The sequence below is a fragment of the Schistocerca piceifrons genome, chromosome 6 (genome assembly GCF_021461385.2).
Source record: "Schistocerca piceifrons isolate TAMUIC-IGC-003096 chromosome 6, iqSchPice1.1, whole genome shotgun sequence".
In the NCBI taxonomy this organism is placed as follows: Eukaryota; Metazoa; Arthropoda; class Insecta; order Orthoptera; family Acrididae; genus Schistocerca; species Schistocerca piceifrons.
In genome coordinates, this window is record NC_060143.1 from 498690908 (window position 1) to 498762996 (window position 72089).

The following is a 72089-nucleotide window of genomic DNA, read 5'->3' on the forward strand; positions in this document are numbered from 1 at the left end:
TACAAAAACGGAGAAAACTTCAGGCAGAACACTTGCATTGAAGGTACTGAAGAAGATGTTCAAGTGAAAGCGTTAAACTGAAGATGCCAGGCTACTTTTATGCCCTCACTTTAGTGAAAGCGGATGCAAACGTACAGTTGCAGTTCTACAAAACACTCATTCCTGATAATGTTGCTACGGAGGAAGACTGCGTGGATGATGATGGAGAAAATGATGAACAGAGCAGTGTTCATATAATGGAAAAGGATGACGTGGCTTGCATATCACAGCAATTTTGACTTCATCATATTTTGATGACACAGTATTGTTTATTTCTTAAACTATTACTTGTGAATTGCTAGTAGTTTACCTGTAGATGCATGTTAAGCTGGCTTTAGTAATGACAGTAAAATTAATAATAATAGTAACAACAAATTTTAAGATATTTGGTGTCTACTAGTCCACCTCTGTGCGTTCCAAATTCTCGTCATAAAAATAACAAGTTCTGAAATCAGAGGGAAAAACTAAACGTTACCCATTGTCTTGCAAATCCTGCTGAAAGCATTATCCGGTTGCAAAACCTGCTACGATTTCAAGAAATATTTAAATAGCCGATTACCAATGTTCATGTGATTATGGGCTATAATATACATTTATTAAGCTATTTTGTTCAGAATTTTTGGAAAAAAGGGATCAGATCTCTATCACGTTCACAATAGTTCGTTCAGGTTTTTCATCAGTACCGAAAATTTTCTTGCAGTTTTTTAGCGGGTTTTGCTTAGGGACTACTCGTTTTACCCTAGTAGGTAAATAAATAAATTTATGTACTGCATTCGAGCTCAGAACAAGCGGCTGTACACTCACGTTATGTACGACACACGTTATGTCCTGTTCTCGTTTCATAATTAGTACCTCTGTTATACTTATGAGTTCAGTGGTTGTACAGAATGCAATGTGACCAAATTTTCAACCGAGGCAATGCTATTCACTGTTAATTAACCGCTGTTATGCTATCAAAATCGTAAAACGTTACGAGATAATAATCCAGCCAATTTTCCCGAAAAACGGACACGTGTATGAAACATCTACACTTTGTGTTACCGGGAAAAAAGAATAACAGGTAAGCAAAATATTTGGACTGGTGTGAGGGTGGAGTTATCTCTGGCAGCGTGCTCCGCGGTGCGGCTGGGGACAAAGCGGCAATTTGCGTTCTTTGACGAGCTCCAGCGAACCGAGCGGAAACCTTTACAATATTATCTACAATCAGCAGTATCGGAACCTGGAAAAAAAAACACAAATCAACAATAAATTGGTTTTATTGCTAATGACATTTCATTCGAGAACGCATTACTGATATTTTCGCAGCAGTAAATTCGTACCTGAGAGACGATTGCTGCAAACACGGCGACTGGCACGATGGAAGCGGATTCGTCTCTCGGCAATGGCAGCAATTAGGATCGTTTACGTAAGCCACCTTCATTAACTCGACACGTATAATACTAGTGTGTGCCCAGCGTTTTGTTGCAGTTTACACATACAATTAACTTCTCGTGCCGCAGAAAGCGAAAGGAAGATAATAGAATAGCCTAAATCTGAAACTCGAATACCCATCGCGAGGTCGTGATGGAAACACTATGCGTAAATCACGTTACACATTTTCCAGCTGCATGGAAGCAGAAGTGTTTGCATTTTAAATTACTGTAGAAAGTGGTGTCCGAAAATTCCATTTACTCATGAACTGGTATGTCGTCATACAAGGGACTACAATTCGTCACACGTAATCCAAAATATCTGATCGCACCAGGAGTAAGAGTGATGTCAGGTGTGCCGCAGGAGAGTTAAAAAATAGGTCAAATGGCTCTGAGCACTATGGGACTTAGCATCTGAGGTCATCAGTCCCCTAGAACTTAGAACTACCTAAACCTAACTAACCTAAGGACATCACACACAACCATTTCCGAGGCAGGATTCGAACCTGCAACCGTAGTGGTGGCGCGGTTCCAAACTGAAGAACCTAGAAACGCTCGGTCATTGCGGCCGGCCGCAGGGGAGTGTCGTAGGACCGTTGGTATTCACAATATACATAAATGACCTTGTGGATAAGATACGAAGTTCACTGAGGCTTTTTGCGGATGATGCCGTAGTATATCGAGAGATTGTAACAATGGAAAATTGTACTGAAATACAGGAGGATCTGCAACGAATTGACGCATGGTGCAGGGAATGGCCATTGAATCTCAATGTAGACAAGTGTAATGTGCTGAGAATACATGGAAAGAAAGATCATTTATCATTTAACAACAATACAGCAGGTCAGCAACTGGAAGCAGTTAATTCCATTAATTATCTGGGAGTAGGCATTAGGAGTGATTCAAAATGGAATGATCATATAAAGTTGGTCGTCGGTAAAGCAGATGCCAGACTGAGATTCATTGGAAGAATCCTAAGGAAATGCAATCCGAAAACAAAGGAAGTAGGTTACAGTACGCTTGTTCGCCCACTGCTTGAATACTACTCACCGATGTGGGATCCGTACCAGATAGGGTTGATAGAAGAGATAGAGAAGATCCAACGGAGAGCAGCGCGCTTCGTTACAGGATCATTTAGTAATCGTGAAAGCGAAGACTTTGCTGGAGAGACGCTCAGTAGCTCAGTACGGGCTTTTGTTGAAGTTTCGAGAACACAGCGTCACCGAGAAGTCAAGCGGTATATTGCTCCCTCCTACGTATATCGCGCGAAGAGGCCATGAGGATAAAATCAGAGAGATAAGAGCCCACACAGAGGCATACCGACAATCTTTCTATCCACGAACAATACGAGACTGGAATAGAAGGGAGAACCGATAGAGGTACTCAAAGTACTCTCCGCCACACACTGTCAGGTTGCTTGGGTAGTATGGATGTAGATGTTGAGTCTGAATACAAACTTGATGACCCATCAAAATTTTCTGCCGTTTAGAATCACTGTACTACCACTTTACAAAATTAAATAATTTCACAGTTTCGTTTTAACCTATTTAATGTTATATTGTTGTAACTGACATCATATAAGGTCTGCTGTCTCGCCGATTTTTTGTGCTACACGAGGAACTGCGCGAAGAATGGATATCCAAAGTAATGTCTGTGCTCACTAGATTCACATTACGAGAGCACAAGTCGCTCAGGTAGTTCGAGTGATAATTACCGGAATTAGAATGAGGAAACCAGTTTACCATCTGTGAAATTCCTGGGAATGTACGTTTAGAGCGCAGAATTGTATGGTAGTGAAACACGTACTGTGGGAAAACCGGAACAGAAGACAATCGAATCATTTGAGGTGTGAAGATGTGATGTTAAAAATTACGTGGACTCATAAGGTATGGAATGAGGAGGCTCTGTGCAGAATCGGAGAGGAAAGGAATACGTGGAAAACACTTACAGGTAGAAGGAACAGGATGAAAGGACATATTGTATATTATGGAACTTGGGACGTAGAAACGATGGAGAGGCTTCGTCCGCGCCGTAGCCCTCAGTGGTCCACAACAGGCTACAGCAGTCCACTTACCCCGCCGCCGCCCCACACTGAAGCCAGGGTTATTGTGCGGTTCGGCCCCCAGCGCCCCCCCCTCCCCCCCCCCCCCCCTTCCACGGGAACGCCACACACCAGACGAGTGGAACCCAGATATTTGCGTGGTAGAGTAATTATGGTGTAAGCGTACTTGGAGAAAGTGTTTGCACAGGAATCGCCGGCATAGTGTAACTGAGGCGGAATAAAGGGAACCAGCTGGCATTCGCCGAGGCAGATGGAAAACCGCCTTAAAAACCATCCACGGACTAGCCGGCACACCGCACCTCGACACTAAGCCACCGGGCGGATTTGGGCCGGCCACCGGCACCCCTTCCCGCCCGGAAAGCAGTGCGTTAGACCGCACGGCTAACCGGGCGGGCGGTAGGACATACGCTAAGATATCAGATATTGACTTCCATGATTTTAGAGGTGCTGTAGAGGTACTGTAGAGAGCAAACACTATAGAGGAAGACATATATTAGAATACTTTCAGCAAATATTTGAGGACATATTTTGCTAGTGCTGCTCTCAGACGAAGAGGTTGGCACAGGAGAGGAACTTGTGACGGGACGTATCGAACCACTCCGAAGATCGATGGCCCAAAACGAAAAAGGAAAAAAAAAAAAACACCACGTTTCTAAATTAGACAAAGAAGACCCCAGATGCATGGCCGAGGATTTAGTGTGACAGTAGTTTAAAACACACCGCTACTACCGCGTGGGCTACGTAACGCAAACATTTCTTTCCAAAACATTTATAATGAGTTTTTACCCATTCTGATTTGGGTAAAAACAACGAAATGTTAATTTTGTGTAATGCATGTTGAAGTGCGAGGATCTGAGCGACACTGCTTCTTTTACGTGGTTGGGAGGCGATGGACAATAACCGTGAGCAAATATCACCGTATTGATCTCATTACTTGTGAGCACTATTCAAAACGTTGTAATATGAAAGAAAGAAAAGTTAACAGGAAAAACAGTCCGATTTCAACAATTCGAATAATCCATTCCGTATTCTACCTATCACAGAAAATCTGTGCGACATATGATCTACGTTGTAGCAAGACGTTAATTCTGTGATTAGTTACAGTGCAGAAGACACAAATAAATGATTTGTTAGTGGAGAGAAATAAAATAATAATTTCATTATTTCATTAATTTATTTCGCAAGCTGAAAGACGTTTTAAATGGCAATTATACTGTGGAGCTAGTCGTCTTTTTAATTTGTGATATTTACTGCCGAAAATGATAACAACTTTTACAAAGACGTTAAGTTTATTTAAAAGAGGAAGGAAAAGGCATAGCAAAAATCGAAGCACAACCTTTTATTTCATTAATGAATTACTGAATCTGAGAATTCTCTATTTTGGCGAGAAAATGGACATATGTGTATTACGCTGCGGCAACGTGAAAATCGAATAATCAAGAACTATTAAATGATTGCAAAATAAAACTTCCCAATTATGTGGATACTAATAACGAACACTCTCCGGAAAGAACCTGCAACTAAAGAGAAAATCAAAAATTTACATTTCTGCATGAGATATGCTGTTCGTGGAACGAAAGCACACAGTCGCAACGCATGTGGCAGTAGCAGCGCTCCTGTCAGATGGCCCTTCTTTACTGCAACTCATGGCAATCATTTTCTGTGGTGCCGGCCGTGGTGGCCGAGCGGTTCTGGGCACTTCAGTCTGGATCCGCGCGACCGCTACGATCGCAGGTTCGAATCCTGCCTCGGGCATGGATGTGTGTGATGTCCTTAGGTTAGTTAGGTTTAAGTAGTTCTAAGTTCTAGGGAACTGATGACCTCAGAAGTTAAGTCCCATAGTGCTCAGAGCCATTTGTACCATTTTATTTTCTGTGGTGACTCTGTAGGCGAGTCACACCAAGTACAACAAAGCGCCACGGTTGACCGATTTCCCTCAATCCTCGTTATCTCAAGAAACTTGACATGGACAACAGTTTTTGAATGAGTTACAAAACTTTTGAACTTGATTATTTCCTCTTACAGAAGTCAATTAATTTTGTTTGTCACAAATGCAATTTCGACTAATTTTTATTATCAGGCATACCTTATGAGTGCAGCCATGAACTGAATGGATCAGATCTACGGTGGCAAAGACATATAGTGCTGACTCTACAATATCGCACGTGGTACTACTTCACCGCAGATGGAAGATAATAGCTCCACAAAGGTTTAGGACTTTATGTGAACTAATTTTGATCGATATATCTTCACTGTGCTCTGTATTGATCGGACCACTACATTTCTTGCTGACGAACTAGTGCGGTACTGCATATACGTATTTCATCAGCTGAAGGAATTCGGACACCTACATTGCCGTCCAAAATTGAAGCAATAAACCGTTATTTCCCAGTCCTAATTCACGATATTATCATACACACTGTCAACTAGACGTCCGTACGATCTTGTTCTGCACGAAAGATGGCGTTCCTGTCAACGGACAACCATGCGAGCAATGACGTCAGACTAACTATGAAACGAGATAGTGTTTCCTGGTTAGATCCACATCCACAGTAGCTGTGTACACTGTCACCGACAGTGCAGTATGGCCAAACAAGATGACTATAAGACTCTCTGCAGTGGAGGGCCACAGAGAGAACAGAAAAAGGGCAGTTGAGAACTGATGTGGCCGGATGACTTAGTGTGAACAGTTCTGATGTTTCTCAGATGTGGCGACAGTTTATAGAGACAGAAACTGTATCCCGAAGACCAGGGCAGGGCCACCACGTGTGACTTCAGAAGAGAGGAGCGTCATTTGGCTATAAGCAAACGACAGTACCGCCTTTTTTTTAATCACATTTTTGTTCGCTTTCGTTCGTTGCATCTGCTCGGGGCGGACGTCGTAAGGCACCCGTTTAAGTTCGTTGTTGATCGATTAAGGGGCTCCGGAACGCCCTATACTTGCAATGTTAAAATAACGCTTATAAATTACATCTTTCCTCACAAAGTATTTGAGGTAGGAAGTTGAACTTTTTACAGATTATTTATTGGAATATGGGCTACAACTTAACACAGGGATTTTAAAAAATTTTAGTTCAGTTATTAAAGATGATTGTTTTTTCAATTGTAATGAAAATTCACAACATTTTTTTGCAATTTTTTATTTATATATTCAAAAATATACAGTTTTTTGGAAAAAGGCTGTGTTAAATTATGCAGAAGGTACTGTGTAACATTTGCTGAAAGTTTGAAACAAATATGTTTGGAAGATCCTTAGAAAACATGTAATTAGTATGAGAAAATAAAAGTGTTTGGAATCGAGCGACAAAGTTTGGATTAACTTTTTAGTGCATTCCAGGTCCATAGGATGGATTATCTTCATCCTCTGCAAACTCCTCCTCCAGCTTTCTCTTGTTCCTCCTCCTGTTTACTCTTCCATGTATTTCTAGACTCTTTACAGCCCTGTCTGCAGCCCGAAGGCGTTCCTTGTCTAAAGCAAGCATCGCTCGTACCATGTTAGAACCTATCTTCATTCCCATATTTCTAAATACCTTGCACCTTACAATGTTGCCATCATTGAAAGTCGCAACAGCATCATACACACCAAAGTGAAGTGTTTCTATTCCAACAAATACAGTCTTGGGGATTCTCGACCATATAACACTGTTTACACTTTCATTGGGGTTTTGAGTTTTTCCGTGAATACACTTTTTCAACAGTTCAGGTGCTGCTTAGTCTCTGAAAATAGGTTTTATCACCTCCATTATTGCATGAGGCAGACTAAAATGTACCTGATGAACTCGGACGTTAATAATAACACCATTTGACAGCAGTTTAACAGCGCCACAGTGGGTCACGCCCATGTAGAACACATTTCAAAAAAAATTTAAAAATAGTTGTAGTCTTCGGAATTGAATAAATTATATATCTATTGAAAGGTAATAGTCTGCAGATTCAGAAAACGCAAAGAAGTAAAAATTGAACTTTTCATGATTTTGAGCCTTTCCGGAGCCCCTTAACTCAGTTTTTTTGTTACACGTTCACGGCATCTGGCATGTGAGCTCGCATCATCCACTGGACGCTTTGTATCGAGGTAAACGGTTTGCAGAAGGCATCGGCAGAGTGGCCTTTACAGCCGGAGATCTGCTGAATGTGTACCTCTGACGCGTCTTCACAGAAGGGAACGTCTAGAGTGGAGTCATCAACTTGCCACCTGGGAGGTCGAACAGTGAGCCAATGTTGTTTTCACAGATGAGTACCGATTTAGCCTTTAGAGTGACTCTCGGTGGATTTTCATCTGGAAGGAACATGGAACACAATTGCAGGAGAAATATATTGTGGAAAGAGACCAATGGTGTGGACATGGATCATGTTCACCATTCGAGCCCCAATTCATGAAATTGGACGGGTGAATCGGCAAGGTTTAACTCCTGTCAAGTACCATGACGAGATCTTGGGATCTCATTCGAGATTGTTGCGAGTTCAATATCTATATGGATACTCTGCAAATCACATTTAAGTGCCTGGCAGAAGGTTCATCGAATCACCTTCATAATTCTCTATCATTCAAATCTCGTATATGGCGCGGAAAGAATGAACACCTATATCTTTCCGTACGAGCTCTGATTTCCCTATGTAAGTCGGTATCAACAAAATATTTCCGCACTCGGAGGAGAAAGTTGGTGATTGGAATTTCGTGAGAAGATTCCATCGCAACGAAAAACGCCTTTCTTTCAATGATTTCCAGCCCAAATCCTGTATCATTTCTGAGACACATTCTCCCATATTTCACGAAAATACAAAATGTGCTGCCTTACTTTGAACTTTTTCAGTGTACTCCTTCAGTCCTATCTGGTAAGGATAACACACCGCGCAGCAGTATTCTAAAAGAGTACGGACAAGCGTAGTGCAGGAAGTCTCCTTTGTAGGTCTGTTACACTTTCAAAGTGTCCTACCAATAAATAACAGTCTTTTGTTAGCCTTCACACAACATTTTCTATGTGTTCTTTCCAATTTAAGTTGTTCGTAGTTGTAATACCTAGGTATTTAGTTGAATTTTCGGCTTTTAGTTTAGACTGATTTATCGTGTAACCGAAGTTTAACGAGTTCCTTTTAGCACTCATGTGGATGACCTCACACTTTTCGTTATTTAGGGTCAACTGCCTCTTTTCCCACCATTCAGATATTTTTTCTACATTGTTTTGCAGTTTGTTTTGATCTTCTGATGACTTTATTAGTCGATAAACGACAGCGTCATCTGTAAACAAACGAGGACGGCTGCTCAGATCCTCTCCCAAACCGATTATATAGATAAGGAACAGCAAAAGCCCACAACACTACCTTGGGGACGCCAGAAATCACTTCTGTTTTACTCGATGACTTTCCGTCAGTTACTACGAACTGTGACCCCTCTGACAGGAAATCACAAATCCAATCACTTAACTGAGACGATATTCCATAAGCACGGAATGTCACTACGAGCCGCTTGTGTGGTACAGTGTCAAAAGCCTTCAGGAAATCCAGAAATACGGAATCGATCTGAAATCCCTTGTCAATAGCACTTAACATTTCTTGTGAATAAAGAGCTAGTTGTGTTTCACAGGAACGATGTTTTCTAAACCGATGTTGACTGTGTGTCAATAGATCGTTTTCTTCGAAGTTGCCATGGGCCCACACCTGGTACTGATGATACACAATGCTCGGCCTTATAGAGTACGGGTGGTTGATGTTTTCTTGAAAACTGCGTGGCCTGCTTACTCTCGCGATTTGAATCCCATAGAGCACGTGGCCGGCCGGTGTGGCATAGCGGTTCTAGGCGCTTCAGTCTGAAACCGCGCGACCGCTACGGTCGCAGGTTCGAATCCTGCCTCGGCGTGGATGTCTGTGATGTCCTTAGGTTAGTTAGGTTTAAGTAGTTCTAAGTTCTGGGGGACTGATCACCTCAGATGTTAAGCCCCATAGTGCTCAGAGACATTTGAAGCAATTTTTAGAACACGTGTTGCATGCACTAGAGGGATGGCTTGCATCACGTCAACATCCACCAAACACTCACGAAGACCGTGAGCAGCTCTGCAGCAAGAATGGGCGTTATTGTCTCAGCATGAGACTTATGACATCATCCACAGCACGTTCCATAGTTGTCAGGCCTGTATTGCTGCCAGAGGCCATCACACCCCTTACTGAGCTCATTAACGAGCTGTAGGAATTCGTGTGCAAATCCATTAGATTGGAAAAAACGAAGAATTTTTTTGTCTACCACTATACAGTTCCAGTTGCTTATGTTATGAATTCCTTACATTGTTTCTCCTTTACTATCAACTGTTTATACGGTTTTGTGGCAAAATAAAAGCGAGCTTGCAAAATTTCTGTTTGATGGTTTAGTTTTGGACAACACTGTATGTGTAATGCGAAACTGACTACGTCACGGGAGGCACAACCACCAGCATAAAACAAAGCCGGGTATGTTGTATTCTCAGCAGAGAAGCAGTAAAAGGAGAATATACGGATCAGGGGAGATCAGTAACCTCCAACGTGGTCAGTGGACGTCACCTGAGTAGCAGATACATCAGGGACATTTCAACGCTTCTATAGCTGCCCAAGTCGGTAGTTGGTGATGTGAAACATCAGGTGAAAAATTGAACGAACAGCCACTGTTGAACCAGGATAACGTATATCTCATGTACTGACGGTCTGCGACTGTCGAAAATTGCGAAGTGTACAAGTCGCATTAAATCAGTGTAAGGAATCACTCGTGAGTTCCATAGCGGTACCAGCAGACCGGCAACCAAAATGACTGTACGTGTTGAGTTAAAGAAATGCCTTAGTATGGTCGAGCATCTCTTCATGATCCAAAAATTTCCGTAAATGTTAAGCGACCCTTGAGGTCGGGTCAAGAGTGGTGCCACTGGACAGTGAATGGCTGGAAAAGAATGATTGGGATGAAGAATCAGGAAATGCCTTTGGAAATACGTTGAAAAGTTTCGCTTTGACGAATGCCTGGACAGCTTTAGCTGACAGCATGTGTAGTATCAACAACCAAGTACAGTGGAGGTGTTGTTGTAGTATGTGGTTGTTTTTGTGAGTGACCCTCTTATTTCGCTTAAAGAGCGCTATATGCGGAAGGATACGAGCAAATTTTAGAGCATTGTGTACTTAGTACGGTAAAAGAGGCAACTCTACAATGCATCATTTCATAAAGCAGCATTTGTGACGCAATTGGACTGGTCTGATCAGAGGTTGCCAATGGGACATCTTTGGGATCAGTTAGAACGTTTCGTTCACTCCACACTGCTGCTGTTAACGTAAGTACCTTCTCTGATTTCGGCTATTGAAGAAGAATCGGCAACCGTTCAGGCACAGGCATTCAGAAGCCTTGTTGAAACAGTTCCCAGGAGAGTTCAAGCAATCATAAAGATTAATGGAGGACGCACCCCATACTAATGTTCATCAATATTTGTCGAGGTCGTTGTGATCACATAACGTAGATATGGTACCACAGTACTTTAGATTTTTATGTTTGACGGTGGCTTATTCTGGCATGTATTAGTTTATTCTATGCTTCTGAAGAAGGCTAGATTACTGTAGCCGAAACCTGGGTAAAGACAAGTAACATTTCACAAGTGAGGCGGATTTTTGAAATATTAATTTATCACACTTGCTGAAAGGCTGCAACATGTTAAACATTCTTAACGTACACTCGGTTCAAAACATTGTCGACACTGAAATACTGGAGTAAATATTGTGTTTTTGTCAGACGCTGGTAACAACATGTAGCTTAATTTAATACCGCCATCTGAAATTCTCCTGTAGTTTGTTTTGGTTTGGGGTGCAAATCTCCGGTAGTAACTGATTACATAGAAACAGTAGTTCAGGGAAAGAAGGCCGGCTGCAGTATAATCAGGCTTTAGCATTTGCTCCCGTCACATGCTGCTGTCGCTCACTCTTCGTCACTCTCACTATAAATTCCCGAAAAGTAATTTTACGACAATTTTGTATCTGAGACGAATGGAGGCTTGCGGTTATGGGGAGCACATTCTGAAAGAATAAACCTTACTTGATCAAGAAGTGTAAATTTGGTTCAAATGGCTCTGAGCACTATGGGACTCAACTGCTGAGGTCATTAGTCCCCTAGAACTTAGAACTAGTTAAACCTAACTAACCTAAGGACATCACATACATCCATGCCCGAGGCAGGATTCGAACCTGCGACCGTAGCGGTCTCGCGGTTCCAGACTGCAGCGCCAGAACCGCGCGGCCACTTCGGCCTGCCGAGTGTAAATTTGAACCAAAACAAACCAACACGAAGCAAAATTATATCAGCCGTTTCTAAAGTGTATACCCGTGGGATAAAAAAGTGTTACTGTTTAATGTTGACTACCATTTAGGTCTACTCATGTCTTGTTACAATCTTGCGTTGGCCCGCTGCGAGCAGCGTAGTTGACACACTATGCTGGTGCCTGTCCCACCCTACATTGGCGACCCTTTCGGGGTGAACGTGTGTAAGTGCACACTGCAAACGGGCTCAGTTGGTTCGTGCCAGCAAATACCCGGGGTATTTCCATTCGTTTAATTTTTGCTCCCTGGACAAAACTATTCGCGAAGTGAGTGTAATGTGCTCGTGCGCTATCCTCAAGTAAGACAAATTCGTGGCCGAAATACTGACTGTAGGGCTGGACGAGATGTGGAATGAACCTGTCCTGATACAGCGCACAGTCAAATTACTAACGATAGCGACGAGAGACGCCCAAAATTCACAAATGACTTTAGCTCAGAATATGACTGGCATATGTCCACTCTGAATCTATCGGACCGGGTGAGTGAAATCAGCTTTTTTTCCTGCCTGTCTCCACACACTTCCACGACAGTCATCAGCATTCAGACAGCACCTGCAATCGTCAGTGAAGAGGGACCGACGTGATATTACCACGTTCGATTCTTGTTGTTCTCTCCCCCACCACCATCGTGCACAGTGACGCATGAGAGTTAGTATCATGAATGGTAGTGGACGCTTAGAAGTCAAATTCATCGTTTGGAGGTGTTTGTAAACTGGGTCGCGAGCAGAGCGATTCCAGTCCGCTCTGTGTAGAACACAGCCGGGATCTGTAGGTAGTGGCCATAAGCTGCTGTCGTTTATTGTGGGTGAACTCTATGAGATTGATCTTCAGAAATTTGTGTCCGACGATACCGACTGAAAGTTACAATATCATCGCTGTAGCATAGGATAATTTGGAGGGCAATATCAGTGTTGACAGCATATCTTGTCGCTTTATAGTACGACTTCGGAACATATGTGTTCTAATATTATGAAATACCTCGAACACAACGATCTATGGCCACATTACCAGTACGAAATCGGAAGGTTTCGTTCATGTACAATGCAACTGCTTCATCATGAGTGCTATCGACATGAGAACTCAAGTTGGTTTCAACGTTAGCACCATTCAGTTGAGCCGAAAGTCATTATCTTTGTATAATCCTCGATGCAACACCAAGTAAGCGTAAACACTCAACTATAATCTGTCCACGAATTACGACATAATGGTGGCCAAATCGACTCTGGTTCAGGAAGGGCTTTTTATTTTTTATTTCCTGTTTAAGATCACAATATTTTACATGACACGAAACAGTGTGGTCCACAACTGGAATAAATATAAAAGAAACTTATAATCCAGTCAGTTTGTGACTTTAGATTCACTCAGTCAGTATCATAAAGATGAAACACGGCTATGAACAATAATGGCTCTTTGAATACCTTAGTGGTTCCTCACCGTAGACCTACTAAACCCTTTAGTTGGTATCGCAACAAAACACAACATTTATATCCTTACGTTGAACGAGCGGTAGGTTTAAGGATCAAAACATGTACCTCAATTATGAAAGGTTTTGTTATCCGCTCCACTGTTCGTAGTGGAGTCCATGTAACGCGCTAGAGACAGCTCCTCAAGCTTTAGCGACTACCAGAACAGTGTCTGGTTCGAACAAAGACTTTGCCTGCGAAAAGGTCAGAGGAATCTGCCTTCAGATTCCCCGCTTACAGACAAAGCCAAACAGACTGCATACCACAAATCAGGCATCAAAGACGTCCCAGTACTACACAGATCGACTGTGAGGAAAGCGAACACGGGTTTATCTATACAAGTCCGTATGATAGCGTAACTCGTAGAGAGTGAGGATGTACTGCGAATATATTGCCGTCTTTCTCACTTAAATGTGCACTGCAAAGAAATTATGTAGGTGTAAAAAGTGACAGTGTACATACTTAATTAAACATGCGGTCTAGGCTTCAACGGGTGAGACGTTCCTTTTCTTCTGTTATCTAGGAGATTGCTTAGCGTCTCCTGAAGTCGCACTCGCTGTCGCGGCCACAATCAGTACAGTATTAGCACTGTGAGTTGCGCGAAACAAATTATGCGAAATACTGCTCAGTAGCTGTATCCAAAAAGATGTGTTGGCAGCTAAACAGAGGTCGCCAGTCTCAATCTGACTGGAGAGACAGTGAAAACAGTTCTGCTGTACAAGTAATCAGTACCCTGTCCTACTTTCTAGAGACTCCCAAAGCCGACCATTGGATTGGAAAGCGGTCAACGCAGTTACTACATCGTCGCCAGTTGGTTTATATTATTTCCTTCACACACATAACTGGATAATAGCCTAAGCTGAAAGGGAGAAAGACTCTCTCAAAAAACAGCTAAAGTTTCTGTGGTGTCACCGCCAGACACCACACTTGCTAGGTGGTAGCCTTTAAATCGGCCGTGGTCCGGTAGTATACGTCGGACCCGCGTGTCGCCACTATCAGTGATTGCAGACCGAGAGCCGCCACACGGCAGGTCTAGAGAGACTTTCTAGCACACGCCCCAGTTGTTCAGCCGACTTTGCTAGCGATGGTTCACTGACAAATTACGCTCTCATTTGCTGAGTCGATAGTTAGCATAGCCTTCAGCTACGTCATTTGCTACGACCTAGCAAGGCGCCATTACCAGTCACTATTGAAGCTATAAAACATGTACTGTCAAGAGTGATGTTCACCAATTATGGATTAAAGTTAAGTATTCCAGAAGCTCCGTACTTTTTTTACTAGACTCAACTCCTTTAACTGTTCCAGACGTCACGCCAGCCTGCGTGAGCTTAAACGCGTGCCTTTCGGCTTCCTCCTAGTGGATTGGCTGTCTTGCCAGTTCACAACAATTTCAACTGGAATTTATTGTTTTCTGATAAAACCTTGCCAAATCCGCCTCGTTGCTATCGACTGATACCTCCAGCGAGCTGCTGATGTCCACGTGTTCTACTCTAATACCTCTAGAAAGCGCTCACTCATTAAGTTGCTCTACATTAAGGTTGCCATGAGCACAGAAAGGCGTGCACAATGCCGCAACAAAAATTTTTTATTCCTTACCCACTGATATAAAACGTCTGAGAGGCAGCAAAGTAGAATTTGAAAACACAGAAATTTTCTCATTGACAACTCATATTCCGTAGAAGATGGGTAAGAATTAGTAACTCATGTCTATATATCTTGTTTTCTTTTTGAAAAAAGAAAAAGCACTCAAGTTCAAAATGTAACCACACCTACAAAATAATTTGTGATATGAATATAAAATTACTCGTATCACATCATAACGATCTATAGTGCAAAATGATCTGTGGAACATGAAACTAACTAACTAACACTCTCACAAAAACTAGAAAGATACTATATTGACCGCAAATGATTATTCACTCCTGACGTCATACATGCAACTTTTAAACCTCAGCTCTGTCCGGTTGGTCCATGAGCCCCACCTACCCTCGCATACAGACTTTTCGGCCAATGAATCTCTACAACAGAGTGTAGGCACATCGGTTGGTAATTTCCAGCTAATACAATGAGTACTTGCTGCAACGTACTGATTCTTGCCAGTTCTCTGAGAAGATTTCTTTCCCCAAAGGTTATTAGGAAACAGTGGCCACCCCATGGAAACGGCTCACCACTGAAGGCGGTAGGATCAAACCAGACCACCAATTCGATTAGGGAAAGGCTGGCCCATTGTCTCGAGACTGGAGAATAGTACCCGTTTCCAAGGAACCAGAAAAGTGGCGCTTGCGTACATGATAATGCCCAGCATTAGCTAGCGCGTGCGGCCAGGAACTGAGACGCTGGCTCTTTTGGATGTCTTGTTGGACTGAACAGGGCACATCAGCTCATGCTTTCGCGTTTGTGACAGGATACACATCACGCTCAGCTAACATGGGGACCGTGCGAACTTCCCATTAGCGGTTTGATACATTTTGAAGGAGTGTGTAGGTCTCTTAGTGGACTTATACATATGAAAACAGGAAGACCAAACTCTCAACCATCTTTGAGAACATCGAGTTAGAAAATTTAGGCGTTCTGACATATTGTGTATGGCTGCTAATACCCTAAGTGCACGTCCCCGAGCTAGTAAGCCCTTAGCTTTATAAGCCTGCCGTTTCGGGATCGACTGGCGCTGCCGGTACTACTATGTGAGTTACGTGTGCTAGTATCCAGTGATATTCTTCGATATTCTTGGTAAGCCACGAAACGACCCCGAACCGTTTATGAATGTAAACCAAGTTTGTTTTGCAACAAACACATTGAAACAATCATGTACATGCAAAAATTTGGCTTTCATTACATATGTTATATGTCGCAATAATTATTGATTTCCATATTTCTACGATTAGTATCATCCTGATGCGTGCAATCCTTCATAGTTTACACATTATACTTGTCACAGGTGCAGATGTAGTAATGTAAATGAAATGCCAATACTTGCCTGTTTGAAAGTTCTCGAGTGTCGTGTTCTTATTTCCAATTACCTTAACAAAAAACTTGTTCCCTTTTATTAGGACAAAGCAAGGGAAATAATAGATGAATAATAAAGTATTCTTAATTTTCACTGTCGTAATAATTATATTGTTAGAATTACGTAGTAATAAAAATGCTACCGACTGCGAGATTCGATCCAGAGAGCTCGCCTTTATGTAACCAAGCACTTACTCGCCCGGCTGGGATCCTCTTCATTACTACCGGCCCTACAAAATATGCTGGGTGTAACAAAAATTCACGACACAAATTGCAGGACACATTCCTCACACGTAGACGAAGAAATCTGTTATATGAACACGGGTCTGCAAACGCTTTGCTTCTGTGTTACATCTCATTTTCCCAACTCAGTAATCGTGGGAAAAACACGAGAACAGAACGTTAGAATCATGGGGAACACGTAATATTGGTGACGTCTGGTATCGTTGTACACAAGTGTTTTTTTTTTTTATGTCCCTGTTGCCATCTGACGTACGTTATGGCTTGCTTACAGAAAATATCAACTGTTCAAGGGACCACTGCAAGAACACGGGATACTCCGTAGAGCTAATCACAGACTTGGCTCGTGCAATGGTATTGTACGCTAATAAAGAGATGGCCGATGCCCATTTGATACACAGGTTAGCTGACGGCAATGGCGTTGGCGCTAAACGTTTGTGCCAGGAGAGATTTCGAGAACGGAAGTACCCCGACACGAAAACATTTGAACCATTGATCGTCGACTTACGGAATATGGAGCATTTAAGCGTGATACTCGTTACCGCGGGGGGGGGGGGGCGGGGGAGGTGGTAATTCTTGGTGCAGTTGACGACAACCCTAGTGTCAGTACAAGATATGTAGGTGCAACCCTGAATATTCACCACATGATTGTCGAGTGTTATATGAGGACCAGCTGTATACATACGATTTACAGCGTCTGCAGGCACCATCAGCCACTGATTGTCCTGCACGTGTGCTCTTCTGAGAATGTTTTATTCAACAAAGTGTCAAACCTAATTTTAGTGCAACGGTACTGTTCACAGATGAACCGTCGTTTCAGCGAGACCACATTGTAAATTTTCAGAATCGGCATGAATGGGCAGACGTCATTCCTCACGCAACTGTTGAAGCAAGTTATCACTAAACATTTTCTGTCAATTGTTGGTGGCTGTTTGGTGGTGCCTCACTTTCTTCCACCCAGTCTCAACGAAAAAACCTGTCACAATTTCGGAGAGAATGTTCTACCTGATTTGTTAATAGATGTGCCTTTACATATGCGACGAAATATGTACTTCATGCGCAATGGAACATCTCCTCATTTTAGTGTTAATGTCAATTGCCTTGTAAATCACTGATTCAGTGACACGTGGTTAGGCGGAGAGGGAACAACGGCCTGGCCTCCAGGCTCTCCAGACCTAGACCCCACGGCACTTTTTGTGGCACCATTAGAAAGCTCTTGTGTATGGAACCCCAGTACAAGACGGCCAGTCTCCATGCCCGTATTGTGAAGTCTGCGAAAGCACACGTGATACTCCAGGGATGTATCAGCGCACACGAAATTAACTTTGGCGGTGGGTCGATGCATGTCTCAATGTCCACGGAAGGCATGTTGAACGCCTCGTGTACCAAAGAGCTGCATGTCTATTGACACACAGTCAACATGGGTTTAGAGAACATTGTTCCTGTGAAACACAACTAGCTCTTTATTCACATGAAGTGCCGAGTACTGTTGACAAGGGATTTCAGATAGATTCAGTATTCCTGGATTTCCGGAAGGCTTTTGACACTGTACCACACAAGCGGCTCGTAGTATAATTGCGTGCTTATCGAATATCGTTTCAATTATGTGACTCGATTTGCGATTTCGTGTCAGAGGGGTCACAGTTCGTAGTAACTGACGGAAAGTCATCGAGTAAAACAGAAGTGATTCCTGGCGTTCCCCAAGGTAGTGTTATAGGCCCTTTGCTGTTCCTTATTTATATAAACGATTTGGGAGACAATCTCAGCAGACGTATTCGGTTGTTTGCTGATGACGCTGTCGCTTATCGACTAATAAAGTCATCAGAAGATCAAAACAAACTGCAAAACGATATAGAAAAAATATCTGAATGGTGCGAAAAGTGGCAGCTGACCCTAAATAACGAAAAGTGTGAGGTCATCAACATGAGTGCTAAAAGGAACTCGTTAAACTTCGGTTACACGATAAATTAGTCTAATACAAAAGCCGAAAATTCAACTAAATACATAGGTATTACAGTTACGAACAACTTAAATTGGAAAAAACACATAGAAAATGTTGTGGATAAGGCTAACCAAAGGCTGCGTTTTATTGGCAGGACACTTAGAAAATGCAACAGACTTACTAAGGAGACTTCCTGCACAACGCTTGTCCGCCCTCTTTTAGAATACTGCTGCGCGGTGTGGACTGACGTAGGACTGACGGAGTACATCGATAAAAGTTCAAAGAAAGGCAGTACGTTTTGTATTATCACGAAATATGGGAGAGAGTGTCACAGAAATGATACAGGATTTGGGCTGGAAATCATTAAAGCAAAGGCGTTTTTCATTGCGAAGAATCTTCTCACGGAATTCCAATCACCAACTTTCTCCTCCGAATGCGAAAATATTTTGTTGACACCGACCTACATAGTGCGGAACGATCACCACGATAAAATAAGGGAAATCAGAGCTCGTACGGAAAGATGCAGGTGTTCATTCTTTCCTCGCGCTATACGAGATCGGAATAAAAGAGAATTGTGAAGGTGGTTCGATGAACCCTCTGCCAGGCACTTAAAAGTGATTTGCAGAGTATCCATATAGATAGAGATGGTATGCTGGTACGCTCTGTTCGTGGGTGTTTCTCAAGATTAAGAGGAGTAGGAAAAACTGATCTGCAACAAGGAAACCTAGTGTTTCCAGAGCCATGTTCATGTAACATAATTTCTTCGACTATACCATTTAAATCCACAAACTCTGGGAGATTGTAGGGGACATCAAAACAAATATTTTTTCCTAATGTCATTTTTTCCTACGAGGAGTATTTAAACCGGTACAGGAAGATTTCTCTGGTGGCAAATTAATTAAACCAACAAACACTTTTCCATTTTTTATGACCAAGAGACAACACATTAACACAACCCAATTTGAAATATAGAAGATTTTCAAAAATGCCTACATTGACATGTAAACAAAGTTTACACCGTCAGATCATGCTCTGTGTGACACGGGCAAAAACCGCAGGGGTATCTTGAATTGTTCTTGCTGCTGCTACTACCCGGGCTACCAGATTCTCTTCTGATGCTACTGGAGTTGCGTAAACAAGGTTGCGCATCTCTCCCCACACAAAAAGTCCAGAGGGGACATATCTGGGGCTCGAGCAGGTCATGGTACAGGACCACCTCTGCCAATCCACGTTTTTGGGAACCGTCGGTCCAGGAATCGACGCACACGACGACCGAAATGTGCTGGCGTCCCGTCATGTTGGAACCACGTGCGTTGTCTTGTAGGGAGCGGGACGTCTTCCAGCAATTCTGGCAATGCTCTGGCGAGAAAATTGTAATAGTGCCTGCTATTTAATGGCCTAGGTAGCAGATACGGCTCAGTGATACAGTCCCCAACAACACCGACTCACACATTAACGAAGAATCGCACTTGTTGTTAATCAATCCGCTGTGCAGCTCGTCCGTTGTCGTGCGCTACGTAGTACGCACCTACCATATCAGTGTACTCACTCCAGGTGTGTCGCTCCATTGGTAAACAGAGACAATGCACTACTACACTGGTGGACAGCAGTTGCCTACAAATGAAGAGCGTAATACGCCCTCTAACAACTAAAGATCGTAATACGGCCTCTAACAACTGAAGAGCGTAATACAGCCTCCACCTGTTTAAGTAATAGAAAAAAATGACATTAGGGAAAAATATTTGTTTTGATGTCCCCTACAACCTCCCAGAATTTGTCGGTTTAAATACTTTTCACCCTGTATGTGAGGAGTGTATCCTGTAATTTCAGCAGTATATTTTTGTTACACCATGTATAAACATGCTTAAAGTTTTCTAGCTCGATTTTCTCCAAACCGGTTGAGTGTTACCTTTTCCTATTTATACATACTGACGTACTAATCGTGGCGTACACACCTTGTCAGTAGGAATCAAGTCGGTGAGGGTAAGTTCGTACGGCCCCTTATAAGCTGTCCTTACGATGCAAGTTTAATCATTGGTGACTATACGTGGCGATTTCTTGAGAGGGGTTATTATTTAGGTCGTGTCGATGTTGCAAAACAATTTTTGAATTGTTTGTAAGACGGGTCACGTAGTCTACGATTATTTAAACGTCTAAGCGACGCCGTTCCGTGAAGCTAATAACGGGTAGCTCCAAACTGGAACGGAGTACACAGACGCTGTGAATAGCTCCCGGGGGTCGGTTATGTGCCGCTGTTAACACTGCCTACACGAGCGCGTGCACGTTCTCGGCCGGGACCCTCAGTGGTCGCCGTGCCGGCTGGTGCGAGCCACGGCGCTTAAACGCCCCACAGAGGCGGAGGACTGAGGGTGGGTCTCAACTGCCGCCAATTTGGCCGACTGGCGCCAGTTCTGGCGCCAATTTCCCCGCGCGGCCGCACTTGCTCTCTCTTAACGTGACCCTGATTGTCGGCGAAAATTAGGCGCTCGCACGTGCAACTATGGGTGGCAGCTGACTGGATGCTGTATCACAACGTATCGCGAAATATGTCCGCTCCGTTATTCTTGTGTCTGTCGTCCATAAATTACGAGACGCTGCAATGCTACACCCCCTAATGATGGCAGAATTGACTAAATAATGAATGTCATTAAAAGACAGGAATGCACTGAAGCCATAGGTAACGTATTAAATTGAATTTGTTAACGAATGTTTAGTTTTTATTAGTAATACGGAATAAGAACATGTTTTTCTGCCTCTATCAAACACAATTTCTCTTGTTTTACTGACCATACGTATTACGGAGAAGTTTCTCCATTTTCAGTGCCAGTATTTACTATCTGCTCTACAATATGATGTTATTAGTTTTCTAGAGTGTAGTATTTACGTTACTATAAGCATTGACAGAAATATTAACATTCATAATAAATATATACCTCCTTATTACATATTGGTGTTCACTAGTCTGGTTTTTGTAGCACAACCACAATTATTGCCTTCAAGTATGACATTTGCAACCATTGAGCGTTTCTCACTGCTTTGTTACGTAATTTCTCACACCTTTATGAGGCCTGATATAATAGTATCGGTTTTCTTCTTCTCTCTATAGCATTACTGTCGTTATACACTACTGGCCATTAAAATTGCTACACCACGAAGATGTCGTGCTACAGAAGCGAAATTTAACCGACAGAATGAAGATGCTGTGATACGCTAATGATTAGCTTTTCAGAACATTCACACAACGTTGGCGCCGGTGGCGACACCTACAACGTGCTGACATGAGGAAAGTTTCCAACCGATTTCTCATACACAAACAGCAGTTGACCGGCGTTGCCTGGTGAAACGTTGTTGTGATGCTTCGTGTAAGGAGGAGAAATGCGTACCATTACGTTTCCGACTTTGATAAAGGTGGGATTGTAGTCTATCGCGATTGCGGTTTATCGTATCGCGACATTGCTGCTCGCGTTGGTCGAGATCCAGTGACTGTTAGCAGAATATGGAATCGGTGGGTTCAGGAGGGTAATACGGAACGCCGTGCTGTATCCCAACGGCCTCGTATCACTAGCAGTCGAGATGACAGGCATCTTATCCGCATGGCTGTAACGGATCGCGCAGCCACGTTTCGAACCCTGAGTCAACAGATGGGGACGTTTGCAAGACAACAACCGTCTGCACGAACAGTTCGACGACGTTTCGTTTGCAGCAGCATGGACTATCAGCTCGGAGACCACGGCTGCGGTTACTCTTGACGCTGCATCACAGACAGGAGCGCCTTCGATGGTGTACTCAACGATGAACCTGGGTACATGAATGGCAAAACGTAATTTTTTCGGATGAATCCAGTTTCGGTTTACAGCATCATGATGGTCGCATCCGTGTATGGCGACATCGTGGTGAACGCACATTGGAAGCGCGTATTTCTCATCGACATACTGGCATATCACCCGGCGTGATGGTATGAGGTGCCACTGGTTACACGTCTCGGTCACCTCTTGTTCGCATTGACGGTACTTTGAACAGTGGACGTTACATTTCAGATTTGTTACGACCCGTGACTCCAACCTTCGTTCGATCCCTGCGAAACCCTACATTTCAGCAGGATAATGCAGGACCGCATGTTTCCGTTCGTGTGCAAGCCTTTCTGGATACAGAAAATGTTCGACTGCTGCCCCGGCGAGCATATTCTCCAGATCTCTCACCAATTGAAAACGTGTGGTCAATGGTGGCCGATCAACTGGCTCGTCACAATACGCCATTCACTACTCTTGATGAACTGTGGTATCGTGTTGAAGCTGCATGGGCAGCTGTGCCTTACACGCCATCCAAGCTCTGTTTGACTCTATGCCCAGGCGTATCAAAGCCGTTATTACGGCCAGAGGTGGTCGTTCTGGGTACTGATTCCTCAGGATCTATGCACCCAAATTGCGTGAAAATGTAATCGATGTCAGTTCTAGTGTAATATATTTGTTCGATGAATACCCGTTCATCATCTGCATTTCTTCTTGGTGTAGCAGTTTTAATGGCCTGTCCGCAGCTCGTGGTCATGCGGTAGCGTTCTCGTTTCCCACTCCCGGGTCCCCGGGTTCGATTCCCGGCGGTGTTAGGGATTTTCTCTACCTCATGATGACTGGGTCTTGTGTGATGTCCTTAGGTCAGTTAGGTTTAAGTAGTTCTAAGTTATAGGGGAATGATGACCATAGCTGTTACGTCCCATAGTGCTCAGAGCAATTTGAACCATTTTTTTAATGGCCAGTAGTGTATTATGTTACTTTGTAAACAATGGTTCGCTGTTTTACTCATTGACTAGAATCTTTTAGGTTACAATGCTCTTAAATAGTGAATCTTTGTTTAGATAGCAACATAACATGACAAAATTAGTGCCAGACTTGTTGACACCAACATATAATAGTCACGTACGTGTTTGTTCTGCATGTTAATATTTCTGTTAGTTGTCATAGTAATGTAAATACTATAATTTCAAAAACTAGTAAATATCACAACGAATTTTTTTGTATTTTGTTCAGCAGATAATAATTAAAACTCACTGAAGAAGGAGAAAATTTTCCGAAACATGTGTGGGTAGTAAAACAAGGAAACTTATGTTTGCTCAAGGCAGAACCACACTTCCTTCTTCTGCATTAGGAAGCAAACGCGGGTCACTAAAGAGCTTCGACCGTAACATGATTATTAATAATCATGCGCGTGATGCAGACGAAAGATACTCTTTCTATCCCTGTGGTGGATTATTATTTCATTTAGTTAAAAAGTTAGTAATTCCCGCCAAGATGGCGTTTCCCATTAAAAGTAAATCATTGACGGAGGTTGAATGTTGCGTCGTGCATTGATCAGAGACGCCGATTCTGCAGTTAGAAGACAATCTCAGGCAACGTAGAGTTTCTTCATAGCCTTGCTTCTCAGAAGCATTCGGAGGAAAACCCAGATGGCTGGAAAAAGTGGTGCCTCTCATGTTTTCCATTAATGATTACACTTGTCTTGTGTGCCAAAAATATATTTTCTTTATTTCCCAGTTCTCACTGCGTTTCTGTATCACCATGATCGGATTTGTTACATTAAATTGTAACATGAGCCGAAGTAGGGAAAACATCATGACAATAACGTGGTGAGTTACATGTCACACTTCGATGCATAGTATTTAAACATTCCTTCATAGCGTCAGTGGACAAACTACTTCAAGTTGTACGGCACGTTGCATGGTAAACCTCTTTGACACTGTGCGCTGTTAGTGACACTGTCAATGCCAATGACAAAAGGACATATCACTTAATTCAACTATATCTAATTTTACACCAGTCTGTACATAAATTAGAATAAACTACTGATACCGAAAAAACTTTGTGGTACGTAAAGCGTCAATGCACGGATGTTACAATTTACGTATTAGAGTACATCTCTGACCAGCCTGTATCAGGGAAAAGAGTATTCATTCGTTACAAAACTACGTAAAGTAATATGAAACTTAATGTTAAAAGAAATGCAAACAATGTTTCATCAAGCCACTGCAACACATCGTGCGTGACAGAGAGAGACAAAGCGCATTTATTACAATATCTCCGAGGGATACTGCTATTTTATGACGAAGTGCGACACGTGTAGGAACATGTAAGCAATCGTAGCACACTTAATGTGTTACAGTCATCATGATGCAGATGTTATCTACAGAAATATGACAGGAGTTCTTTCATTTAAAAATAAGAATCGTTCACACAGTGTTGTCACAATCAACAGCAAGAAAATAATTTTGAAACACGAGGAAGAAAGGGTCAGGAACATATACGACAACGTAGTGAAAACACCTCTCCTCTTGCGGAATTGATGGCCGCATATTTCGCGGTTGAAAACAGTTCAGTGTGCAGTGAGCAATAAGATGACGTTGTTGACAATTTCGACGCCGCTTCCACCCTTGGGCGTTTCAATTCCACTCCAAGGACATCGTAGGCTTCAGCCCCATCGAAAGTGATCTTACCCCTTTGGAGTGTAGTGGGACTGTATTGTTTTCTTTGGTGTACGGCTTGGAGTAATTAGCGATTGTTAAAAATCATTCGAATATTTCTTATCGTGATCCGAAACAGCAAAGGAACCCCTCTTTTCTTCGCACCCCTCCAACCGGTGTTACCACTGTGGCAAGGCCGTTGGCAGGGCGCGAGAAACGAAGGGTGACAAAGCACATAAGCACTTTGCTGCTTCGGATCACATACAGCTTTTTTTAATAGTCGCTAATGATTCCAAACTGTACAGCAGAGCAAGATTTGCGGTCGGCACTACACTCTAAGCGGATCAGATCACATTCAGTGGGGTTTTTGGCAGTGCGAAATACTGTCAACAACGTCAACCTGTCGCCCAATGCACAACGAACTGTCGCTTAATGCAACGAAATGTATGGTAATCAACGTCCCAATTGAAGGGGTGGTTTTAGTGCTGCTCTCTATGCCGCCTACTACCTTTTCGTCTCGATTATGAACATCGGTGTATCTGAAATGTCTCTTTTCGGCGGCTCATAAGAAAAACCCCTGATTACAACACTGGTAGTCGCAGTTCTGACCTCCACCGCACAGAAGTCAAACGAAAGGCAGTAATGTCGGTAAGAGGGTTTGGTATGACCTTCCTATCGCGTGACACACGCGTGATGGTATTGAACAGAAGTGTGGTATAGTTTGGTACAAATATGACATATCTAACCACCTTACATCTCACATGAACTTCAGAGCTGTGGCCTTTTTTATGCATGTATCGACACCTTGCGGTTTGAAGCGTCTTCAAACCCGAGAGTGACGTCACTGGGCGTCACACTTTTGCATCATTACAGAGGAAGTTTGCAGGCATCTTTGAGCCTAATTTCAAACTTTTGCTTCCGAATGGCAGACAGTTACAGTGTTTCGAAAAAGTGGTCCTTGACTTTTGTTGCGCAGTTCATGTTTTATTCTATACCGTCGTGTCCTCACTTCATAACAATCACTGTTGTGAATCGTGTCACCAAATCTCATTCACAAGCTGCAACATGGTCGCGAACTGAACAGTGACCCGAATAGAGAATAAATTTCCTTTGCTTCACGTCTATGGTCACAAATTTGTTGTCATCAGTTTCGGTCTATAACGACCACATCCACGATGCCACTATGGCTCCAGTTCATTAGGAAATGTTTTTATAGAACAGATCTTAAGATTGTTTTCATAGACCGAAACCGGTAGTTTCATTACGAAAAATTTGTGACCATAGACGTGAAGTAAAGGAAATTTAAATCTCATTCAGACGGCACTTAGAGAAGAATTTAATGCTTTCGGCAACTGTCATGGTAAGCTTGCTTCATAAGTCTGGGGTCCGTTTTCAGGCCGCAGCGGCTCTTTTTTTCACTAAGTGCGAATAAATTTAGTCAGTTATGCGATATTTGAACACGAGAGCGAGTCTAAAACTGAAGGACAAAGTCCTATTCGAGAAAAGAATTTTTCATAAAATCAGAGTTTCTTATTCTTGAACACATTGCGTTTCTACATGGTCACCACGTTGATTGACAATTATTCCACGGGTAAACTAATGTGATGAATCTCGCTCAAAATGAAAATGCGAGAAGGTCAAACAACCACTTAACACCAGCCTTCTGCATAGAGGTCATATATTCTGTGTTTTTAGGCCCTTTCATAATTCTGAAGTATCCCGATTTTGATCCCTCTGCAGGGATATGCTTCAAGATTGGTATTTTTTTCCCTACAACCTCTAATGGGCCGTCATCATTGGATGCCTATTGGTACCAGATGGAGGTAAGCGGAATTCTATTACAGTATTCTATTCTCGTGCCATCGGCGTGGCTTCCTGAAAGATAAACCACGATGTTATTACATTAGGCTTCCCGTAGCTGTTATCGGAAGCCCGCGGTGACGTTACATTTAATGAAAATGATATCAATTTTTTCTATTGACTTACGCACTATGGATCTCCGAACAGCTTCACGAACAAGTTGTTTATTCGTTAGAACAGCAGAGCTCATTGTGGTCGGCTTCAAGCACAGAGGTAAACACACGAGCCAACCGAAACGCCCTCGCGCCCAGGTGCAAAAATACTGTAGTCGACTAATTACTCGCGCTTCGTGGCTGTGTATTTACTGCCCTGAGGGCTGGAACACAGGGAGCCGGAAGCGAGTAATCATCATCTCTGTTAAAATTCCACTCGTTTCGATATCTCAGCTGTTTACCGGACTTCATAAAATATTAATCCTTTTGGTAAGTATTCGTGTGTTATTAAAATCTGTAATCTGGTAAAATTCTACATAGCGCTCCTCTACAGCAAACAATACTTTGCCTTAAACGAGTCTGATATTCATGTTCTTTAATGCAATTTTTTATTGTGTTTCCAGTTTCTCCTCTATACACTTTACCACAATCACACGCACGTCGCTACGAGACTCCCGCTACGTAGAGACGATCATATACGTCCGTTGTGGGTTGAAAAGAATATATTTAGCGTTGACTACAAAATGCAACTCTTATCCCTCTCGTCCCGAGGATTTTGCTTACGCAGTCAGCTGCTCTAGAAACGAAGAGTAACGCTCCAGAATTACGGGTTCGTTTCTCGTTCTTCTTGTTTACATTATTATTATTAACGATTCTTTCCAAGGCACTGTGTGTGGAAAAGTCATTCCTTCCCTTAGACATCAATGTGTCCCCTAAGAAATCTATCTCTGCTCGCTAATTACTATTGCCACTGTTGCTAAGTGACAGGCTGTTCAAAACTGATTGCTTGTGGAGTTTATGGTAGCGTCTAAGTAACGCTTTGTGTTCCCTGATTTTTGTAAATTTTGCAATCTGAAGTATTATCAAGTCTTCTACAGGTAAACAAATCTCAGTGCGGGAGGCAGATATCGCTCTGCCCGAGATGAAATTCATCTAGTAACCCTTCCAACAAAGCGCTCGAAAACAGTCTTCAATAAGTGGACGCGAAACTGTTTGTCGACTGTACAATCACCTTGGGTACTGGAGCAATCCTGAATAAAAACCCAGCGAGACGGATCGAAATGTAGAGTATTTGACAGTTTTGAAGAGGAATATGAAGCGGCCGAAGGAAGAAAAGGAAGGAAGGAAGATTGGGTTTAACGTACCGTCGATGTCGAGGTCATTAGAGACGAAGCCCAAGCTAGGATTGTGTCAAGGATTGGGAAGGAAATCGTGTCCTTTCAAAGGAACCATCCCGGCGCTCGTCTGGATTAATTTAGGGATATCGCGGAAAAACATATATCTGGATTGTCAAGCGCGGGTTTCAACCGTCGTCCCCTCGAATGTGAGTCCAGTGTGCAGCCAAAGAACTCTGATGGTATTGAGGACACGAAAGTCTGCATAATAATGCTGTCTCCTGGTCGTCGGCATCGGTTGTGATGCGACTGGTGTGAGATACGGACTGTGCAGATGCAGTTCCAGTACAATCCATAAGAAACACAGGTTCGTGATACGCGGCACCCTTGTTCTGAATTTCTCATGTATGTTGGGAGGAAAATGGGGGAGAAATTGTGGGATATCATCAGGTGTGAATGCTCTCTTCCTTTCATGTGTCATATGACGTACCCATATTTTGTCCCCTCTGATGATACAACGCACGAAGGAAACATGGCGCTCCTGCTACCGTATTATGTGATTGAGACATCATTTAACTCGGTTGGTATTATTCTCGTCCGAGTGTTACAACAGGCAAGTACCCTCATCCGGTGACTGTGCGCTTTATCGGCTACCCTGCTACTGATGATGAGTTCATGTGCAGTCTGTCTCACATAAATAAAAGAACGGCTGAAGTAAATTCTTCGACAGGGTACACGCTATCAACAAAGGTGATAGTGTTTGCCCTCTCGTCTTTTGCTCGTCTCGTACATGTGTTCTGCCTCTATAAAATTCCTCCTACAAATACACTTGTTTTCGAGCATTATTCTCGCTCCGTAAATTAACGCATATTGTTGTTGTTGTTGTTGTGGTCTTCAGTCCAGAGACTCGTTTGATGCAGCTCTCCATGCTACTCTATCCTGTGCAAGCTTCTTCATCTCCCTGTACCTACTGCAACTAACATCCTTCTGAAACTGTTTAGTGTATCCATCTCTTGGTCTCCCTCTACGATTTTTACCCTCCAGGCTGCCCTCCAATGCTAAATTGGTGATCCCTTGATGCCTCAGAATATGCCCTACCAACCGATCCCTTCTTGTAGTCAAGTTGTGCCACAGATTTCTCTTCTCTCCAATTCTATTCAGTGCCTCCACGTTAGTAATGTGATCTACCCATCTAATCTTCAGCATTCTTCCGTAGCACCACATTTCGAAAGCTTCTTTTCTCTTCTTGCCCAAACTATTTATCGTCCACGTTTCACTTCCATACATGGCTACACTCCATACAAATACTTTCAGAAACGACTTCCTGACACTAAAATCTATGCCCGATGTTAACAAATTTCTCTTCTTCAGAAACGCTTTCCTTGCCATTGCCAGTCTACATTTATATCCTCTCTACTTCGACCATCATCAGTTATTTTGCTCCCCAAATAGCAAAACTCCGTTACTACTTTAAGTGTCTCATTTCCTAATTTAATTCCCGCAGTTTCACCTGATTTAATTCGACTACATTTCTTTATCCTCGTTTTGCTTCTGTTGATGTTCACCTTATATCCTCCTTTCAAGACAGTGTTAGCAATGAGTAATGGCTATCAACTTATTGATTAAGCACAAAGCCTTCTTCCGTTTCTCACTTCAATTGTCGATCATGTATCCGTAAACGCCTCTATCTTGAAACTGTATTTCGATGCTCTGCGGCTCATACCGTCAGCGTTGGAAACCTTTGCTCTTCTTTCCTATGCAGACATGGAATTTATATTGCACGGGGTAATGGCTCGTCTTAGCTTACTTACTGAACCACCCTCGTAGCAACGGGTGTTAAAGACGCGCACTTGTGCGGGAGCATAAATATACGACGAGAAGCCACGTGTCGTCCGCTGAAGCAGTTTTGTTTGTTGTTGGAAGTTGGAATCCATTTGAGCAGGTTGGAACGACAAACTGTGTGTTTTGTTGAATAGTTCGATAAAAATCACAGTGCGTGTACGACAGACTCTTGCGTAATGTTTTTTGTCATGGAGACTGCTACCGCAGATACCGTAACTTACGAAAACAACGATTTTGAATATGTCAGCGATGTTAACGTCGTGATTCACAGTGATGTGCGTAACCGGAAGATATATTCCTCATTTGTCATACTTACCTGGAATGACACAAATGTGTGTGTGTGTGGATGGAAACTGCTGAAGATTTCGTCATTACATGTAACCAAGATCTATATTTCCTGAAGACGTCCTACTGGTATGATTACTCCCTTGCTTACGTGAATTGGCTCCCACGAGCAGCTCTAAGTATTTCGAATAGTTTTGCTATCACTGTTTTGCGTGTTTCACTTTGGCACATTTTTTGTACTGCATGTAAAGCTTTCTTTCATTTAGACAATTTACATTCCTTAAGGGTTTTTTCGCTCCTTCGTTTAACCAAATAGTTATAGCGTTTTCTTTGTCATTCACAGACATTACCCTCCATGTATCCTTTGAGTTAGGAAGATACTTTAACTAACCAACAGTCATCGTTCGAACCACAATTCGCGGGATCGTCAGTTACTTCCATTTTCTTCAAATTCCCACAATTTCTAACGAAATGTCGGCTTCATTGAAATGAATCTTCAAAAAAGTAATTAATAAATAACACGTATGTAGGTCTTCAGAAGAAGTAGGTGACTTCGATTGCGTACCACGTTTTTCTTGTTTTATCTTTGTGAACTTGAAAACATTGTTTGGATACTTAAAATTTTAAACATTTTATTGGCTGTGATCCAACAACAGTACGCTCTTTCGTTACAGAACGTATTTACGGCCACTTCAGTTGCACAAAATTTTGTCAACTGCCCACGGTTTAGATTGCACAAGAGCAATTTCATCAGAAGAAAAAGCAACGTGGGATGCATGTAATCACCTCATGGTCAGACGTTTTAAACCATGGTGTGATTACATGTATTCCACGTAATTTTTTATTCTGATGAAGATTTCCCTAGTGCAATCGAAACCATGGGCAACAGACAAAATTTTTTGCTACCGAAGTGGCTGTATATACGTTCTGTAATTGTTTGGATACCACATTGTTGTCTAACCCGGGAACCTGCACAAAGACAAATGCTATCAGGAAGCATATTCAAAGAAAACACAGAGACAGTCAGTTCAATTTGACCTCCATTGTTAACAACTAGCGATACCCAAATGCAATTCTTAATTATTATGGTTATTAAATCAGATGAAAATTAGAGCGAATAGTAATTATGAACGACTGTGTCAGTGAAAATATCGGCTGAAACTGTAATTCGATTTACAAATTACGATCACGTTTTGCCGTGCTATCAGTTTACCGAAGTGCCAAACAACGATATATGCCTGCCCTATTGCGCATGCGCTTGTCTCCTACAACTACATTAATGGCGTACGTGCCTCCAGCCGCCTGGCGCCTGGCGAATTTGGCCATTTTCAACATTTTTAGTGTTCTGTACGTCAGTCAGTAAAAACGAAAACCTTACAGGATCACTTTATTGACTGTCTGCCTGCCTGTCTGTCCGTCCGATTGTCAGAAATCCTTTTTCTCAGCTATGGGTGGACAAGTTGAAATTTATGTAACATAATAAGGTCTGTGATCACTTGTCGATCTAAAAGATTGAAGCTTCTGTGTCAATGCAATCAAAAGATACGGCTATTTATGTGACATATATTGATACTCGTAAACTCAAATATGGAAAGCTATTGGGTACTTCCAGTTGAACTAGAACCATAAAATTTGGCAGGAAGTCTGAGGGAAAACTCTGAAAACTGTGAATTCCTAATTGTATCACAACCAAAAAAATTGTCATTTGTTGTGTTACTGTCTGTCTGTCTTTCCATCCGTCTGTCTAGCCTCCACTCTCTCAGGAACAGATAGACGTATCAAATTGAAATTACTGTCTCATAATAGTGTCTACGGTCCCTAGACGATGTAAAAGATTGAGGCTTCTAGGTCAATTCGGTCAAAAGCTATGGCTATTTAGGTCACACATTCTGATTCTCCCACACTCAGTCACTAAAGCCTGTAGGGTAGTTCCTGTTGACCTAGTATCATGAAATTGAGCAAGAAGCCAGGAGTCTTAGTACAAGTAAAACAAAAACAGAAAATAAACCGAAAATTATTAATCTGTCTTCACATCACACGAAAAAATATTTCTTTTGACATTTGTTATCCGAATTCAGTGTCGAAATTGAAACGTTCTCCATAGTCTTGGAATCTCCAGGGTTGATACCTCGCCTGTATCAATGGCGATAACAGGCAAAAATCGTGAAGATGCTCGATTACCGAAATGAATGAACTGTCTATACACATACTTAATCTGCCAAAGAACTACAGTTGAGGAAAGATTACGCTAGAGGAGGATGTCCCTTTACAGTTTCATAACGTCCGTGTCGAAATTTAGTTTAAACAGTGACAGAAATATAAGAACACGGCCATAAATTTTCGTGTGTTAATGTCTGTCACAATTATACAACGTAAACCTGCGTGAACACGATGCCATTGCACACCCACCGACAGTCGCTGTTCAACTGCAACTACCGATGTGGCTCTCACATCACATTTCATAGTAGAGTGCTGCGTATTACATTTTGTGCTCCACAGCGCATTACACAAAAGCATTACAAAGACGGTCAACCATGCATTGAAATTTTACTTACTCAATTAATGAGGAAATCTGGTAGCAGTAGAAACACAGCAAAACATAGTCACTCTTCACAGAGCAGAACAAAACAAAAACTATTAAAGACCATCAATGAAATTGATACAGAGTAAAAGGAAGCTAAGGAAAATATACAGAGAAAAGAATTATCTCCCGTCATTAACAATATCGCGACAGAGGTACTCCCTGAAGGTCGACAGCTGCGGCCGGACAGAACGTAGGCGACCAGTGTGCCTATTTCCACGTTTCGATGCAATCAAACATCGGACCATTGTCACATCATAACGCCTCTCAAATACTGATGTTGCGCGGCCCACCAACCAGGCCTTAAGGGGAGGCAAAATGAAGCCCCTTTCAAAATCGTTCAGGAGCTGATAACGCTTTCTCAGACGATTATGTGCCACCTTCCTGTCCTTCACACTGGAAAATCAGTTTCTGATGAAGCTTGTGATATTCTTCATACGTTGGTATGTCAGTTAACAACACCAAACACAAACAACACTAGTGCACTTTGTTGGACATTCTGCTTGCCACAGGGAGTTGTGATTCTAATCATTTACATACCAGCCGATGGTGTGTGTGTGAAGGAAGTTACATTGATATCCGACCTTTTCCTCTGAGCGATTCACCTTTTTTGTCAGGCAGCGTGATTTTAGAGTTGTCGTAGAGACAATGTGTTCACCAGTATTGATTGTTAAGTTTCGCAGGTGCTTCACTTTTTTTTCTCGCAGAGAATTTTGAAATTACTGGAGAGAAAACGTGTTCATAAACAATCACTATTAAGTTTCTACGTCTACATGATACTCATCAAGCCACTGTACCACTACTACTCATTTCCTTTCCTGTTCCACACGCAAATAGAGCGAGGAAAAACCTCTGTATGAGCCATAACTCCTCGTATCTTATCTTCGTCATCCTTATGCGCAATTGCATTGTTGGCCGCATCATTCGGCTATCAGCTTGAAATGCCGGTTCTCTAAGTTTTCTCATCAGTGTTTCTCGAAAAGAACGTTGCCTTCCCTCCAGGGATTCTCGCTTGAATTCCCGAAACATCTCTGTAACACTTACATGTGCTTCGAACCTATCGATAACAAGTCTAAAAGCCCACCTCTGAATTGCTTCGAAGTTCTCCTTCAACTCGACCTGGTACAGATCCCATACACGTGAGCAGTACTCAAGAATAGGTCACACCAGCTTCCTATATGCAGTCTCCTTTACAGGTGAACCAACCTTTCGTAAAATTCTGCCATTAAAGCACAGTCGACAATTCGCCTTTCCTGCCACGGTTCTGAGATGGCGGTTCCATTTCGTATGGCTTTGTAACATTACAGCCAAAATTTTAAATGATTTGACACAGTCAACCAGTGGTACTATATCCGAATATCATAGGTTTGCTCCACCTAACCCAACTTCATTAACTTACAGTTTTCCACATTTAGAGCTAGCTGCCACTCTTCACACCAACTACAAATCTTTTGAAACTTAAAACTGTGTGCCAGACCGAGACTCGAACTTGAGACCTTTGCCTTTCGCAGCCAAGTGCTCAAACACGACTCACGCCCCATCCTCACAGCTTTACTTCTGACAGTACCTCGTCTCCTATCTTCCAAAGTTAACAGAGACTGTGAGAACGGGTCGTGGGTCGTGGTTGGGTTAATCAGATAGTAGAGCACTGGCCCCCGAGAGGCAAAAGCCCCGAGTCCGATTTCAGTCCGGCCCACAATTTCAATCTGCCAGCAAGTTTCATATGAGCGCACACTCCGCTACACACTCACTCTAGAAATCTTTTCATTGATTGACGAGCACAGTAAGCTAGAAAAGACTACAAAACGATAATATTTAGCAACGGACCATGGCACTTAGACGATGGAGGGAGACAAATGAGAGCAATAAGGAGTGATTCTGTAATACAATACGAGGTCCGCCACGGCGTGCTAAATTGCACGCGATCACTATGTGACAGCTGTGTGTGGACCGAAGATCGTGTTGTCTCGGCTTTGCTCGGTAACTCTCGGAATTTCTCGGCACAGAGCGGCATTTGATGTAGCATTACGAAGCTGCAGCTTGTAAAGCATGAAAATAACACCAGTATTATAAAGCAGAACAGTACAATGCACAGTCCGCAAAAGCCAAAGAAAATAATAATAAGAGAAAAAATATGTTTTACAAAACGGTTATCACAAAAAATTCTATATCTTATAAAACTAATAATTTGTAGAATTAAAATAACTTTGTGACACTAATTCAATGACTCTACTATATTTCAGTTAGTTAGCAAACAATGATCACTGTGTCATTATACTGAAACTACAATTAATTATGTGATTGTTACCCTTATGGGGTTCCTCACTATAAATATGCCCCATGCAAAGGCTAATCGATCACAGTCCAATGAGAATGAATAGCTATCTGACTGATAAACGAAGCAATGCCACAGGAATGAATTTACGAAACAAAATATCACAAATCTAATACATAACACAAGAACAAACATTGATCAATAAATCAGCTCTGAAAGTACAACAGTCAACATCTAAAAAAAAACACCAATAAATAAAACACCGGCAAAATACAAGAGTCAAAGTCTAAAAAAAAAACAATAAATAGAACACCTGCAAAATACATGAGTCAGTCTAATAAACACCAATAAATCGACCCCCTGCAAAACACACGAGTCAAAGTTTCTCTGACAGAAACACACGTATATGCATTGAACGAAGAACCGTATAATCACTGTTCACTGACACACTCAGTAGTTCCACTGTTCCGAGGCACAATACGAGGTGCATTCAAGTTCTAAGGCCTCCGATATTTTTTCTAATTAACTACTCACCCGAAATCGATGAAACTGGCTTTACTTCTCGACGTAATCGCCCTGCAGACGTACACATTTTTCACAACGCTGACGCCATGATTCCATGGAAGCGGCGAAGGCTTTTTAGGAGTCTGTATTGACAATAGCAGCACGGCTGGTGAATGTGCGGCCAAGGAGAGTGTCTTTCATTGTTGTAAAAAGCCAAAAGTCACTAGGAGCCAGGTCAGGTGAGTAGGGAGCATGAGGAATCACTTCAAAGTTGTTATCACGAAGAAACTGTTGGGTAACGTTAGCTCGATGTGCGGGTGCGTTGTCTTGGTGAAACAGCACACGCGCAGCCCTTCTCGCATATTTTTGTTGCAGTGCAGGAAGGAATTTGTTCTTCAAAACATTTTCGTAAGATGCACCTGTTACCGTAGTGCCCTTTGGAACGCAATTGGTAAGGATTACGCCCTCGCTGTCCCAGAACATGGACACCATCATTTTTTCAGCACTGGCGGTTACCCGAAATTTTTTTGGTGGCGGTGAATCTGTGTCCTTCCATTGAGCTGACTGGCGCTTTGTTTCTGGATTGAAAAATGGCATCCACGTCTCATTCATTGTCACAACCGACGAAAAGAAAGTCCCATTAATGCTGTCGATGCGTGTCAACATTGCTTGGCAACATGCCACATGGGCAGCCATGTGGTTGTCCGCCAGCATTCGTGGCACCCACCTGGATGACACTTTTCGCATTTTCAGGTCGTCATGCAGGATTGTGTGCACAGAACCCACAGAAATGCAAACTCTGGAGGCGATTTGTTCAACAGTCATTCGGCGATCCCCCAAAACAATTCTCTCCACTTTCTTGATCATGTTGTAAGACCGGATCGTGCGAGCCTGAGGTTGTTTCGGTTTGTTGTCACATGATGTTCTGCAGTCATTAAACTGTTACACCCACGAACGCACCTTCGACACATCCATAACTCCATCACCACTTGTCTCCTTCGACTGTCCATGAATTTCAATTGGTTTCACACCACACAAATTCAGAAAACGAATGATTGCACGCTGTTCGAGTAAGGAAAACGTCGCCATTTTAAGTATTTAAAACAGTTCTCATCCTCGCCACTGGCGGTAAAATTCCATCTGCCGTATGGTGCTGTCATCTCTGGGACGTACTGACTATGAACGCGGCTTCATTTTAAAACAATGCGCATGTTCTAAAATCGGGGGCCTTAGAACTTGAATGCACCTCGTATATGGGGAGAGGGGGTTCGACGCAGCAGCTGTCAGTAGGGATTTTTGTCCATCTGTTGCATGCAATCCCGCCGTCTCTGCCACCCCATGAAGTTTCTCTTGGTGGCCTGTGTCACGTACACCTCGATTTGGTTCCATGTTTGTGTTGTCAAATTCGAGCGGTATCCTCGTTTGACACGCCAGGTTGATATTCCTGGGCAAGGATGACATTTAACGGCTCTTCTTTGTGCCACCCTTAGCTACCAGCGAATATCGAACTATGATTTACTGTCGCTTGACAGTGTGCATCCGCCAGGAAATGTTGATAGGCGTCGTTGAAGTCTGCCAATTTCTCTGGACAGTACCTGTGAAAAGGCTCCATGCCCCTTTATGCCCTGTCTTCTGTCGTTTCACCGCGGCCGTCTCGTCATGGTCGCGTGCGTGTGGTGCGTTGCCAGCAGATGGATTTCCGCGAGGTGGACCGCTCGGCCATCTCAGGTCATCGCCTCCATGAAGGGTCACACTGGTGCGGCCGCCCATTAGCTCCAGGTGCAAGGGAAAGTGTTTGTCACGTGCCCTTCTTTTGTTGTTGACCGCACTCCCGAAGTGGCTCGGTTGACAGCGTGTCCTGCTGGGAAACCTGCCTGTTTACAACTAGTCCTCCTCCTCGCTGCTCCCGCTGTCTCGTAAGAGTTTAGCCGGTTCGCTTTCACGTTGTCAACTGCATTCACAGAAATTGTTCATCAGAGTTATGTGATTTCAAAATGTCATACATAGTACCACTTAGTATTGTCTTTCACAATTTTTAAGAACAAAAGTGAGACTTAATTTTTTTTAAATAATAAAGTTAGATAAATCGACAATATAAAAATAAAAGTTAAATGACTTGACTATATAAAAAATAAAAGTGAAATGACTTGACAGTATAAAAATAAAAATTAAATGAACTGACAATATAATACCTAAATCCACATCACTAATGTGGTTCACTTGCGTTTTAAGAAATCAAATGCTACTTATTAATTCACTAAAATGAATAGGATTATGCCTTGTGGACGTATAGGTCAGGACAGCATAGGGTTCAAATGTTATTTACACACACACATGCACACCTGTTGATTATTCTACAATCTAACTACCCATAAACATGAATTACTCAAAATTCTACTTGAATCCACTACTAGTTAGTCCAACAAGCTACTTCAATGCTACTTCAACAAAGTGTTTACACCACTACAACATTGTTCTAATTCGTCCTCTTCCTGACGCTCGCCGCATATGTCTTGTCATATGATAAATATGGAGAAACTTTCCTTAAACGCACACAGTAAAAAGAACAATGGCTATTTACACGCCAAAACATTTATACCAGTTGACACACCTGATAAGAGACTCACAATTATACATTAATCATACTCATATAGTCACACATAAAACAGTAAGAAAATTTCATCTAAAATTACGTTATCACAAGAATTAATCACATAGATGACTCTGAGCGGGGTAAAAATATTTTCCTTATACAGGTTATACTACGTTTTCTTACCCATTTCGTTCCTTCTTTAAGTTACCTTTCGCTTCGAAATCAGTTATTTCGCCTGTGGTGGTTATTCTGGATTCATTTCTCATGAATGGCAAAATTGTGGTCTCCTCTATTCTGTAAAACAGTTTCACCTTAACATATTGAGCTTACAACAGACACAAAAGATCCGAATCCTCCTGTAGTTTAAATGACAAATGTTTTGCTTCATCCTTATTGCCTTAAACCAAGCTTTCTTTCGGTCCCATAATCAAAATTATTTAATCTTCCTCTACCTTCAAGAGGGCAATTTCCTCAGTACAAATCATATAGGCTGCAGTGCATCCCGCACCAGCGAAAACAGTAAGCTGTAATGCTCACAGCATCAGCAAAACACGTAAGCGCCGCTTTTCTAGGACAAGTATTAAACAGAATAATTTTTCAGGCTTTGGCTCAACATCAATCAAGACTACAGAAAGGATCCATATTTCTGTTCCATTCTCCATTTGCTGGAAAACTGCTCGTATTTGACTACCACAATAATATTCCAGAGCCACGTAACTTACACAAGCCACAATTCTTCTTTCACCTTGAAGGGAAACAATATACTGACGAAATCCACAGACAGCACTTTACATACTCAGCTATAAAGAACAAAAAAGACGTATATCCTCAATATTAACATATCATCGCATCTTGGGAAGCCAATGGTTAAACAATCGTATTATTGCATCCTGTTTTCAAGATTCTGAACTTACTCATTCCTTTCTCAGAGTTCTCCTATCTTAAAATAGTCATACAGCACGCATACTATAGTAAGAGATCCTCATTTATAGTGACAGATACAGAATAGTAATAGATAGATAGTACCACTGAAAGCAGAAAATCGGAAACAAGGCTACTAACAGCTGGGGACCTGGGTTCGCCAGACCCATAATAACCACAGATCGGATATTCCCCTGAGTTTTGCATTAATTCAACACAGATTTTGCTTCCCTCAGGAGCGACTCGTTTCAATTTACACAAAAAAAACATAAACAGCATTTCACTCGTTCACAAAGAAACCTTTTATCTTCACATTTGAACCAACCTAAATCCTAATTGCACAAGGAAAGAAAAAAAACTACAAACATCACTTCAATCAATCACATAGAAACATCTTTATCACTATTTTTACCAACATACTATTCAAAATGCATTTATCACAAATTTAAACTAATCAATTCTTTCTCCTCACCGTCCTCTCTACTCCTCACTGTCCTCTCTATTTACCCTATGTACTCATTCGCCATGTCGCTCATTTCTTCCGATTGGGTGCCTTCTGCGCTGATCATTTGTCATTGCCGGTTTTGTTCATTTCCATTTGCTGGATTATGTCTAGGGTTGGCCAGCCGAATTTCAACATCATGTGGTGCTCCGCCTACAATCCTATTCCCACCGTGTTCATCGTAGTATCGATCCTGGTTGCCGTACCTGTAGCGTTCACGATCTTGTCCACGTCCTCGATCATTTCCGTTGTTCCACCTGTGCTCGCGAGTGTTACCCCAGTTTCTATACGGTCGGTCCCGATTATTGTTCCGTTCGCGTCGCGACGACCAGTCACGCCGTTGATTAGTACTATGGCCACGACTGCGATCGCGCTGCTCTACCCCATAATAACTTTGTGCCTGATTAGGCGGGCATTCTCCTGTACTGTATTCCAACTCTTGGAGAAGTGTTTCCACGTCCTCTTTGCATCGTCCCGCAAGAATGACGTGGCCGCAAGTGCATCGGCAATTTGGTGATGCATATCCTAATTAGTTCTGCATGCCCATATGGGTCGTATAAAAATTGATTTGCCTGAAGCATGTGGTCGAATAGGCGTGCTGGGCTGTCGAAACCAGACCGGTTCAAATTTGGCAGCATAATTATGCCATGTTTGACCCTATCCTGTGCCGCTTCCGACCAATAGGCGGACAGAAAGGCTTGTCGAAACTCCCGAGTGGAGTTGCAGTGACGCGCTGCTGACCTCATGCGAATCGCTGGTTCTCCTTCGAAATAGCCACACATATATTCTATCTTATGTGAACTTGCCCAGTCGGGGGGAAGAGAAAACTCAAATTGCTCGAGCCATGCTCGTGGATGTATTCCTTTTTTCGAATTTCGAAATATCTCAAACTTTCTCACCGTATGGAAATGTTTGAAATCAAATCCCCGCATTTCCTCCCAGCGAGGCCCTTGAATGTTTCTATTTTTCTCATGTCTGCCTTTAAATTACATTCTTTCCTGTCGTCAAAATCTCCCTCGTGGCCGGAGTCCCTCTCTGCTTTGTTCATATGGCTATTTTTAGTGCTATTGGCGAGTTCGGAATCACACGCCATGCAGTTTTCCAGATGCGCCACGCGTTCTTGTAATTCGCCTGTTACAGCTTTGTGCCGCCTGTTCACTTCGAACTGTCCCTTCTGAAATCTAAGAAGCGAACGCACTTCTTCCGTCTCTGCGACTGCTACCGGTGTAGTATTGTTCTCGCTTTCCGTCACCTTCAACGAGCCTACGATGTCCGCTAATGCCGCAATCTTATCATGTATTTGTCTGTTGTCCTCCGCCCCAGTCTGCTTCAATTGTTCTACTTGCTGTTCGAGTGCGTGAATCGCTTGACTGATGTCCGCTACTGTGTTGCTACCAGACGTGGGACAATGCGTTTCCGCCTCCTGGACCCTCGAGAGTACCTGCTGGCGTTCCCTTTGGCATTCTTCTCTCAGCGCTTGGAAATTCGTAAGTAGCTGTTCTTCGCGCTCTTTCGATTCTGCATCGCGACTCCCATTGCCCTGTTCTAAGGCTTGCAGACGATCATTGATTTGTTCAAATGTACGGCCTAATTCTTTCATAATATCACTTTTTATTTCGCTTGCCAGATTGCTTATTTTTTGTGAGATATCATCGGACACTAATTGCATCGACTTGTCGACTTTGTCTGCTGGATTAGTTTTTCGTCTATTTGTTCGCCTAGCTCACGGATCGATTTTTCAGATTTCTCTGCGTTTTCTTTATTTTGTTGAAATAAGGCTTTCATGAGTTCTGCCAAATCAATTTGGTTAGTTGGAGGCAAATTAATTTCTGGCTCTGATGTGAGCTCGTTCGACCTGTTTTGCATTTCCTCTGAAGTATTTCCCATTGCATTTTCGGAACCGTCCAACGCGTTAATATTTGAAATCAAATTATCCCCCTGGTGCATGTTGCTTAAGTTGTTGCACCGCCTACATTTAGCTTGGTTACGAGTCTGAATTAGTTCAATTTATACCCGGTATGCAACACACTAATCAGAATAAATGTATCCCCCAAAAATTACGACAGTCACACGAAAGGTACCCAACCTAGTATGCACTTTTTCACACGCAAAACAAATTTATATCTTTGATCGAAGTCAGTGTAATTTTAAAGCGAGAAAAAAAACACATACATATAAAACACACAAATATAGAAAACAAAACACGACAAACAACACAACGCCGCTCAACAACGCCGTGAATCTTTTGAAAGTCTGCTCAGAAACAACGCAGAAGTTGTTTGAGCTCTACAGGGGAAAAAAATTAAGATTATACAACGCTCGCAATCTAACGTTTCAGAGATTCCAGAGTCTAGCGGAATCACAGAACAGGGTCGCCATGTGTAAAGTTGTTGCATTAATTTGAGGTGTAAGCGGTGCTGCTATTCAGGACCATAAAAGTGGGTTAAAAGCTGTGAGCTGTCTGGGGAAGTTAACCTTGCATTACTGAGCAACTGTTTCACCAGGTATCCAGTCTAGCTTACCTAATTCCCACCCAGACTAACAGTAATTATAATCTTTTAATAGTCATACGACAACCGGTGATATGTATATAAAATAGAGAATTTAAATAAAAAGAAATAAATCAGTTTATATTTGGAAATTTATTTTAACATTGATCATTGAAATTTCAGCATATTAAACTTGATTCATAACTAAGCTGGTGCCTTATTTAGGATTGTGAAAATGTGAGATTGTAATCTTACGGAACACATCAAATATGGAGCCAAGATTGGGAGACTGCATACAACACTGCATTCATAAAATAACACACGAAGAACATTGAAACATATGCAAGAGGAAATTAACCACAACCGACCGAATCAATTTTCATCCAATGAAGTTACGTTCATAGCACAATCCTGTCCGTCATGTAATTACCACACACTGGTATACTAAATTCATACTAACTCTCTGTGAAATCTTCCCGAAAAGAATATCTGAGGGCTACTTTGATGATTACACCACATGCTTCACGTGGTGAACTTGGTTTACACAAAGAGTGTAACTCCACAATAATTTTGATCTTTAAAATAAATTAGATCGAAAAGCAATTTACAAAAGAAAAATCTCTAACTGGTTTCTATCGTCTTACTACTAACCTGATGGGTCAAACAATTGTATAAGCACGTGGTACTGGTCTCACAAAGTACACCCCACGTGGGTTAAACATAAAGAAAAGTTGCTATACTGAAAAATATTGTCAAGACGAGATGTTATAATCTCACGCACATTCGCATTTAAGATTGATGATCTTAGTTAGAGTTACTGATCAACACGTGGTTCCACTTTACTCACAAAATAGTGACAAAGCAACAACCGGAATATATGCTGAACTTCACACTCGAAATACACTGCGTTGCAATTTAAGATAACATTAGATATGTTAGAGCTGAACCTGAAATAAAGGTGATTAAATTTTCAGTTAGGCTGAACTTAAGAAATCCATTGTCCTACGGACTTAGCAGACATGCGCTTAGCTGGAGATCTTACCACTTCAGACGCTCGCTGCGGACAGACTGCCCTGGTCCCTTCCTGAGGGTGGCTCACAAATACAAACGGAAGTGGCCAGAGGGGCAGCTTCCTATACCAACATGACAAGGGACGGACAGGACCATACTGAGGATAGAAACCTCTTTGCTTTTAGAAAGCGTAGCTACCAGTTCCGATGTTGGTCCTACTGTTCTCTAGCAGACAGGCTTGTCTGCTACCATCCAGCATGCAACTAGAAATACATTTGCTCATTCATTCTTTCACACAGAAGGGAAGGGGGATGACAGTATCTTATCATAGACAGTATATAATAGAAAGCAGATGAAGGTTCCGTATGAGACTGTGTGACATGAATTACATATAAACTGTGTTTTAAAGTGTAGTAGTGTGACAGATCGTTCTTGTTTATGTGTAAAAGTAACACATTGCACTACTCAGACTCTTCCCAGACAGTCATAACCGCCACAGTAAATTTAGAAGAGGAATTTATGCCGTAAATGACAACAGATTTACGAAATCAACATGAAAGGAATCCCACAGAGACCTTTCAAGCTTTCGATGGGCACGACTTCCGTCAGTTCGGCAAAATCGTGGTGTCAGCACTTCCTACCCTTCGCTGTTTGCTCGCTGTATAAAAAAAAGAGGTTCACATATCAAGCGACTGTTTGCAGAAACAGAGGCAATCTAGCGATCTATCATTACAAGCCTGTAACAATGAATGGGAATGAGAGAAGAGAACGACAAGAAATCTCAGCACCTGTTGTGCGAAATACAGTTACATAATCGAAAGGTACCACAAATATCCAGTGAAATGACATTACAAAACTCTGCAAAAAGAATTAATATTTAGTGGTCGATTAAAGACAGTTCGAGATGTGGAGCTGCAGAATAATGTTGGAAGTTAGGTTGATTGATAAGAACCCGCCAGGGTAGCCGAGAGCGCTAACGCGCTGCTTCCTGGACTTTGTTAGGCGCTCTGGCCCAGAATCGGATCCACCTGGCGGATTGACGACGAGAGCCTGTGTGCTGGCCAGCCTGTAAGTGGTTTTTAGGCGGTTTTCCACATCCCACTAGGTGAATACCGGGCTGGTCCCCACGTTCCGCCTCAGTTACACAGTTCGCAGACATCTGAACACATTCACACTATTTATTGGATTCCACTAGACACTGACAGTTTGGGTACACTAATTCTCGCCTGGGGGTACAGGGTGGCGGCAGGAAGGGCATCCAGCCACTCCTTAAAATTAAAATGCCAAATCCGATTAACCATGGCTGACCCTGCGTAATCGTGGGACAAGGCGCTAGCGATAGAATAGGTTGATTGAGAAGGTAAGAAATGAAGATGTTCTCCACAGAATCGCTGAGGAAAGCAATGTATATGGATAATACTGACAAGATGAAGGGACAGGATGACAGAACATCTGCTCAGACGTCAGGGAATATCTTTCATGCTACTAGTGAGAAGTTTAGAGGCTCGAAACTGAGAGGAAGACACAGATTGGGGAACATCCAGCAAATACACTCCTGGAAATGGAAAAAAGAACACATTGACACCGGTGTGTCAGACCCACCATACTTGCTCCGGACACTGCGAGAGGGCTGTACAAGCAATGATCACACGCACGGCACAGCGGACACACCAGGAACCGCCGCCGTCAGTGTCAGCCAGTTTGCCGTGGCATACGGAGCTCCATCGCAGTCTTTAACACTGGTAGCATGCCGCGACAGCGTGGACGTGAACCGTATGTGCAGTTGACGGACTTTGAGTGAGGGCGTATAGTGGGCATGCGGGAGGCCGGGTGGACGTACCGCCGAATTGCTCAACACGTGGGGCGTGAGGTCTCCACAGCACATCGATGTTGTCGCCAGTGGTCGGCGGAAGGTGCACGTGCCCGTCGACCTGGGACCGGACCGCAGCGACGCACGGATGCACGCCAAGACCGTAGGATCCTACACAGTGCCGTAGGGGACCACACCGCCACTTCCCAGCAAATTAGGGACACTGTTGCTCCTGGGGTATCGGCGAGGACCATTCGCAACCGTCTCCATGAAGCTGGGCTACGGTCCCGCACACCGTTAAGCCGTCTTCCGCTCACGCCCCAACATCATGCAGCCCGCCTCCAGTGGTGTCGCGACAGGCGTGAATGGAGGGACGAATGGAGACGTGTCGTCTTCAGCGATGAGAGTCGCTTCTGCCTTGGTGCCAATGATGGTCGTATGCGTGTTTGGCGCCGTGCAGGTGAGCGCCACAATCAGGACTGCATACGACCGAGGCACACAGGGCCAACACCCGGCATCATGGTGTTTGGAGCGATCTCCTACACTGGCCGTACACCACTGGTGATCGTCGAGGGGACACTGAATAGTGCACGGTACATCCAAACCGTCATCGAACCCATCGTTCTACCATTCCTAGACCGGCAAGGGAACTTGCTGTTCCAACAGGACAATGCACGTCCGCATGTATCCCGTGCCACCCAACGTACTCTAGAAGGTGTAAGTCAACTACCCTGGCCAGCAAGATCTCCGGATCTGTCCCCCATTGAGCATGTTTGGGACTGGATGAAGCGTCGCCTCACGCGGTCTGCACGTCCAGCACGAACGCTGGTCCAACTGAGGCGCCAGGTGGAAATGGCATGGCAAGCCGTTCCACAGGACTACATCCAGCATCTCTACGATCGACTCCATGGGAGAATAGCAGCCTGCATTGCTGCGAAAGGTGGATATACACTGTACTAGTGCCGACATTGTGCATGCTCTGTTGCCTGTGTCTATGTGCCTGTGGTTCTATCAGTGTGATCATGTGATGTATCTGACCCCAGGAATGTGTCAATAAAGTTTCCCCTTCCTGGGACAATGAATTCACGGTGTTCTTATTTCAATTTCCAGGAGTGTAATTGCGGACTTAGGTTTCAAGTGCTACGCTGAGATCAAAAGGTTGGCACGGGAGAGAGATCTCTGATATGCTGTATCAAACCGACCAGAAGATGTATGATTCAAAAAAGAAAAAGTAACTGCAAAACTCGTTGGTTAAATCAAGGGGCGTAACTGGGTTAATTTTTCGATTTACACTTGCTATTTTTGAATTTATGAAGAAAAATGGAGAGCAAGAACGAAAATTTAAACTCCAGAATGGATTACAGTTATCACGTTGTAAGTGGTTGTGCCTGCACGTTGCCCACACTAAGGCATTGCAAGGCGAGAAACACTCCTCATTTTATGGGGATCTATAAAAAAAAAATTCGTGTACGGGAAGGGCAAATTCTGACATGAAACTCTATCCATTTCCTTATGATCACCAGCGTTAAGGAAAATACGAGGCTTGAAGAATTCACTATGGCCTTGAACTAATTATAAGGATTCTGATGACATAGACAATCTTACACGTGTTTTTGAGCTGTTTTCGAGACCGTTGTAAACATCTCTGTGCACGTACTGATGGAACTGATTGATCTCCAATGTAATTCCCATTTCAAAGACAAATTCTTATACCGTAAATGTCCAGAAGACATACGCTGTTTTCCCTTGGAAGAGATTCCATGTCCCCATAGTGTGATTCCAAATGAGACTAAGTATTTAGCTCATCGTATGTGTATGAAACGCAATTTTCGGTAATATAACTAAACAAGTCAAGATTACTTAGCAACCTGAGAGTGAAAATCTGTGAAAATGTCTTGAGTCTGCCCGTATGCCGACAGTTTACCTCAGATAAAAATGACCTAGTGTGACAAAAATAACACTGTTCGACATGGGTTCTATTTCTGATATTAAAGTATGTGCTTCTAGACCAATTTACCGTGGGAAATTCAAATATGTAAACAAAATATCGTTGTCAGGGATACTTTTTATGTAATATGCATATATATATGTATATTCACAATTCATGGCAAACACAGAGATGTTATAGAGAAATACGGGTATGGTGCTGCATCCAATAGTGATATAACGTGATAATTTCTTGTGCAACAGGAGGTGGGAAGAATCAGACATCATTAGGTTATCCCCCGCCACACCTATGTCATTAAGACCACCTGAAACATCTCATTAACTCGAACGGCGACAGCCGGTCGCTGCCTCGGCAGTAAAGCCTCACGCCTCCTAGGGGCAGGTGCATCGAGTTTACAACAGTGGTGTTAGCCGCAATTTGTGTCAGTCTTAATGAGTGGGTGTTTTGGCTGACAAGTAACTGTCTGTCATATTTCCGAGCACGGTTGAATTTTTTAGTTCCTGTGTGTAAACTGATTGAGCCTGGTGCTGAAGGTAAAATGACTGCTTGTTTTTACACATCAGCGTTCCTCTAGTTCCCTTCTATTAATTTAATACAGGTGTATTACCAAAGTGGTATTTTTAAATTTGCAGAAATGCCATGTCATCGTGGAGGACCATATAAGCCAGACAACTTCTGCTACATCTGTGGGAAGTTCACTTTTGCCAGAAATAGGAAGAGCATTTCTTCAGTCATAAAGAAAGCATACAAACATTACTTTGGAGTAGAGGTAGGAGACCAAGATAAAGAATGGGCACCACATTTCTGTTGTGCTACATGTTACTGCTAACTAATTCAATGATGGAAAGGTAAAGAGAATGTGGCGTTGTTTGCTGTTCCCATGGTGTGGAGGGAGCCTAAGGACCATGTTACTGATTGTTATTTCTGTCTAACAAAAATTCAGGGTTTTACAAACAAAAAGTCAAAGAGGCACATTGTTTACCCAGACCTGCCTTCAGTGAGAATGCCAGTGCAGCATTCTGACAACCTTCCAGTACCTTCAAGAGCTCGAGGTCAAATTCCAAGTGACAGTGAAATAAGTAGTACTGAAGAAATCACAGATGATGATTCTTTATATTACTGCACAAGTGAGTCATCACCACATTTATTAACACAGGCAGATTTAAATGATTTAGTGCGTGACCTAGGACTAAGTAAACAAAAGGTGCAGCTGCTTGGTTCAAGATTACAAGAGTGTAATCTGCTGCACCAACGTATTAAAATCAGGGTGTTCAGGCACAGAGAACATGCCTTTATTTCTTATTTTTCAACTGACAAAGCACTGACATTTTGCAATGACGTTGCTGGCCTGACGAAAACGCTGAACTTCACTTATATTTCACAGGAGTGGAGACTTTTCATAGATGCATCGAAAACAAGTCTGAAGGGTGTTTCGCTCCACAACGGAAATGAAATACCCTCTGTTCCAGTAGCTTTAATTACGAATTCGTACAAAGGATGCTAAATTCATTAAAAGACAATGAACACAAATGGAAAATATGTGCAGATATCAAGGTAATTGCTATGGTACTGGGAACTCAACAAGGCTACACAAATTATGCCTGTTTTCTTTGCGAGTGGGATAGTTGAGACCGAAATTCTCACTACGTGAAAATGAAATGGCCTAGGTGAAGATGGAAAGTTGGCGAAAAGAATGTACAGCGTGAAAGTCTGGTAGCTCCTGAATATATACTACTTCCACCGCTTCACATCAAACATGGCCTGATGAAACAATTCGTGAAGGCCATGGATCCAACAGGCTGTGGGTTTGCATATCTAGCTACCAAATTCCCCCGTCTTTCAGCTGCAAAAATAAAGGAAGGTGTATTTGTGGGCCCACAAATTAGGGAGCTGCAGAAAGGTGCAAATTTTGAAGCATGTTTAACTGATAAAGAAAAAACTGCATGGGACTGTTTCAAGATGGTGTCAGAAAACTTCCTCGGAAGAAGAAGAGCTACTAACTACAAAGCAATGGTGAAGGATATGATCAAAGCATATCAGGATTTGAGGTGCAATATGTCTTTGAAGGTACATATGATGGACTCTCATCTGGACTACTTCACAGAGAGTTGTAGTGACGTATCGGATGAACATGGGGAAAGATTCCATAAAGACATTTCTACCATAGAAAGGCGCTATGAAGGGAAGTGGGTACCTTCTATGTTAGCAGATTATTGCTGGAATATCATTCGAGAGAAGAAAGATTCACAATACAAGAGAAAAAAGTGATGTGCATTACAAGGCAGTGGCTCATTGTTTGTCAATTTTCTGTAATTTCTCATGTCAAATAAATGCTTCAAAGTGTATACACAAAGGTTACTGTGTTATATCTTAGATCCCACCCTCCATTAATGTGATGAACTTATAACATCATAAAGATGTGCATTTGTTTGTTGAATTTCACCTCACGTTTGCTGCACTGTATCAGAAACTGAAAAGAGAAATAAAATTGCGATTACTCATAAACTATCCCTGACAGAAAAAAACCAAAAACAGTTTTCAATTCAGCACTCAAAATACAACTAGGATCACAAATTTTTTTTTTCAGAAAGAGAAAAAAAGTTTTTTTTTGTAGAACAGTGTAATTTAGTAGATTTTTGTGTTATACTTTTTACCTGGCCTTTTGAGAAAGTATTTATGATGTTTTTCAGTGTCTGTTGAATGTTTTTCTGGTACCTTGCTGTTGGGTCACTGGTCAGTTTTGCAATGCCGTGGTTTTCAAGAAAATCAAATGTTTTGTTTTTTCTTTGTATTCTGTTTCATCCATAATTAAACAACCCAACAACCACCACCACCATAATTATAGTATTATTCCGTTTGCCTGCTCTTGTTACTATGGCATTGTTCTGTTTTAATTTTTGAATTAGCTTGTTGGCTGTGATTTCCTCTGATGTTCTATGGTTAGAAATAATTGTGGATTTGTGTATTCTGATTATCTGTGTTATTTCTGCAGCTACTAATTCACTGTCAACTTTGCATTAAAATTTGGTGGGCTCAGTCTTTCTTGTTCCTTTATAAGGTGTTTTGATTCTGTTATGAGGTTTTTCTATTGATTTGTGTGATATGTTTGTGTTAATGTTGTGTTTTGGTCGCCAGCCGTGGTGGTCTCACGGTTAAGGCGCTCAGTCCGGAACCGCGCGACTGCTACGGTCGCAGGTTCGAATCCTGCCTCGGGCATGGATGTGTGTGATGTCCTTAGGTTAGTTAGGTTTAAGTAGTTCTAAGTTCTAGGGGACTGATGACCACAGAAGTTAAGTCCCATAGTACTCAGAGCCATTTGAACCATTTTTTTGTGTTTCGGTCCTTTTTTCTAGTAGGCTCTTTTCTTGTTTGGTGAGATTTATGTCAGTTAGATTAATGATCCTGTCATGGAATTTATATTGCTAGTTGTGATTGTTTTGAGTGGGTGTGTCTGTGTGTCTGTGCTGTGAATTATTCTGTTGAGTTTTCTGTTTTGTTCCTCCTGTTTCTCTTGCATTCATTTCTGTATGTATGCCTTTTCCCTCTGTGTTATTTCCTCAAAGTGAGCTGGTATTGTAAATTTGTAGGCCAATTCTAAATGTGTTTCGTAAAATTCAATGTTGAACGATTGCTTTGTAGCACATAATTCCATAACGTTGTGCTTTAGCCGCAAAATCTCCTTCTCCTTTTTCATTTTCTTTGGTGCAGATGACATGCTGTTAACAGAGATTTTGATATAGTCTGGAATCACATTATGAGTTAGGTAATTTTTTTTAAACTATATATTGAGGGTTGTCTTCTAAAGCTTTATTAAGGTGTTCCTATATTTGTTGTAGGGCTTGCTGGGCAGTGACTGGCTGGGTACCGAGATATTCATCATTTGTATTTGCAGCTCCTTGTGTTTACCGTGTTTGCAGTTAAAATTGTAGGCTGTAAGGTCCGCCAGTTATGCAAAACACAGTTTTTTCCATGTTCCCAAACATGTTTCAGCACCTCTGTGCCATTATCAGTGGACTTCCGTTTTATTTAATCAGTAATGGGAAGATTTTTACTAAGTGATTACAAAATTAAATGGATATTTAGTTCAAACAAAAATTCGTTTCTTTTTGTTAATACCTTTACACTTTTGTACACGATTTTTCAGGACCACTTGTGTATTATTTATTACAGGTAGCTTATCATCTGCAACCAAACGGTGTTGATTAGAAATTTTGTTGGGAGTTAACCTGTTATCTAAACGTAATTTAGTTTGTATCGATATTTTGCGCCTATATTCGTTTTTACTTACTTTTCCTTGTGGCAAGGCCTTATATTCTCAGCATCATGGTCAAGTATTGTGATGCACACAGAAATATAACAAGTATTTTCACAAATAAGGCCGCAAAAGCACTTTTCTCTTCACCAAAACACACTGTAATTGTGTTTGTTATGTGTCCCAGTACAGTCAGTGTTCATTTGTTCACCAGTGAGTTCGGGGCCTAATTTGCATTTTGTTTGCATTTTATCTTTGTGTGTGTGTAATGTTCACATTACAGTTTAAATAATACGGAAACTCGCTGATGATGGCACAGTAGTGCTGAAACGTGTTTGGGAACTTGGAAAAAATGGTGTTTTGCGTAACTGGCGGACCTTACATTCCACAATTTGAAAATTTGTGCTTTTTCTGATCTATGTTGTTGAGAAATATGAAATCTGAAATAAAGTCGCATGCAGTGCCACTGCATTGTCATTAAAACATCTAATGTATCGTTGGATTTGTTAATTTTGAATGTGGCAAAGGATAACGTTCTGACTGTCTTCTCAAGCCCAGGGTGGTAAAGAGACATTCCACAAAGCTCTTAATTCTGGTCCAATCTCAAAAATGCTACTGTGACATTCTAAGAATACATAAATTGATATTAATGACAAGTTTCGGATTTAACCAATCTCTCCATTTTCCATATTACATTTAATTTACCAAGGCTCTCAAGAATCAAGTTATAATCAATAAGTAAATTTAATTACTTCTCCTCTCAATAAATCAACTAATATTTCAACATTGAATATGTAATTAATCAAACTGTATCTCTGTATGTGAAAATGTTATCAACTGAAACAAGTAAATCTTTAGCAATGAAAATTACACCAACATCGTAGCTGTACAGTGAACTAAGATGGCGAGGATGACTTTATCTAATCTATTCTCATGTACTCATTGGAGGTTAGGTTAGTAATTAGCTCCTGATTTCTCTATTCAAAGCATACGCATGTTGGAGTATGCAACTCTCGCAAAATTGGACTCAACATTTAATTTCGCCAAAAGCGCCTCATACATTACCAAACAGCAACTGCGGCGGCGTTGTCTCCATGCTAATTCCCTACTCTGGCCTTGACTGAAAGTAGTCTCAAACGATATGCGTTCCTTGGAACGTTCAAATTTCCCTACTCGAAATTAATGGCAATTGCACAAAAAAAAAATGGCTCTGAGCACTATGGGACTCAACTGCTGTGGTCATAAGTCCCCTAGAACTTAGAACTACTTAAACCTAACTAACCTAAGGACATCACACACATCCATGCCCGAGGCAGGATTCGAACCTGCGACCGTAGCGGTCGTGCGGTTCCAGCCTTTAACCGCAATTGCACATTCGCGCTATGTTCAAGCGACGTGCGCAAAATTCAGCCACAATAGATTCTCACAGGAATATTTAACTCTCGCTTTACGTTTGTCGCCATGATATGTGAAGTGTATCACCCTCACTCTGCAAACGTAGAGTCAGAGTGGCGCCTTTACCACACGCAGGTGTGTGGCCCGCCGCTAGATGTGAGCGCCCGCTCTTTCTGTCTCTGTGTCTTAATTGAGTTCTCAAAGTGCTTTTATATGACGCTATCATCCCCACCTTGATTCTACTACGTCACACGTCTGGCTTCAGCCGACCGCTCCCACCTTAAAGTAAAATTTTTATTTTTCTTGCCCGGGTCTCCACTCGTTAATGTACTCTGGCCACATACTTGCATCTCGGCCGTGTTTATTCTGATAGGTACTATATTGGTTTTTTCCTTATTTCTTTCTGCAGTGCACCTGGGCTTTCTTTTGTTAAAGCTAACTGAGTCGTTCTATTGTCATTAGCCACGCACCCTGTCCGTCTCCAAGCTGCGTTCACTTTGTTATATTACTCATGCCCCTGTCGTTAAAAGGGAAAATAGTTTGTTATTCCGTACATGAAATGGCCCTAATTATTTCCTGTTGTCAATAATATCGTTATTTTCCGGGGATTTTATTCCGTATCGTCATTATGCAGCTTATGTAAGGCCCAAAAATGTGGACACCTTACAAACACGGTGCTTCCACCATTTCACCCTCTCCCCCCCCACTCCCCCCTCCTCCCGCCCCCCTTCCCCCCCCCCCCCTCCCCCCCCACACACACACGCTCAGACTGTAGATTCTAAGTGTGGCTGTAGATTGTGGCCCAGCAGTTCATCTTGCTTCTTGCTACCATCGAAACAATGAAGGCCAACTAAGACCCAGTAAATGCTGTGACACACACTGACTGACTAAAAGTTACGGAAAGGACCGTCCCATTTGAAAATATATTGTATATAGCGCCTGAATGTTGCGGGTATACGCAAAGGCGGGCATTTAGATGCGATATAATAGCAGTTTCTTACAGGCAGATTTACAGTGAAGAGTACACTGAAGAGTTCGAACATGGTATGATAATCGGGGCAGGATACATGGGTCATAGCAGATCAGGGATTCGGGTTCGTGAGACCTTCAGTACAACAGAGACTTTCTCCACTGGTGCTAGAGAAACGGACATTGCATCAGATAGACAGATCCGTAGGAGGTGATAAATGGTGTACTACGATGCAGACCACCTCCGATTTGAATGGGGTCTGTCAAGAAGATGTTATCACCACGACTGTACACAGACAAATGCTACGTGCTGGCTTCAGTAGCCTACGAATAACTCGTGACACAGACACTTCTCATGACTTTTAGTCACTCAGTTAACAGGTTAATTAAAAACTCATTAACCATTTCAAAACATTGGTTCAGTAAGGGTGAATCACAACGATAAAATGAACCACTTTATAAAAAAATCTCTCAAAGTTCTTTTTCAATGTTAAAAGTGCTCTGTGTGTCCAGTCTTAATCACAACATACCTGAGCCTTGCGTGGCTCATATTCGTGCCATCTATTATGTAACATCTTGTTTTACCGTACGGCCGCCTTGTCATTTTAAATTTCAGTTACTGTCCGCGAGTGGCAACAGCAGCGCGCATCGATATTTGCCCTGCGTATTATCTTTGCTGGATGGCTATTACTTCCCGGTCGTGATGTGTCATAGTTCGGACCTGGCAGTCGTTGAGTTTGAATGCAGCAGAAGTGCAGTCGGGGACGGAGCAGTAGAGAGGCGCCGGCCGGAGTGGCCGAGTGGTTCTAGGCGCTGCAGTCTGGAACCGCGTGACCGCTACGGTCACATGTTCGAATCCTGCCTCGGGCATGGATGTGTGTAATATCGTTAGGTTAGTTGGCCTTAAGTAGTTCTATGTTCTAGGGGACTGATGACCTCAGAAGTTAAGTCCCATAGTGCTAAGAGTCATTTGAACCATTTGAACTAGGGTGGCACGGGTAGCCAGTAGCCGCCGACCGCTCACGACACAGGCTGAACTGTCCGACGGACGAAGATGGCAGCATGATCGACCGTTGGTCGGTCGTTCAGTTGGTAGCCTCTTTGGGAGATGTGTGTTTGGTCTTTCACCGTTTCTTGGTCTCGTCACTGGGTAATCTTGCTGGATGCAGCTCGGTTCCTTCTTGTGTAGAGATATCGTGGCCAATGGGCAAGAGTTACCTCTGCATGATTGGGTCCGAGCCAGTGTGCCCGGATTGCTGTGTCTCCCAGTTCCAGATGGACATCGGGTTGAGTCGAGTTGGAGCTGCAGTGAGCTCCGGATAGTCTAGAGTCGCTCGACCGTTGCTCACACACATGGTTTGAGTGGCAACGGCCGTGGTTGGTTGTTGGTCTGTCGTCTGGTCATACGTCATGTGTTTAGTCACCGTCTTTCGGTTTGGTGTGTGTGTCCTCCTGTGATATGTTCTAGTTGTTCATCAGTGATTCGTTTTACGAGTGTTCGAGTTTCTTGTGGCAGTGTTTCGTGGAACACTGTGTACCCTGTGCCAGCTCGACTGAGCAATGCTTTAAATGCTGTAATGCTGTCTGCGTACTGCAGTAGCCAGTTGGTCGGTTGCGACAGAGCAGCGAGTGAGTGTTTTCTTACCGCGTTGGTGACGTCCATCACGGTGTGCAGTTCCACAGCCGTTGCGATGTTTATGTATGTCAATGGTTATTGTGCCTTGGCTTGTTACCGCACCAATATTTGAAGACGGGTGCTACTGGTCTCTTCGCCTCGCTGGCATTTTGGCTGTAGTGCCATTGCTCTGGTGACCGAAATTAGGTAGTTGGTTGGTTCGTCGGCTGTCTGTCGGTTGGGTTGCCTTCCGATTAACAGATTGTTGTCAGGCTGCCTGTCTCGCCTAAAAGGGGCGGTAGTGTTACTGTTTCAGGCTGACCCTTGGAAACTTCTCAGCGCCATTTCGTGCCTGTCACATAGTAACTTCCCTGTTTGAGTTTCAGTGTTTTGGTTAATGTGTGGCCTTCAGCAGAGTTTTAATCTATCCTGAATTTATGTTCTTGTCTTGCCGTTAAGGCATAAGATTGTTATTTTTTTATATGGGGCTTTCTACCGAAGTTTACATGAAATCTTTTAAGGCTTTAAGCCGTTAAATCATTGTGTTTATGTGTGGCCTTCAGCCGAGTTTAATATCTATTACACTGATGTTCCTAAGATTGTGATGCTTTGCTATGGCGCCTTCATCCGAATTTGCTGGAAATGTTTTAAGATAAGGCCTTCTGCCGTTTGATTGAGACACTTCTTATTGCTTAATATGCGGCCTTTAGCCGAGTTCCGTTAAAATTAATATGATAAGGCTTCCAGCCTGTTCATATTAAGGATTTAGAAAATATTTTGGGCAAACATCCAGAAGAACTTTGTATTTTAACTTTTTACTTTGGTCTTGCGTCTTGGAACTTGACTGTGGCCTTCTGCCGATCTGAAGTTAGTTATAAGATGTCGATTAAGGTTTTGAGTGTTTTGCATTCTTGTATAATATGGTGTGTGGACAAATACAGTTTGTATGTTGAGTGAAACTGACAGGAACTCATTTTGGCCCCTTTCCACAACCTAATCCGCTCTGGCCTGCTAGCCCTGATATTTCAATACCCACGTCCAATCGATAGACCATTTCTGCCTATACCCAACCCACCACATCAGAGTGCGGGAAAAAATCATAAGAAGTCTAGTCGGCACTGCGATGGCCACTCGAGAAGCTCCACATCGGCCACCAAACGGTTTATATGTTAAAATGTTTCATAGACGTTATATTTACACTATGCACTGCGGTCTACTGATATGAGATGTTGACGGTATGCAACTACCTAACGATATTTACGGTACTACGAACACCAGAAGCCTTATAGCATGGGGAGATGATACGCTAAAAACAGCAGCAGATACCATGAGGGCATACCTAGAAGAAAATGGAAGTCCAGGTCTGAGAACACCAAGCGATTCATCCGAAGACAATAAATTAACGGTTGCAGCAAAGAGAACCATTTCTATACGCCTAAAAAAAACATTATGAAGGGCGAAAAATCACACAATCAAAATAAGTCATCAGCCAATGAACAGAAAATTATTACACGGGTATCATAGTATAGACACGGACGAGGAACAGAACTTTAAAACACACGTGGATATTGTTTCCCAGAGAAGCATTTAAAATACTCGTCAAAATAGCATAAGCCCTCCAAAGAAGCATTCATCTGCCTTTAAGAGCACAAAGAACATACCAAAAGGTCTAGCGGTTCTAGGCGCTCAGTCCAGAACCGCGCGACGGCTACGGTCGCAGGTTCGAAACCTGCCTCGGGCATGGATGTGTGTGATGTCCTTAGGTTAGTTAGGTTTAAGTAGTTCTAAGTTCTAGGGGACTGATGACCACAGATGTTAAGTCCCATAGTGCTCAGAGCCATTTGAACCATTTTTGAACATACCAAAAGGCAATCATTATCACTATTGTGAGCTGTAGGACATGTTTGTGGTGTCACAGAGCAAGAAAGTGAGGATCGCACATATCTTTCGGCGTGCACATCGGAGTATTGTAGCATACCAAGTGAGGTGTTAATAAGCATTCGACCACTAGAACTAGCACTGCGAGTGAATGGAAGAAAAAGAGAGAGAAAGAGAGAGACAGACAGAGAGAGAGAGAGAGAGAGAGAGAGAGAGAGAGAGAGAAGGAGAGAAGGTGGCATGATTATAGCTGCAAAAGGGCGAATATGAAAAGGTGGAGCAGGCACTATGTGGAAGAGCAACAATAAAAAAACAAAGAAAGCACGGAATCGGGATACAGTGGCTAGAAATTTCGACAGGGATATGTAGAATTTGCTAATTCCTCCCTCATATACGGGAAAGTTAAAAAATAAGTCACACATTTCGCCAGCCAACGGGCCACGTGTATGTCCAACTACTGAAATCATTGCGTGGAGAGCTACTGGATGTGACAACAACACTGATTTAGTAACTGTTGAGGGGATACTAAATTGTCACCTGTCTGTCGCAATACCGGTAAATCCTATTTCCACCCATCACGACAGGGTACTAAATGGCAATTTCACCTTTGTAATACAAGAAACGACAGTGAAATTCACGCGACAAAGGTGAATATACGGATTCTTGTTTGGTCTACCAAGTCGCTAATCTGTCACACATTGAGCATACCTGGGATGGGATGGGACGAGAAATACCTTCGCACCATCATGCTGTATTTATGAACTGTTTCATTCATGAAATTTTTTTTTTACAACTCACGGTATTATAGTGCTCCATAGTGTAAAATTATCAACAAGAAAATTAGAAATTTAGCAGTAGTGTACTGTGCGATAGTGCCATTTTTCAAGGGAGTAAATCTGGAGGCCGGGGAGCTAAACAGTAATAAGCAGACTTTTTGTTCTTTTAACATGTGACTCCTCTCCTTCTCCATCGAGCTGGGTGAGGAAATGGTAATACTCTGAACTCGTATTCGGGAGGAAAAAATTCATATCTATCGTCGACCGTGAAGATTTATGTTTTGCATGATGGTGCAGAGGAATTTTAATGTAGCAATATAGGCTGTGGAATAGAAGTGGCTGGAGTTTGTGAAGGCTTAATAAGAGTTATAACAATCAGGAAACTAGCGCAGCTCTTGTCTCAGTTTAAGATACAATATTTTACCATTATCAACATTAATCTGCCACGAAACCGTCTCAACAACGAAGTTGCAGTGACACTGATCGAAGTAAGTCTGGTCACTTAGGGCTACCGATAGTCCCACTATAACAGACTATGAGTAGGTAGTCTGCAATAAGCTATGCATTCTCCAGAACACAACCTGCACGCACGTGAGGTCATGATGATACGCCAAAGGAGAGGTTAAACGGCATCGAGGAACTGTTAACTGCACACTTCACGGCATGAAAACTTCCTTGAGCATTCCAGTGTAAGGGGTAGATAGAACTAGACGCAGTTACGCCTATGCACTCGTGGCAAAGTCTTCCCGGAAGCTATAAACGACACCAGCCAGAACGTACCCCAAGCACTCGGCGTCGCTTCTCTCAAGTCATTAGGCACCAACTGGAACGTGGCTCCAAATTACGAAAACAGACCAGTCAGGGACCAGGATGACACCGAAGTGCACAGCCCTTGCGCACTCGACACCGCTATTGGTGTGGAATTGGCAGCCGTCGTCTTCCTTGGCGCTAGCTTCAAGCTCCGACCATTCCTCTTAACGACACAAGACTCAGGAACAACGACTCGAGAGAACCAAGACAACACCGGATGGCGCACACTCCATGAATTCCACGCCGCTCTCACAAGGGAACCTCCCCATAGCACCCCCCTCAGATTTAGTTATAAGTTGGCACAGTGGATAGGCCTTGAAAAACTGAACACAGATCAATCGAGAAAACAGGAAGAAGTTGTGTGGAACTATGAGAAAAATAAGCAAAATATACAAACTGAGTAGTCCATGCGCAAGGTAGGCAAAATCAAGGATACTGTGAGCTCAGGATCGCCGTGATCTCGTGGTTAGCGTGACCAACTGCGGAACCGGAGGTCCTTGGATCAAGTCTTCTCTCGAGTGAAAAGTTTATTTTCGCAAAGTTATGATCTGTCCGCTCGTTCATTGACGTTTCTGTTTAATGTAATAAGTTTAGTGTGTGCTTTACGACCGCACCGCAAAACCGTGCGATTGGTAGACGAAACGACGTGCCTCTCCAATGGGAACCGAAAACATTGGATCGCAAGCTCATAGGTCAACCGATTCCTCCAGAGGAAAACACGTCTGATGTATTCTATACGACACTGGTAACGGCATGTGCGTCACATGACAGGAATATGTTGTCGACCCACCTCACTTGTACACTTGGCGAATAGGTTTCACCTTGCCGCATTTAGGTTTTCTTCTGGATGTGATAAACACTCCCAAAAAGTGATGAAAACATAAGAGTGTGTCCCATAAACTGCAACAGATGAATGCAACAGCTTCGCAGTCGCACATTTTTCCCTGTCCTCTGTCAAAACATATGTTTTTAACGTTTTCAAATTTTTCTTTTGTAGACCGTCAAACCCTGCATATGACCAAGCAAATCTGAACATGTCCTGGAATTTTGGAGAGCGAAGTTGATTATGTGTGAGTGTCTCAACTTTGATAATTGCCTGAAAATAAAGAAATTATACTTTTCACTCGAGGGAAGACTTGAACCAAGGACCTTTCATTCTGCAACTGCACAAGCTAACCACGGGACCACGGCGCTCCTGAGCTCAGAATTGTCCTTGATGTTGCCTATGATGCGCATGGAATACTCAGTTTGTATATTTTGCTTATTTTTCTCATAATTCCACACAACTACTTCCTGTTTTCTCGATTGATCTGTGTTCAGTTTTTCAAGGCCTATCCACTGTGCCAACTTATAACTAAATCTGAGGGGGTGCGATGGGGAGGTTCCCCTGTCAGTATGCTGTCAGCCAGCATCGGTCCATAATCCACCGCCGTGCTGGCTATACGTCCCATGTGATGCGCTGCCGCACAAACCACTTCTCGTTAGCTTGTCGACACGGGTGGCTTTGTCGGCAGCTGGTTCTATTCTCCGCACGCCCTCTGCTGCCGCAGCACTGGCACCACCTGCTGAGAGAGGCGGCACTCGGAACTGCCCGCCTCGTCTTCTCTCCGGTGTATTTTCCTTTCCTTTACGAAACACTGTGACACAGAAATATTCAAATACATTTCAGTATTTAGACACTGCTTTTCTATACAATTGTAAAACAGGAAGTAGAGCAACTAATGAAATTTTAATTACTGTCATCAGCGTTATAGAAGGAAGAATACGTGAGTTAATTTGAAACTGATCGGGTGGTATACTGGGTGCGACATTTGGTACAAGGAGCTGCCACGTCCGGCAACAACTTGGTTGGCCATTGAGTCAGACTGAGCTGGCACGGTAGATAAAAACTTGAACCGAACGCTGGAGTTCAGATTGCTGTTTTAAATCTTTTATTTATTTACTGAGTCATCAGTCTCCTGACTGATATACACTCCTGGAAATTGAAATAAGAACACCGTGAATTCATTGTTCCAGGAAGGGGAAACTTTATTGACACATTCCTGGGGTCAGATACATCACATGATCACACTGACAGAAGCACAGGCACATAGACACAGGCAACAGAGCATGCACAATGTCGGTACTAGTACAGTGTATATCCACCTTTCGCAGCAATGCAGGCTGCTATTCTCCCATGGAGACGATCGTAGAGATGCTGGATGTAGTCCTGTGGAACGGCTTGCCATGCCATTTCCACCTGGCGCCTCAGTTGGACCAGCGTTCGTGCAGGACGTGCAGACCGCGTGAGACGACGCTTCATCCAGTCCCAAACATGCTCAATGGGGGACAGATCCGGAGATCTTGCTGGCCAGGGTAGTTGACTTACACCTTCTAGAGCACGTTGGGTGGCACGGGATACATGCGGACGTGCATTGTCCTGTTGGAACAGCAAGTTCCCTTGCCGGTCTGGGAATGGTAGAACGATGGGTTCGATGACGGTTTGGATGTACCGTGCACTATTCAGTGTCCCCTCGACGATCACCAGTGGTGTACGGCCAGTGTAGGAGATCGCTCCCCACACCATGATGCCGGGTGTTGGCCCTGTGTGCCTCGGTCGTATGCAGTCCTGATTGTGGCGCTTACCTGCACGGCGCCAAACACGCATACGACCATCATTGGCACCAAGGCAGAAGCGACTCTCATCGCTGAAGACGACACGTCTCCATTCGTCCCTCCATTCACGCCTGTCGCGACACCACTGGAGGCGGGCTGCACGATGTTGGGGCGTGAGCGGAAGACGGCCTAACGGTGTGCGGGACCGTAGCCCAGCTTCATGGAGACGGTTGCGAATGGTCCTCGCCGATACCCCAGGAGCAACAGTGTCCCAAATTTGCTGGGAAGTGGCGGTGCGGTCCCCTACGGCACTGCGTAGGATCCTACGGTCTTGGCGTGCATCCGTGCGTCGCTGCGGTCCGGTCCCAGGTCGACGGGCACGTGCACCTTCCGCCGACCACTGGCGACAACATCGATGTACTGTGGAGACCTCACGCCCCACGTGTTGAGCAATTCGGCGGTACGTCCACCCAGCCTCCCGCATGCCCACTATACGCCCTCGCTCAAAGTCCGTCAACTGCACATACGGTTCACGTCCAAGCTGTCGCGGCATGCTACCAGTGTTAAAGACTGCGATGGAGCTCCGTATGCCACGGCAAACTGGCTGACACTGACGGCGGCGGTGCACAAATGCTGCGCAGCTAGCGCCATTCGACGGCCAACACCGCGGTTCCTGGTGTGTCCGCTGTGCCGTGCGTGTGATCATTGCTTGTACAGCCCTCTCGCAGTGTCCGGAGCAAGTATGGTGGGTCTGACACACCGGTGTCAATGTGTTCTTTTTTCCATTTCCAGGAGTGTATTTCGGCCCGCCACGAATTAGGCTCCTGAGCCAACCTCTTCATCTCAGAGTAACGCTTGCAATTTACGACCTCAGTTATCTACAGGATAATCCCGGTCTCTGTCTTACTCTACAATTTTCCCCTCTGATACCATGGAAGATGTTTCCTTATGTGTTAATAAATCTACTAACGTCCTATCCGTTCTTCTTGTTAGAGTTTTTCATATATTCCTTTACTCGGAAACTTCTTCCCAAATTTAAGGCTTATGTTTTACTAGTTGACTTCTCTTGGCCAGGAACGTCCTTTCTGCCAGTGCTGGTCCGTTTTTTATGTCTTCATTGCTCCTCCCGTCATGGGTTACTTTGCTGCCTAGAATCTTTTAATTTCATCCACTTCGTGTCCATCAATCCTGATGTTAATTTCCTACCTGTTCTCATTTCTGCTATTTCTCATTACTTTCGTCTTTCTTCGCTTTACTATCAGCCCATATTCTGTACTCATTAGACTGTTTATCTCTTTCAGCAAGTCATGTAACTCCACTTCCATTCAGGATAGCAACGTCATGAGCGAGTCGTATCATTGACAGTTTTCACCTTCGATTTTAATCGCATTCCTGAACCTTTCTTCTATTTCCATGATTGCTTCTTTGATGAGCAGATTGAACAGCAGGGGCGAAAGACTACATCCGCGTCTTACACTCCTTTTAACCCGTCATCCGTGCACTTCGTTCTTGGTATTTTACACCTACTGTTCCCACTGCCAAGTAACAGTAATATTGTACATTACCAGTCCGTCCCTAGATCTTACCCCAATTTTTCTCAGAATTTCTTGCATCTTGCACAATGTGACATTGTTGAGCGCCTTTTTTCAGATCGAAAAACCCTATGAAAGTGTCTTGATTTTTCTTTTGTCTTGCTTCCATTATCTACTGCAACGTCAGAACTGCCTCTCTACTGCCTTTACCTGTCCTAAAGCCTAACTGATCATTATCTAACGCATCCTCAGATTTGTTTCCCATTCCTCTGTATATTATTCTTGTCATCAACTTTGATGGATGAGCTGTAAAGGTGATTATGCAATAATTCTTGCACTTGTCAGCTCTCGCAGTCTTTGGGATTGTATAGATGATATTTTTCCAAACGTAGGGCGGCATATCGACAGACTCATACATTCCACACACCAACGTGAGTAGTCGTTATGTTGCCACTTCCACCGGTGATTTTAGAAATTCTAATGGAATGTTATCCATCCCTTCTACCTTATTTGATCTTAAGCCGTCCAATGCTCTGTTACATTCATGGATACTCTATTTCTTTCTTATCGACTCCTGTTTCTTCTTCAAGCACATCAGACAAGGCTTCCCATCGTAGAGGCCTTCGGTGTTCTCTCTTTTCACCTATCCGCTCTCTCTTCTGCATTTAACCACCCTGGCTTTTAATGTCACCAAAGGTTGTTTTGACTTCTCTGTATGCTGAGTCAGTTTTTCCAACAATAATTTCTTTTTCGATTTCTTCACATCTTTTCAGTGCAGATAACTCTGTTTTTTCGTTTGTAAAACCTACCGGTCTCCTAGGTATATCACAATCTACTGAGAATTGTTTTACCAAATCCCACACTTCCTGGAAACAATAGGTTTATTCACGTCCTCGATGAAACAGTAGATATGTAACACAATGTTTTCCTGCCCTAGGAAAGGCGAAAGGATGTCTCCTCAATTTAACATTCACATATATTCAGATACTAGCTACCTCTCTAATGTCGTCTACATCCCCTAAGGTTTGAAGAAGAAAGGAACAGCAGACTAGGAAAGTAATATTCAAGCACAATATCCCCAAATTTCGCAGTTTACTCAGACCATTACTAATACCGCGAAAGAACACTACTTTGTCACAGTCCCCAACAGGGCAATTTCTTTCTAGTACATATACGAAGTTCTAGACTATATAAAATTAAATAAGCAGTGCGGTAACGTATTTCACACGCAAAATATATTTAAAAAAATCATGAGCAAGTTGATTAAGTCACACGGTGTGTAATATGAGTTAAGACTTCACTCGCCAATCTCGATGAATTCAGGTAAAGCACATTGTTGTCTGTACAGCCAGCGTTACGAGGTCATCCGCTGACAACGAGAATTCAATGTACTCACCATTGTGTGCGTTCTAGTCCGGACACATGCTAGTATGCCGGCCGGGGTGACCGAGCGGTTCCAGGCACTACAGCCTGGAACCGCGCGACCGCTACGCGAATCCTACCTCGGGAATGGATGTGTGTGATGTCCTTAGGTTAGTTAGGTTTAAGTAGTTCTAAGTTCTAGGGGACTGATGACCTTAGAAGTTAAGTCCCATAGTGCTCAGAGCCATTTGAACCTTTTGAACACATGCTAGTAAACACAGCTTATTTGTACGCTCTACACCGAAATAATCTCAACCTGTTATCTACACACGCAAGCCCAACCTGTATTCGGCTGAGTTCGGATCAGGCACGCTTTGCCCATGTTGTGTGTGCAGCCACCCACCATGAGGTACACTGCAGACAATGGATTTCCAAGTGCTCAGCTTATAATGATGCTATCTTACTCAAAGGAAATCACATGCAAGTAAACTCAGCTTCATTCTACACTTCTCGCGCATCTAATCTCTATTTAAAACTAGCACACACAGAAATCATTAGCAAGCCTGGTTGCAAAGCTTGTCCTGTGAATAATATAAAGGTGCCTGGTTTATTAAGTCATTCCTAATCAGTTTTCCTGCGCAAGTAAATTAAAACAATACCATCAATTCATTTACTGATAATATTTGCTATATAGGAATGGATTAGGGAGTAATACAGCCTAAATATTCCATATAAAATCTCCACGCCGTCAGCAACGTTTGCGGAGCTCATGTTAAAATTCAACTACCCAACTCCAGCGCGAGCCATCCGACTGACATGACGACGGCAGCGACCAGTCCTGCTTCAGGTAAGTGGTGGGGGGTGGACTTCTTACCTGCCATGACCTATCACACCTACAGAACCATACACATCTTGACCGCTCATTCCTGCTATCCTAGCCCTGGAAGATAAGTGATGTTAGCAACATCTTGGAACTGTACAGGCACCTTCTATGAATGCTTCCTCTATCACCTGAGCGTACGACGCACACCAAGCCATTCAACGTCCAAACCATCCGCCAGAAAAAATAAAACTGAAAACATAAATCTTATCATTGCTGTCGAAGAAGGCAGCCGTGCAAGGGAAAAAGTGGCACCATTTCACCCTTTTTAGACATGTCAGTTCCTCTTCAACTGAACTGCCTGTTCCTTATCACAGGATCTATAGCTTCAGAGATCTTCAAGCGTACCTCTTCATTCCTTAGTACTACCTTATCCCTCTTCTTTACGCACTGATTCTTCAGTCTCTTAAACTTCAGCCTATTCTTCATCACTACTAAATTGCGATCTGTGTCTGTATCTGCTCCTGGCTACGCCTTACAATCCAGTATCAGATTTCGGAGTCTATGTCTGATCATGACGTAATCTAACTGAAATCTTCCCGTATCTCCCTGCCTTTTCCAAGTATACCTCCGCCTCCAGTGACTCTTGAGCAGAGTATTAATAGCTGAAATTTATTGCGGAACTCTACTAGCCTTTCTCCTCTTTAATTCGTAGTAAACTCGTAACCCTGTTTCTACTCCTTCCCCTACCACCGCATTCCAATCCACCATCTCCCTTGACGTACTGGTTTATGCGTTCAGTATACTCATATACTTGGCCCGTGCTGTTAGCCGTGCGGTCTAACGCACGGCTTTCCGGATGGGGAAGGCGCACCTGGTCCCCGGCGCCAATCCGCCCGGCGGACTTGTGTCGAGGTCCGCTGAGCCGGCCAGTCTGTGGATGGTTTTTAGGCGATTTTCCATCTGCCTCGGCGAATGCGGGTTGGTTCCCCTTATTCTGCCTCAGCTACACCATATCGGCAATTGCTGGCCAAACAAGATCTCCACGTACGCGTACAACACCATTACTCTACCACGCAATCATAGGGGTTACACTCGTCTGGTGTCAGACGTTCCCTGGGGTGTCCACCGGGACATAACGACACAATAACCCTGAAAGAGTGGTTTGGTGTGGGGTGGCGGAGGGGTTAATGGACTGCGGTAGTCTTCGTGGGGTTGTGAATCACTGCGATTGCGGTGGTGACGGAGCCTCTACGTCGTTTCTAGCCCCCGGTTAACATACAATAATACAGTACAAATACGCATATACTTTCTCTCTTCATCTTCGGCTTGCGACGTCGACATGTAAACCTCAACTATCGTTCTTGGTGTTGGTTTGTTGTCGATCCTGATGAGAACAACCCTATCACTGAACTGTTGACAGTACCACACATTCTGCCCTACCTTCCTATTCATAAATTCCTACCCCCGTTGTACCATTTTCTACTGCTGTTGATATTACCCTACACCAATCTGACTACTTTCACTTCACTAACCTCCACTAAATCTAGATTGAACCTTAACATTTCCCTTTCTCGATTTTCTAGGTTCACTGCCACGTTCAGATTCCTGGCATTCCACGTCCTGACATGTAGAACGTTACCGTTTCCTTGACTATTTAATCTTTTTCTCATGGTCACTTCGCCGTTGGCAGTCCCCTCCCGGAGATCCGCATGAAGGACTTGTCTGGAATCTTTTGCCGATGAAGAGACAACGGTGATAGTTTCTCAATTAGAGGCTACATTTCCTGTGGACACACGTTATATGTTTTTAATGCAGTGGTTTCCGTTGCCTTTTTTATACTCGTGGCCATTGATCATTATTGATGCTTTCATCAAAAGAGGCAGTTCGTACCACAAGGGCAAGGAACGGCCTTGAAACTCTTTCCACCCCTGTGTCCTCATTGACACGGCCATTGGCTAAATGAGGGTGAGTTCTTTCACCGGAAGTTAAGAGTTGGAGGGGTTCGCACCCGGGACCGATGGTTTGTGATCACTAATCAAAGACGCTACGCCTAGGTATAAACCTACGCCACAGTTCATTAATCTTAGTGGCTGCCGAATGGTTGGTGCTAGTCTCTTAGGAGCACTTGCAAGGTGTTTTCGGTGGGTGAGTGAGCTGGAGAACATGGGGACACTGGCCACAGATGACCTCCCACTGTAGCGAGCCAGGTGAGGAAAGCTTGTGTAAAATGCGTTCTGCCATACCTTGCTGAAAAGTAACTCATTGTTACCTCGTACGTATAATGCGGGCACTGGCCCTAAAATGTAAGGTCTACCGTTCAAAGTACCGGCTGTGGGAACCAGAGGTGATCGCGTTGTGTCCTAATGGCACTCCGCAGCTTTACTCTTGATGCTGTAGTATTATGACAATTATAAATGCAATCTGACAACCTTCGAGCTTCTCGGAAGCTCCACAGTGGATACGACCTTCGAGGAAAAACGATTCATCTGAAAAGGCGACGTGGTGTCATTCTTGCGTTCTATTTTGTCCTTGCACACTCCGCTGGCGGAGTCCACTCTTTGCGCCGCATCAAGGGAAGCCGTGCCAAGAATCCGTAGCGCTCCATATATTCTCGCACTGTTCTTGTGGATGCTGCATATATACCTTCTCTCTGACTAAAGGTATGTAATGTGGTCGTAGAACACTCCACGTCTGAGCGAATAACATGCAGTTATCAGTCAAAACATTACGACCATTGCCTTAGCAGCGCGTTGATACACTTTTTCCAATGGAATGCAGTTGTGATTATATTTGTCGCGGATTCGACAAGTCATTCGTTTGTGGCCTCAGTTGACTACAAACGGATCAAGCAATTCCCGTAAAGCATTAGACGGTGATTTTCGGGTGCGGAGCTGGAACCAGATAGTGTCCGAAATGCGTTCCATTGTTAAGATTAAAAGAGTCCGGTGACCGAGATATCAACACCAGTTGACTATAAAGCCGTTCAAACCACGTAACAGTGCTCTTGTAACAAGAACAGTTACTCTGTTGAAAGATGCGTTGGAAAGACACCAGGCATTAACAGACGTAGGTGGTCTGATACAGTGTTTAGGTAGCCAACAAGTCGACTGCTGTCATAGGTCTCATGAAAGCCCACATAGTGTAATACTCACCTTGCCGGCCTCCAACTGTGTCGGGTTGTATGTTTCGACAGCCGTTTCCCTGAATGACGGCGCATCGGGACGCGACCAACGTTCTGGTGCAGCAATAAACATGGTTCATCCGATAAGGCGACACGTTTCTGTTGATAGACCTCCAATCTCAATGATCGCGTGGCCACTACAGTCGAAACTGACGTCGTTGGGTCGACAGGTGAAAAGGTAGTGACCGCCTTGCATATGGCCAACGTTATTTGCTGTATAATGTGCTCAGAAACAAGTACGCACATACCTTGGGGAGGGGGCTGCGCCACCCCACATCCCTCCTCTAGCTCTCAGGGAAAGGAAAATGTATGGCGAAGTCAGGTGTTTTTCCTTCAAGAGAATGATTTAAAAGTAATTGTTATTCACGTTTTTAACAGGGTTGGAAATGGAACTCTTTTATGGCTGCTTCAACGTCGCTTAAAAACACTGCTCTAGTCTGCCCGCCACCCCCCACCCGCCCCCCTACCCGCGGCCAAAGATCCAATACAAGCCATCGTATGGGCGCACTTGCTCCGAGACACTAATGCCTGCACCAGCGTTATACTCTGCTGAAAGGTCTGCCACTGATAGCCACCTGTTCTGCTTTACACTGCTGTCAGTGGCCCGACCTCCAAGTTCTGTGATGAGGCGTGGTCATTCAACCACTTATCGTCAATTCAGAGTTTCACTTTCATTTAACCGCTTTGACGATAGTAGCACGCAAACCGCTCTACAGCTTCGCTGTTTCCGAGACGATTGCTCCCAGGATCTCGGCTGCGAGAATCTGATTTTAGCCCAGGATCCTTATGTCAGTGAATTTCCTCATTTATCTCCCATATGTCGCAAGAATTATTTCCCATTGGTATCTTGTTTGCCTGCATACTTTGGTTATCTGCACATCTGTCCTGACGGCCGCGGTGGTCCAGCGGTTCTAGGCGCTCAGTCCGGAACCGCGCGACTGCTACGGTCGCAAGTTCGAATCCTGCCTCGGGCATGAATGTGTGTGATGTCCTTAGGTTAGTTAGGTTTAAGTAGTTCTAAGTTCTAGGGGACTGATGACCACAGATGTTAAGTCCCATAGTGCTCAGAGCCATTTGAACCATTTTTGAGCCACATCTGTCCTGAACGCCACCAAGCAGCATTCAGTCTAGGCGCGTGCACTGGTCATATTGCCTTGGCTCAACAAACGATGAACTGCAGTCTCTATAGGTCACAATCCTACCATTATCGAGGTTCAACATATGCTTCTAGATTTTTCTTCCTTTTACGGGAGGTGAAACACGGTATTTTCGCAGGCGTCGAACACTCAAATGAGGCTTCCGAAGAAGAAATCCATTGAGTAATCTTTCTTGTACACAATATCTCAACCTTTTTGGGCGAAATTAAAACAGGTGGTACTGGATCCACAACAGACTATATTTAGAGAATGGCTGGAAATCCATATTTATTATGTTATGGACATACACAGCGTAGACCGCATAACAACAGTGTAGCTCATAGTAATTGCTCAAAGTGACGACTGTCTATCCCTATGCATGCGTAGCAACGGCGCAATAAGTTCTGTAGCACTCTCTCAAAGACTCCCGGTGTTTCTTGTACTAGGAGAAAGGAAGCTCTCAAGCAGGTCTTCAACTGTTTATACGGGGATTTCACAGGCCAATGCCTTGACATAAGACTAGAAAAAAAAGAAAGTTCAGAGGTTTGAGATCCGGTAACTGCTCTGGCCATAGGACAGGACCACCTCATCCTGTCCAACGATGAGGGAACGTGTAGTCCACTCGCTCACGGAAATTAATATCGGAGTAGAAAGGCCGATGTACTTCAGATAAATGGCAGTATCGGTAGTAAGGATTGAAATTCTTTATTTGAGAGATCGATTTGGGTCACTGTGTAAAATAAAGGATTACAGTCTTTGCGATCGACGCTGCCATTTATCCAAAATACATTGAGAATAATACGGTCACGGTGCACATTGTTCCCAACAGAATTTGGCGTCAATCAAGCAGTAGGAGGGGCACAGTCGTGATGAAACCACACACTTTTGTGGACAGCGAGGGGTACAGTCTCCAAGAACTGTGGCAGCACATCTCGCAGGAACACCACGTGACGCATACCATTCACGGGAGGGTAGCAAATAAGATATTTGGACAATGACCGCTCATACGTTGGCAGAAAATCGTGGCTGGGGGCCACGTATGTGGGCAGTATGGGGATTGTCTTTACTCGAAACATTGCTGCTACTGTTGTTGAGAATACCATCAAATGTGAATGAAGCCTTATCCGTGAAGAATACAAACTATACGAATTTCGGCATTACAGCATTGTGGTGGATAATTTATTGACAGAAGTGAAAGCAGAGCTCAAACTCCGTTGGCCCCAGTGCTTGTAGACGTTCTTTAAGACAGAGGTGTAATACCTGTTCCAATAGTATCTCCGCACTACATCTTTCGAACTGTACGTTTGACAGGCAAGATGGCGGGTGCTTATTGCTCCGTGGTCAGTCACACGATCCAACACCATCTCTCCAAAGTCTGGTGTTCGGACACGTCTTTGAAGGGAACCTTGGCTGGCTCGACCCCATCTCTCGTAAGCTGATATCGACGAAAATGAACTTCTTCCGATTAGGATGACTCCTGTTGGGAAAGCGTCATTCGTGCTGCTTTACGGGTCCACATCCTGCCGTACCGCACATTAAAAGCGTGTCTGCTAAATCTCGTGACGATTAAGGACCCATATTTGGGTACCCGTTATGCACTGTACACAGTGACACATCTCACCACGGTCACTTCTCAAGCTATCTGATGCAATGGGCAGCCGAAATCAGGGATAGTGGCGTGCGTGGGCTACAGGTTAATGCGTTAGAACGATGGATGCGGTCGTCACATGACACTAGTGCTATGAGCTAAATTGTGTACAGTACAGTGTCTGATGGTCGGGGCGCGGTGTGTACGCTGTTTACCACCCGCTGCCTGTTCCAGTGTTCAACAGACTCCTTGGATCATTGCGAGCGTGCGACAGAACTGCATGAGCCGTTGCAGTACACACATTGAGACTGGCGGTCGTCGCTCTGAACAACTCGTAAGAGCTACAGTGTTGTTATGCGGTCTACACTGTGTAACACGTGAGGCAATACTAACCTTACGACTTATTTTAGAAGAAAGATTAAGGAAAGGCAAACCTACGTTTCTAGCATTTGTAGACTGAGAGAAAGCTTTTGACAATGTTGACTGGAACACTCTCTTTCAAATTCTAAAGGTGCCAGGGGTAAAATACAGGGAGCGATAGGCTATTTACAATTTGTACAGAAACCCGATGGGAGTTATAAGAGTCGAGGGGCATAAAAGGGAAGCAGTGGTTGGGAAGGGAGTAAGACAGGGTTGTAGCCTCTCCCCAATGTTATTCAATCTGTTTATTGAGCAAGAAGTAAAGAAAACGAAAGAAAAATTCGGAGTAGGTATTAAAATCTATGGAGAAGAAATAAAAACTTTGAGGTTCGGCGATCACATTGTAATTCTGTCAGATACAGCAAAGGACTTGGAAGAGCAGTTGAACGGAATGGACAGTGTCTTGAAAGGAGGATATAAGATGAACATCAACAAAAGCAAAACGAGGATAATGGAATGTAGTCGAATTAAATCAGGTGATGCTGCGGGAATTAGATTAGGAAATGAGACACTTAAAGTAGTAAAGGAGTTTTGCTATTTGGGGAGCAAAATAACCGATGATGGTCGAAGTAGAGAAGATATAAAATGTAGACTGGCAATGGCAAGGAAAGCGTTTCTGAAGAAGAGAAATTTGTTAACATCGGGCATAGATTTAAGTGTCAGGAAGTCGTTTCTGAAAGTATTTGTATGGAGTGTAGCCATGTATGGAAGTGAAACATGGACGATAAATAGTTTGGACAGGAAGAGAATAGAAGCTTTCGAAATGTGGTGCTACAGAAGAATGCTGAAGATTAGATGGGTAGATCACATAACTAATGAGGAGGTGTTGAACAGGATTGGGGAGGAGTTTGTGGCACAACTTGACGAGAAGAAGAGACCGGTTGGTAGGACATGTTCTGAGGCTTCAAGGGATCACAAATTTAGCATTGGAGGGCAGCGTGGAGG